Here is a 72089-nt window from a genome sequence, read left to right on the forward strand (position 1 = left end):
CTGGTCTCGATATTTTTAAACAAGCGAACATTCTTTATCTTTCTAAAATGACTCTATAATTTTAATTTAATTTATTTGGGTGCTTTTGAATATTATTAAATTCACATCTTTGTTTTATGGGATCAAAAATCAAATTAAGTTCGAATTTGTAAAGTTCATTGCAAAGACGTTAATTAATCGACTAGGTACTGATCTAGGGTGCTGTGGGGGTGCTAATAATTCCCCACACGTAACCGACTCCCGAACTCATTTTTGGTAACGCATACCTCAATTTGTTGTTTTAATTAAAATTAATTTTTATTTAAAATGACAAGACGTTTTTGGGTGCCCAATCACACCCTAATTAAAGATTGGTGGCGACTCCTCAAACCATACGTTTTTATTTTTAAGGAATCCCAAATTTTTCGAAACGAGAGGTTTTTTAAATCGTATTTGTTTTTAAATTAAAAATCAATTGAAAGAGATAAATTAAAAATTGATGTGGTTTTCAAAATTTCACTTTTAAGAAAAAATCGTTTCGACAGCTTGGCGAATCTGTTGGGGACCTTTTTTAAAGAGTCAGGCCGATAGTCGATTAATTAAGTGTCTCTGCAGATGAAAGTTATAAATTCGTTCCAATTTAGTTTTTTGATCCCTTGTTTGATTTTAATATTTTTTTTATAATTTGATTAACTAATAAATAGTTGTACTGATCTGTTTGTTAATGGTTTCAGATTAATTGTGTGTTTTGGGAATTGATTTTGAGTGTTTTTTTCGCTTTTCCTCACACGCTGCACAGTTGTATTTTCATGACATGAGCTAAAATCCCGCTCCGTCCAAATTAAGTAGGAGTGAGAGACTATACCCTCGTGTTGTTTTCACCTCCACATGGGATAGTGGATCTCTCCTAGAGCTCACGTCTTATGATCCTCATGATGGTATTCACCTGCGCATGGACATAAGGAGGTGTGTTCCCTCGAATTTGAACTTGATCCCCTAAAGTCTGTGATAGCAGAGATTAAGGGTTCGACAGCCCAAGGGGCACCGACAAGGACAATTCGAGAACCTATTACTTTAGAATTGAACTCGGCATATAGTGAACATAGAGCTCGAATTTAGGTCGAGCCTAACCCGAACCTTAAGAATCCCGTGAGGAGGGTACACAAGGAAAAGCACTTTTGAGTTATTTATTTTCATTTTTCGAATAAATGCATGCAAACTAGATATCATGCGGTTAGGTTTATTTTTCAAGCAAGCATGCGAATTAGATATCATGCGGTTAGGGTTTTAATGTTCAAATGAAGTATGGGTAGATATCATGTTGGGTAGGATCTGATAAAGCATGATTGGGTAGCCAGCATGTGTGAGTAGGATTCTTGAACAAATTATTATCTCTGATTAATTATTTTATGTTTACTAACGGATTTCCTTTTGTCTTTGCTTTATTTCTTTTTGTTTTGCATTGCATTATCCATTTCATGGTGTTGATTTGGGATCGATGTCATATAGAAGGCTAGTAACATGGAACGAAAGGTTCAGAAAGAGGTTGAAGACAATGCATATGTTTTGAGGTGGTCAGAACAGTCCCAGCTGACCAACGGAGATAATGTGATGCCTGGGTATATGTCAGAGTTATTTGGTTACACTCACATCAACGTACGCCAAAATTATCTGAGTGAGCTAAAAGAGGTATGGCAAAGATGGCCAGTAGCCGATAAGTAGATGTTTTATTAGTTGTATGGAGATATTCCTTATCTTCTAGATGTTCCTATTGACCAGAATCTGTTTAGAGCACTGACACAGTTCTGGAATCCCGCTTATAGCTGTTTCACATTTGGTAGAGTGGATCTAACACCAACAATAAAGGAGTATCAAGCTTTGATCCGTTGTCCGAGGTCCCAAATGGATAGAGTATATACCAAGCTTCCAGTCACTCCTTCATTTAAGAAGAAATTGCTATTGATGACCGTCATAAGTGAAGATTGGGTTGTTAAAAACATTAAGAAAAAAGGAGACAGTGTGTATCTCTTGGATTGCTTTGAAAGAAGTAATTTATCGTCACCCTGATAAGAGGAAAAAGCTTGACCTATTTGCTTTAGGGATTTATGGGCTCGTTATTTTTCCGAAGGTACTGGATATATAGATGTATCAGTCATCGACCTGTTCGAAAGATTAGAAAAGCATGTGGATCCTGTTCCAGCCATTCTAGCCGAGACTTTTTGTTCTTTGAGTTCTTGTAGGCAAGAGGGAGAATACCGCTTTATAGGGTGTGCGCCTCTGTTGCTAGTGTGGATTCTTAGTCATTTCAAACACATTGAATGGACACTAGGATGAGTGTTTTTGGATGGATTTTCACCTTTGAAGGATTTCCTTTCCAAAGAATGGCTTGGGGGCTTCACCAAAGAAAAATGGATGGTCATCTTCAAGGATATCAGGGATAGTGATGTCTTGTGGAGAGCTTCGTGGAATGTCTCTTTGGATATACTTTACAGATGTGGAGAGCGATATTGGGTTCCTTTTCCATGTATATGGGGTTCTATTGGGTATGTACCACTGCTAGTTTCCAGACAGTTTGGGTCAAGACAGTTCATTCCAGCCACATTGGACTTGGTAGGGTCAGATTTTGCATTCAAATGAGAACAATATAGAAGTAAAGTCAAGGGGGTTTCTGAGGTCTGGAAACAGACTCATCGTGTAAATCTGTTCACCTATGATCTTGAGTTATCTCAGGAGTATGAGTAGTGGAGAAATGAAACAATGGAGAGCGACTTTACAGAAGCTAGAAGATGAAGTGTATCAAAAAGGGTTGGAGATTGATATTCAGAGGAGTACAACGGATAGAATTGAAAAAGTAGAGAAACAACTTCGGCTAGACTTTGACGATCTTCAGTCAACTTATCAACGAATGGTAAAAGCTCAGACAGCTTATAGCTCGAGTAAGTCATCTATCGAATGGAGGAAAGAAGTGGCGAGCCTCAAGAGAGTAGCCGGAGAGAGTCAAGAAGAGCTCAAGAAAAGTAGACACCAAGTTAAGATTTTATCGAAAGAAAAGAGTTCTTTAGAGCAGCGATTACAAGAGAGTTAAGCCCAGAATGAGAAGTTGAAAGGGAATATTTCAAGTTTAGAGGTTGCATTACGATGATACCGAAGCAGGAAAGGTAGCTCGAGCCATGGGGAGGTTGAAAGTTTGAAGAAATAAATGAGTCAACTTGAGGCTATAGTTCAGGATTTTCAGAGGCAAGTAAGTGAGTTATCAATAGTTCCTTATGGGGGGCTATACAGTGGCGTTTTCTATAGGAGTAAGCTCAGGCGAGAGTTAAGCAAAGAGAAGACCTTATTACCTAGTACACGCGCAGGGAATAGCTCAATATTTGGTCAATCTATCTGAGGAAGCTGCTGATGTAAGTGAAAACTGGATCCCGAGGCTGAAGAAAACCAGAAGATTATGGAGTTTATAGCACATGTACAGTAAATAGGAGAAAGAGTGCAGATTATTTGTGACATGTTTCAATTTTGTAATTGAATGTCGTTCCTAATATAAAGAGTTGTTCTAATGAGTCGTTCCAAGATCAACACCTTGTATTTTGCATATGTATTTTTTATTTTTTGTAATGCATTTAATTTTTTGCACCGCATTTTATTCATTCGTAATCATATATTTCATATTCATTAATAAAACATTAACATTAACAAAAGGGCATATGTTTCAAGGGAATTAAAGGAATAATAAGGTGATGGTTAAGAATGCCTTAGGATATATAGACATTAATGTTATAACAGATGATGAGTTTGAGGAAATGATAGCTACGGGCATTTACCCTGCACCGCCTAGCTTCATGTTGAACAATTGGATCGCGGAAGAACTACCTATAGTTTACAAGTCTTTTACAGAGTAATGCACTAGACCTTTCCCCTGTTGTTCATACCCTGGGGTAATAGGTGATTTTATGTAAAGGGTTAAGTTGTTTGTTTTTGCTTGCTTTCAATAAAAGATGCATTCTGTTAGTTTAAAATGGCACACATTCTCCCATGCATTTTTCAATCTTTGTTGTATATATATGTATTATTCTATGTAGTTATATGGGAAAAGATCCTCCCATATGTATATATGTATATATATATTCCCTTTCGTTATTATTTCAGGAACTCATAAATCAATAATATGAATGCTAATGACCCTGACCCAGAGATTGATTTCGAGAAGCCTAAATATCAAGGGGAAATCGAAGATTGTGATGATGATGAGGGATGTGAACTACCTTCTGAATTTCTAAAGATGGTAGGGGAGGAAGATAAGCATATTTTTCCTCATAAAGAGCTTACTGAGATTTTGAATTTGGGGACAGATGAGGATAAGAGAGAAGTAAATATTGGTACCACTATGTCTGTTGGAGGATGACAAGACTTGATAGAGTTACTTAGGAATACAAGGATGTGTTTGCTTGGTCATACGAAGACATGCCAGGTTTAGATACAGAATTAATTGTCCACAAACTGTCGATTAAGCCTGAGTGTAAACCGGTACAGCAAAAACTGAGAAGAATGAGACATGAGATGTTGTTTAAGATTAAAGAGGAAATGAAAAAACAATTTGATGGCGCGTTTCTTAAGGTGGCTAAATATCCTGAATGGGTGGCGAATATTGTCCAGTGCCAAAGAAGGATGGGAAAGTTCGAATGTGTGTCGACTACAGAGATCTCAACAGAGTTAGTCCAAAGGATACTTTTTCTTTGTGGTATATAGACACTTTAGTGGATAATACTGCTGGAAATTCTTTGTTCTCATTTATGGATGGTTTCTCTGGCTATAATAAAATTAAGATGAACCCTGAAGATATGGAAAAAATGATGTTTGTTACCATGTGGGGAACATTTTGTTATAAAGTAATGTCGTTTGGATTGAAAACGTAGGGGCAACATATAAAAGGGTCATGGTGACGTTATTTCACGACATGATGCATAAAGAAGTAGAAGTTTATGTTGATGATATGATTGTCAAAGCTAAGACAGAGGAAGAACATATTGGGAATTTGAGAAAGCTCTTTAAAAGACTAAAAAGATGCTAGCTAAAACTCAACCCAAATAAATGTACTATTAGGGTGACATCTGAAAAGCTTTTGGGATTTGTAGTGAGCCGAAAAGGAATTGAAATAAATCCAGATAAAGTAAAATCCATTCAAAATTTTCCACCTCTAAGAACATAGAAAGAGGTTAGAGGATTTTTGGGGAGATTGAATTATATAGCTCGGTTTATTTCAAAGTTGACTGAAAAGTGTGATCCCATATTTCTCCTTCTTCGCAAGAATAACTCAGGAGAATGGAGTGAGGACTGTCAAAAAGCTTTTGAAGTAGTGAAAAGATATATGTCGAGTACTCCTATCTTAGCACCATCCATCTCAGGCAAACCCTTGATCCTTTATTTATCAGTTTATGAAAATTCAATGGGTTGTGTACTAGGGCAACGTGACCAAACTGAGAAGAAAGAGAGGGCTATTTATTATCTCAGTAAGAAATTCACTGAATGTGAAACTAGGTACTCAAACAATTGAAAAGTTGTGTTGCGCTTTAGTATGGGCTACCCGAAGGCTTAGGAAATATATGTTATATCATACTACTTGGCTTATATACAAGCTTGATCCATTGAAGTATCTAATGGGTGTGCCTGCATTATCTGGAAGATTAGCTCGTTGGCAAATCCTATTGTCTGAATTTGATATCCAGTATGTAAACCAAACAACAGTTAAGGGAAGTGCTATAGCGGAATTCATTGCAAGTAGGGCTTCGGAAGAATATGAGTCGTTGAGCTTTGATTTCCCAGGTGAGGATTTAATGGCTATTTCAGTGGAAGAATCAGTTACATCCACTAGTAAATATTAGAAGTTGAACTTCAATGGTGCTTCAAATGCCATGGGGCATGACATCGGGGTAATTTTGGTCTCACCAGAAGGAAAGCATTATCCTTTCACCAGTCAACTTAATTTTGATTCTACAAACAATATGACTGAATATGAAGCTTGTGTTCTGGGTCTTAGAGTTGCTGTTGAACGCAAAGTAAAAATGCTCAAGGTGTATGGGGATTCAGCTTTGGTAATCTACCAGCTCAGGGGAGAATGGGAGACAAAAGATCCCAAGCTTGTAGAATATCGTAAATTGGTTTTGGAACTTGGTGAATAATTTGAAGAAGTAACTTTCAATATCTCCCCATAGAAGAGAATCAAATGGCAGATGCCTTGGCCACACTGACAACAACATTTAAGATGAACGAGCATTCAAATATGACGCTCATTGAAATGAAGGCTTTTGAGTATCCAACCCATTGTTTTAATATTGAAGAAGAAAAAGATAGAAACCCCTGGTATTATGATATCTTACAATATATAAGATATCAGAGTTATCCAGAACAGGCCACTAAGAATGATAAGAGAACCATTAGAAGAATGGAATCAGGGTATGTGCTTGATGGTGAGACTTTATACAAGAAAAGCCTGGATCAGGTCTTGTTAAGGTGTGTGGACATGAAAGAAGCCAAAACAATTCTTGAAGAAGTGCATGAAGGAATATGTGGTACCCATGCTAATGGGCATGTATGGCTAGGTATATTATGAGATTTGGGTATTATTGGTAAATAATGGAACAGACTGTATTAATTATGCCCGAAAATGTCACAAATGTCAGATTTATGGATATAATATACATATTCCTCCTAATTCGTTGTATGTAATGACAACTCTGTGGCCATTCTCAATATGGGCATGGATGTTATTGGACAAATTTCTCCCAAAGCTTCAAATGGTCATCGCTTCATTCTGGTAGCCATAGATTACTTCACCAAGTGGGTAGAAGCACCTTCTTATGCAAATGTTACCCAATCGACTGTATGTAAGTTCTTAAAGAATGATATTATTTGTAGATATGGTTTACCAAAAAGGATTATCTTCGATAATGCATTGAATTTAAACAATAAGATGATGGACTCGGTTTGTAAGCAGTTCAAAATAAAGCATCATAATTCCACCACTTATCGTCCAAAGATGAATGGGGCAGTAAAGGCGGCTAATAAGAACATCAAAAGGCTAATAGAGAAGATGACCGAGACTTATAATGATTGGCATAAGAAGTTGCCATTTGCTCTTTTTGCTTATCGAACTTCAGTACGGACGTCGACTGGGGCAACTCCGTTTTCTCTGGTATATGGGATGGAAGTTGTCTTACCTATTGAAGTGGAAATTCCCTCACTTCGGATTTTGTCAGAGGTGAAGCTAAATGAGGTAGAATGGGTACATGCTAGGTATGACTAATTGAATCTGATTGAAGAAAAGAGATTGAAAGCTATTTGTCATGGTCAGATGTACCAGAAACTTATTATACGAGCATATGGTTAGAAGGTTCACCTTCGAGAATTCCATGAAGGAGATTTGGTGCTTAGAAGGATTTTTCCTATTCAGAAGGATTTCCGAGGAAAATGGATGGCTAACTGGGAATGACCTTATGTTGTCAAGAAAGCTTTTTTTGGGGGAGCTCTAGTCTTAACTGAAATGGACGGATTAGAATTACCATATCCAGTGAATTCTGACTCAGTTAAGAGATATTTTGCTTGAAGAAAAAAAGAGAAAAAAGGAAAAAAAGAAAAAAGAAAAAAGGAAAAAAGAAAAAAGGAAAAAAGAAAAGGAAAAAAGAGAAAAAATGGAAAAGTGAAAAAGGGAAAAAAAAAAGGAAAAAATGAAAAAGAGAAAAATGAAGAAAAGAAAAAAAATGAAAAAATGGAAGAAAAAAGAAAATAAAAAGAGAGGTCTCAAGTTGAAAACCCGCAAAGGGCGGCTTGAGTTTTAAATTCATAATTCGTGCATGGTTGAGGTTCTGAATTGATTTTGGAAGTGGAAAGAGCTCCTGATATGGGTAGCAATAATGGAAGTTGGTGATCAAGGTTAAGACCAAAGATTAATGAGTCTCGATAAAAGTAACCAGGAGAGAAATTGAATGCACACGAGATTCAATACTGGTTTAGGGCATCCAATGATGGGAGATTTGGGAGTTTAGAAGTAGCTTAACACTCTTAAGCATCATCACAATTTTGGAGATCCTTTTGACAGAAGCTACACTCGAGTCAGTCTAACGGCATGCCAGTTCAAAAGCATTTGCATTATTGATATTTGAAGATACCTACTCTTTTGTTCTTTTACTGTTTCCAGTTAAAAGTTTGCCATGTAGTTATCTAAAAATTCTCTGCATTTATATAAATAAAGAGATGTCTTTTCTTGTTAATTTCCCTTTTGCAAGCATCTTATTTTGAAAGGTTAAAACATATAGCTTAACTTGAAGTACATGAGATCATTTTGTATTATTGTGCAAAAGGTTTTAGAAAATGCAGGTATTCTGAAGCTGATAATGGTTTTAACATGTAAGCTTATGTGGGTACAGGAAGCTAAAACCTTGTAATTCATAGAAAATCTCAGTCATTAATAGATAACCCAAAGAGATTGTCATTTATCAAGGAGTTGGTCATGGGTACTGGCGGGTTTCAGGAAAGGAAGAAGTTAAGGTCCTGTTAAGGCGAAAGATATGGTATTGAGATTGTTAATTGGGGTGAACTGATCAAATATTTTGTGCCCAAGATGAAACCGAGTTCCATCAAAATCAAAAGGAGATGGTGTTCATTCGAAGGAAAAAAACGCATTAAATTGCGTAATTGTATACATTTTAGGTATGAATAGAATCATGGCATTCATAATTGCATGATGACTTAAATATCTACAGGTTTCCCAGGGATAGTTGAAGGTTGAAGATATGTAAACATCAAGATGAGGATAACTAGTTTTGAAATCTTGAAAAGAATGATGTTTAGACGACAACTGAGCCAAAGTAGATTCACATATCCAATGGCTTCCAGACAAGTTTTCACAATAGAGATGGATTTTCAAAAAAATTCTCAAATTCTAAATTTTTTAGTATAATATTTTTTAAAAATACATTAATGATTGGTAATGTTTGATTTTCAGGTTTGACCTTCGAAACAAGTCAAGCTTAAGCCTTCACGAAAGAGCAGTGAATCAATTCAATCATAAGCCTTCACGGAATAGTAGTGAAGCAAATCATCTATAAGCCTTCACGGAAGAGTAGTGAAGCAAAATCATTTTATGAAGATCGAGTTCTATACTCTCTGAAGGAATAGGGAGCGGATACATTTGTTGAAGATTGTTCAAGTCCTATACTCTCTGAAGGAATAGGGAGCAGACACGTTTATTGAAGATCGAGTCCTATACTCTCTGAAGCAATGGGGAGCAGACATATTTGTTGAAGATCGAGTCCTATACTCTTTGAAGGAATATAGAGCAGACACGTTTGTTGAAGATCGAGTCCTATACTCTCTGAAGGAATAGGGAGCAGACACTTTTGTTGAAGATCGAGTCCTATACTCTCTGAAGAAATAGGGAGCGGACACATTTGTTGAAGATTGTTTGAGTCCTATACTCTCTGATGGAATAGGGAGCGAACACGATTGTTGAAGATTGTTCGAGTTCTATACTCTCTGAAGGAATAGGGAGCGTACACGTTTGTTGAAGATCGAGTCCTATACTCTTTGAAGGAATAGAGAGCGGACACGTTTGTTCAAGATTGTTCGAGTATTATATTCCCTGAATGAATATGGCGCGGACCCGTATGCTGAAGATTATTCGAGTCTTATACTCCCTGAAGGAATATGGAGTGGACCTGTCATTCGAAGACTTTTTGAGTCTCATTTATTATGAAGTGACAGAGAAGTGGATTAATCTTTTGAAGTTCTCATGGCCGGACAAATTTGACCATCTATTGATCTTTGCTCTATTCCCGTTACATGACAATGAGCAAAGAGGGGCAGCTGTAGATGCTCGTTTTTGTCTGTAGGCTTCGTATCCAGTACACGATACAAATTTGGACCAGTGGGAGCCCAAATCAGCCCAAAACAGTAGTGTTAATTCCAGTCCAGACCACGTGAAGTCCTACAAGATACGAACAGTTATAGGAAAATTAAAAAATAGAAAAACGTGGATGCCATTTTTTCAGGGAATTGATCAAAAAATGAAAGAGTTGGTTTTTTATTGGGAATTAACCACTGGAAACTAAAGGGAGAGATATCAACCATCACAGGGACACAAACAGAAAAGGAAAGAATTATCGAAGAGAGAGATTAGCCAAGCGTGATCAGGAATTAACCGAGAGTACGAGAAGAACCAGAGATCAAAGACAGAAACGAAAAAGAACTAGAGAGATAAAGAACTAGAGAGATATCTGTAATTAATCACCATTACGAGAAGGACCAGAGACCATTTTATTTATTTTTCTACACAACAGAGCAGGAACTAAAAAAGTGTGTGTAAGATATTTCTTCGCTGCATATTCAAAGATCAATCGTTGTAGCAAAGGATTCAATTTTCTCTTACAAAAAGTAACAGAAGCAATACAAGTAGGTTATTTTCTTGATACTTTAGAAATACTAAGCGCCCATGTTTATCGCTTTTCTTTCGAAGCAAGTAGAAATATTAAGCTAGTCTCGATTTACCTGATATGCTTCGAGTCTAGATTGAAATTTGTTTCAGGAGTGGCTCATCTGGTTGTAGTTTCATCGCTCAGCAGCGTCGGTCGAGAGCATAAGTGAGGGCTTGAGAGATTAAAAAACCAGAATATTGAAAAATAATTATAAATTTTCAAAGCTTTTTCAAAGTTATTAGCAAACAATGAATTTTTTTTTGGGGTATGAATTAAAAGGAAGAGTTTAGTGTTTACCTGGCAGTCAGTCCCTTTGTAGGTGTAGAATGATTCACCCTTTTAGACGTGAGTGGAAGAGAGGGGAGAGAGAAGAGTGAAGTGAGAGGCGGTTGGGTTCTGCGGGAGTTTAGTGTAGCCTTGTAGGTTAGTTTTCATTTAGGTTTTATATTAAGTTTATGGGTAAATTAAGTTTTAGCCACCGATTTTGTTTGGTAAAATCAGATTTCTAGTCCCCAAAATTTAAGCGTGTTTTACACTTTAGTCACCTTTAGGACTACTTTTGATTATAATATTTTGTGTTTGTGTTGATTTAGCTATTTTCCCAGTTTTAATTTTAGTTGTAATTTTGTTGGGCTTTTTAGGTATAGAACCCTTGTTTATGCGTGTTGATTTATTTAAGTCTCTGGTTTAATTTTCGATTTGCATGTTTAATTTTATGTGTATTTAAATTTAGCCATTATTTTAATATGTATATACACTTTTTAAAATTTATAGTTTGAGATGTTATGTTTTTATTTTTGTATTTAAGTCACATTTGTACATTATATGTTAATATGCATGGTTTATAATTTTTAAATAAAAATATATGTATATAATTTTTTGTATGTCACGTTGTATGATATTTTTAGTTTTGTTTAATTAATTTTGGCATGACACCCTTTTTTCACAATTTGTATGATACCCTCATGTGCATAACTTGACTTATAAATACATAATCGGACTAAGGGTAATACCCTTTTAATTTAGAATTGTCTTGAGTGGCTTGTCTCAACTCATTAGAGGATCGTTTTGACGATTTTAAATTAAAAGTGTGTCCTGAAAGCGAAACCTAAAAAAATTGATTTGTCACTTAAAATTTGGGAAAGAAAGAAAAGGAAATATTCGGTTATTTAAATTTTCCGAGAAAAGATTGTTACAACTCATCCAAGATCTGGTCTCGATATTTTTAAACAATCGAACATTCTTTATCTTTCTAAAACGACTCGGTAATTTTAATTTAATTTATTTGGGTGCTTTTGAATATTATTATTAAATTCACATCTTTGTTTTATGGATCAAAAATCAAATTAAGTTCGAATTTGTAAAGCTCATTGCAAAGACGTTAATTAATCGACTAGGTACCGATTTAGGGCGCTGTACGGGTGCTAATCCTTCCCCACACGTAACTGACTCCCGAACTCATTTTTGGTAACACATACCTCAATTTGTTGTTTTAATTAAAATTAATTTTTATTTAAAATGACAAAATATTTTTGGGTGCCCAATCGCACCCTAATCAAAGATTGGTGACGATTCCTCGAACCATACGTTTTTTATTTTTAAGGAATCCCAAATTTTTCGAAACAATAAGTTTTTTAATTCGTATTTGTTTTTAAATTAAAAATCAATTGAAAGAGATAAATGAAAAATTGATGTGGTTTTCAAAATTTCACTTTTAAGAAAAAATCGTTTCGACAACGTTAGGAGCCAGAATACTTCAAAAAAATCAATCAAACGTTAGAGACCTTTTTACCCTGAAATAAAACGTCAAAGGTAAAAATACTCTAAAACAAAAATATGAGTCGAAATGACAATTTTAATAAACATTAGGAGGTTTGTTTTAAGATATGCCTAAAATAATATATATATATATATATATATATATATAATTATTAAATTTGGTCCCCTCAAAATACATGTATAAGAAGTTATTAAAAATATTTAACATCTATTTTTTGTATTATTATTTTATTTTTAAATGAATGAAATTTTATTTTTTGGTCATTTTTTATTTTAAACTATAAATTTGTTTATATTATCATTTATTAAAAATATTTAACATCTATTATTTACTATTACTTTATTTTAAATGAATGAAATTTTATTTTTAGGTCATTTTTATTTTAGATTATAATTTGTTTATATTATTTTTTATTTAGTTATTTATTTTCTTTAAGTTGTTCATCATCTTTAAATTGAATACTTTAATCAAGTTATTAAGTATTAAACTTTTAATTTCATTTTAGTTGAAATTAATTTTTTTAAAATACTTTTCATTTCAAATTATATTTATGATTTTTATTTCAAATATATATATTTATTATGTGTTCATGAATTTTTATCTCTAAAAATAAAAGTTTCGATACAATTCTGGATAATATTATTATCGATGTATTTTGTTTCATTGAATTTTATGTGAACAAATACGTTTTAAGGATTTATAAAGAATGGTATGATATTTTAATATATAGTTTACATTGATAAAGTATTAAAATGGTTTAATTAATACATATAAAAAATTTAATTGGCCCCTGAAAAAATAATGTTGAGTTCGGTCATTATTTGCATCGCTTCGTATCACACGAAGAGGTACAACTTCCTATCATTAACTACCTTCATTTTTTGTTTTCATTGAAAGTATAATTTATCGTGTGGGCTGATACTATTTCGCAATATCGCACAACGAGTTCTTATGTTTCCGAGAGAAATGTTGTGCTTTTGAGTTTATCTTCTATAGGAATAGAGGCATAATATTATCTTTATGATATTGATAAGCTTGTATGACGTCGAATACCGTATCATGGTTATGTGTTTGTCCAAGTACTGGATACGCATATACTCACTTGGTAGTTTTCATATTCACATGAATCAAAACTTGGTTTTACTCAAACTGAAAAACAGCCCTTGTCTTGCCCTATTTGTTCTCAAATTGTTGTGCTCCACTTGCGATTTAGATAGCTCAATTTGACATTTTCATTATGAAAATCGTCGGGTTCTCGGTTGTTCCTCTCAAACAAGGGTTGTGCGCCTTAAAAATAAACAAAAGACTCAACTAACAAGATCGAAAAACTCATATTGTGGTGCAATGAGCAATCAATGGACCTGTATTAGTACCGATCATAGAATGAGGTTATCCCTAAAAGGATTCAATGAAGACTTCTTGTAGGCCAATAATTTGGTTTAGGGGGGAATTGAACGACATCACCTCTAAAATTGAAAAACGACCCTCTACTTTCTATGCAGAAAAACTTATCCTTCCTATACATCTCGATTCAGTTAAGCGATATATGATTGTAGCCGTAATGCTTACTGCCATTTCCTTTTGCAATATAAAACTTGTAATGCATAAAAGTATAATTATAAGTTTCTTAGATCACACTTTTGAATCACTTTTTCTCTTACGTCCCTACTACCACTTCTTCAGCCCTCCTTTTCCTCCTCTACGAACTCTTCCTATGTGACCTCTCTAGCTTTTCTCTTAAAAGATTTATGTTGTTTTAAGAGAGAGAGTCAAAGTGACCGGTCAAAATGTGTCAATATAATCAAATAATACCAATTCATTTGTCCAAACGTGTCATACCAATTTTTGTAACTGTCAATGTTAATGATTGAGTGACTAAGTTGTTACAAAACAATAACATTAGTGATAGTTTATTAGTTTTAAAATTTTAATATTAAATACAAAAACTCGCTATGTGAGTTATCATTTATATATTTTACATTAGATTAAAGATATAATGACAAAATCACTCTCAACACATGTTGTTGAAGTGAGATTTTTTACATGTATTTAATTATTAAATGATACATATCATGTTATCATTCTGATTTACGTGTCAATATTACATCATCACTATAGATAATGTTATACATTTCACATTAACAATTAAATATATTTAAAAATATTACGTTAGTAAAATATATTAATTATTGGTCAATTAATAATTTCTTTTCACATAATATATTTTGATTAAAAATTAAATTGTTAAATGTTAAAATACTTTAAAAAAAATAAAAATCAAAACGATAATTTCAACTATAGGTAATTTGATTAAATTGAGTAAAACTACAAACATATTAGTTTTCCTAAATTGTTAAACCGAAGAAGACAAAACCAAAAAGTGTGGGAGGGGTGAGCATTATCGCTACATGTCGTTAGAGCATTGGTCAGCTTAGATTTTCCCCACCAAAATCTCAAGGGATTACACAAAAGTATCAATCAAACACCCCCTCCCTTCCCTCTATCTTAACCTTCCCCTTCCACTTGAAACACCCAACCAAAAAGGAATACAGATTACCCAAACAAACTATGGAGATCCCCATCCTATCATTTTCATCCAAGACGACGCCGTACTGGGGTTCCTGTTGCGTTTCTTCCTCTTCTTCCTTCTCCTCTAACTCAAATTTGAGGTTGCTTTGTGAGTTTGGGTCGAGGAAGAGGAGAATGTCCATACGCTGCGCAAAGGCGTCCGTGGAAACGACTGGTGAAGCTACGATTAAAGAAAGCGAGAGCTTTACCGGAAGTCCCATGGGAGTTACCACACTGGATCAAAGCTTTGCTGAAGATTTTCCTGTTTGGGATAAAATCGGTGCTGTTGTTAGACTCAGCTATGGAATCGGTAATGTTTTGGTTTCTACTTTTTTGGGTTTTGTTCCAAAATGATAGATTTTGAGGGAAAATTATTGCAAACATTGATTAAAGTCTCAACTTTTTATATTTATGTTCCTTCTGTTAAAGCTAATGGCACCATGTCTTGTTTTTTTTTCCCTTTTAAAGTAAATCATAAAATGATTTTTTGTTTCAATTTCAAGCAACTTTTTCTTCTATGAGAAGAAAGGCAGATGTCAAAGCTGGCCACTGTTTTATCTTGGTGCTCTTGTTTAGGTAAAGCAGAATTCTTAGTAGCAATAAACGGTTCCGACTTCTGATTTTTGTTGTGCCTTGTATGTGTGTGTCTAGGGATATATGGAGCAATGGCTTTAGCTGGGAGGTTTATATGCTCGATTACTGGAGTCGACTCCATGGGAGGTTTTCACCCTTCATTAGATGCCATTCTTGAAGGACTTGGTTATGCAGTTCCTCCAATCATGGCCCTTCTTTTCATATTAGACGTATGTTCATCGTTTGCTTGTCACTTTATAATTTGTTTTCTACCTAATTGATTGTCAAATCTTGAGAAACATTAACCATGTTCTTTCTTTATGTCATTGAGATCTTGGTAAAGATTATTGATTTGGGTGTATGCTTAGAGTTAGAAGGAATGCAGAATTAGGTCACGTCCAGTTATAGTTGTTATAAAATTTAAATTTTTCATGGATTTCCGGATTGTGTTCGTGTTCAGAAGTTTGTGTTTATATTTTGATGAACTTGTGTGTTCACAGGATGAAGTGGTGAAACTTTCTCCTCATGCTCGTGCGATAAGAGATGTGGAGGATGAGGAATTAAGGAGCTTCTTTTATGGAATGTCACCTTGGCAGGTGAACCAACTTAAATGTCTTTACTGCTTAGATATCCCCTTTCACATGTTTCATGTTATCGAAGCAATTACAATAAACTGATTTCACTTTGCCAAATTTCGCAGTTCATACTTATAGTTGCTGCAAGCTCAGTTGGAGAGGAGCTTTTCTACAGGGCTGCTGTTCAGGTTTGTCATCCTGGAACTTTTCGTTGCTATATCGAAATTCTTAAAAGTTTTACTATCTGGGAGATCTTGTATGCTAAAAGCTGTAGTTATACATTCATAGGTATCTGGATTATGAGCTTCTTTTTCCAACCCTGCTCTACCTATAATGAAAATAAACTGATAAAAGAATCGCTTCTTTTTGAAAAATATATAGGGAGCATTGGCTGATATATTCTTGAGAGGCACTGATTTGGTTTCGGATGCTCGAGGAATGGCATCTTTGGTATATATTCTGTTCTACGAAATGTATATTCATTATGTGGTAATAATATTTTTTCCCGTCACAACTAAGTTCTGTGGTTTTGTTTGTTTCTCCATGATTAGACAGGTGTGCTACCACCCTTTGTTCCATTTGCTCAGGCATTTGCAGCAGTAATAACAGCTGCTCTTACAGGTTCTCTATACTATGTGGCCGCTTCTCCGAAAGGTAGATTCTGGCACTGCAACTTTTAGTTATCCTCAAAAGTTAAGTTTTTCTCACTTGTTCCTTTCCTTTTTCCCATCTTCAGACCCTACTTATGTTGTTGCACCAGTTCAACGATCCGGTTCTGGTCGTGAAGATCTGAAAAAGCTATTCGCAGGTAAGAGAAGATCCTAATAAATCATATTAGTAGCTGCTCGTGAAGATGATTGCATCGCCGGGAGCGAAGTGTGGTGAGCAACTACTACTCTTTTGCATTCATCACTTAACTCTTGTTTTTTGCAAACATGGTGCAGCCTGGTATGAGAGGAGACAAATGAAAAAGATCTACTCTCCCCTTTTGGAAGGAATATTAGCCCTTTACCTTGGATTCGAATGGATTGAGGTGACGATTTTGTTGCATTATTTAAGTAGTTGAAGAATCAAACTAAACCATTTTTATCACAACAGCTTAACTAATTTGGGTTCTAAACATTCTGCTGCTACCTTTGACAGACAAACAACATTCTTGCACCTATTATCACACATGGTATATACTCCGCCACTATACTCGGACATGGTCTTTGGAAGATACACGACCACCGAAGACGGTTGCGCCAGCGGATTCAACAGCTCAAGTCTGAAGGAAATAATTCAAACTAACTGTGAAGGAGCTGTTGATGAATGGAGGAATTTTGTATATTTAGTCTACAAAAAAGTAAAAATATTATGGATTTTATGTACAATCAATTTGTATGCTAACAGTTGTGCTGAAGGAAATCAGTGCACCCCTAATGTATCAAACAAATTAAATGTATTTACACAATAATACCAGTTTTTCTTCTTTGTTTTGCAAATGATGCTGAGAATACGTCAAGTATCAAACTTTATAGCGTGCCAACAGTTAATGCGTTTGTTGCATTTGTGGGTGCCAAAGTATTTGAACAAGTTAAAGGAATCATTGTCTGAGATTGACAATGCTCTTACGTGAAGCAGTGGAAGGAATTAAGAGTTTTTGTTTTGATAGTGACTTGTGCCGCTATTATGCAAACACGTATCCTTACATTAAACTTTGGGGGAAATAGAGGTCCGATTTTTATATTTTTATATTGTTTAGGGTTTAGAGTAGAGTTGTAACTCAAAAGGCAGCTTGTTTGGGTTCTTATTTAGTCTAATAGGGTATCCGTTTTTTCTATTTTAGAGAATACCACAAAAGCTACAGTGATTTACGAACTAGTCATTTTGAGATGACGATTTTGATGAGATATATTATTTTAATAGATCCGGATAAATAGGTTTTACATGGGCCATTTATTTATTAAAATTAAAGTGATGAGTCCATTTAAAATTTTTTAATAAAAATTGTAAAATTAATTTTAATATTAAAAATGGAAAAAAAACTCATCACCTTAAGGTGATAAGTTCCTATAAAAAAAAGTAGCAGTTGGTCAACAGACAATAGCAACGGTCACCATGGAACTCGTCTCCTCGAGGTGACAAGTTAGGTCGAATTTTTTAAATTTATAGCCGTTTATAATCGTTGGGATTGAGATTATAAATTAGGATTTGGGGTTTAGGTTTTTTTTACCATCCACTATTGCGGAAAATTTTGAAAAATTCTTACTTTCTGAAAAATCATGAAAAATGGCTTATTGAGAAGAAATATTACGCCTCAATAATGTTCATATTTCATCGATTGAACTTCATCTAGAAGAAGAACAGAGCATTCGTCAGCACAGGATGACATCGAGAGATCCACATAAGCGGATGATGATATATCTTCAGCAATTCGATCTATATCTAGCCATATTTTTACATGGCTTTAAGGTGTACCCGACGTTGATTTCGGCTCTAATTGAACGTTGAAGACCCGAGACGCACACTTTCCATTTCTCGAGTGGTGAAGCAACGATTACTTTGAAAAACGTCATGTTGAAAACATTTTGATATTTCGATATAACAAATTAAGTTAAATGAATTTTAAGATTTTCCAAATGATTTTCTAAGTATATTCGATAGAATTATTCGAATATCAAAACATTACTCCAAATCTTTTAAAGATCATTTTTAATCCTTACTCAAAGTGTAAAATTAAGTTTTAATCTTAAAACAATTTCAAAATAATTTTACAAAGTATTTCGAACCATTTCAAAGCAAAAAATTCCAGATTGCTCAGAGGGAACCGATTCCCCCCTAAGGGGGAACCGATTCCCCCCTAAGGGGGTACCGATCCCCCCCCCTAAATGGTTTGGCTCCTAGAATTCCAGTATGCTCGGAGGGAACCGATTGCCCCCCAGGGGGTACCGATTCCCCCTTGTATAACGGTCGAAATATTTGAATTTTACACTTAGGGAACCGATTCCCCATAGGGGGTTATCAATTCCCCCCACACTCAAAAGCTGTTTTATTAATTGTTTTCACACTAAAACGGCTATATGATCTTCACTAATCATCCCCAACGTTCAGAAGTGATACAAGGTGTATTTAAACAAGTTCTGAAGCCCTTGATCAACAAGAAATTATAGAGAAACAAGAGAGAAAGCATCAAACACCAAGTTTGTGCAAATCAAGCCAATTTTCCTTTCAATATTCATTTTGCTTTCAAGAACACCATTTGTTCTCATTTGTAATTATCTTTGAGTGTTCTTTTCTTGTTCTAGAATTATGCAAACATCTTACCTTGTGAGGTTTTTCTTGTAAGTTTGCAAATTTGTAATCTTCTCTTTGGGAAAGAGTGTTCTCAAGAATTGGGGTATATTCTTGAGGGTGTTGTAAGGTTATCTCTTTGGCCTCAAAAGAAAGAACAAATTAGTGAATTTGTTGGAAAATCCTTAGTGTGGATAGCTAAGGTAGTGGACGTAGACTTTGATTGAGAAGGTCGAACCACTCTAAATCGCTGTGCAATTACTTTCAATTTTCTACAAAAGCTTCCACCAAATTTTTAATTGCCAATTCACCCCCCTCTTGGCCAATTTCGTCAATAGATTAACTCAACAATTGGTATCAGAGCCTAACTCATTTGAAGGTTTAATCGCCTCTTGAGTCGATTCGGAAAGAGTTATATCGATAATCAAAGTCATCAATGGCCTCCGCTTCAAACTTCGACTCCGGTCTCGACTCGATGCCCGTCAACAAGCCTCCTTTCTTCAATGGAGCTAACTATGCCTATTGGAAGAATAGAATGATTTACTTCATTCAAGCAAGTGACATGGGAGCATTGAATGCTGTAGAAGAAGGATACATCAAACCTCTCACTCATCCAAGGTTGTGGAGTGAAGGAGAGACAAGAATGTTCCAGCTCAACTCCAAAGCCATCCATATCATTTTTTGTGCTCTTGGACCAGATGAAAACGGAAGAGTTTCATCGTGTACAACCGCCAAAGAAATATGGGACAAACTTCAAGTCACTCATGAAGGTATCGATGAGGTAAAGAAATCTAAAATTAGTATTCTAACGCATAGCTATGAAAATTTCAGGATGAAACCAAATGAAGATATCAAAGCTATGACGGATAGATTTTCAACGATTGTCAATGGTCTCAAATCATATGGAGAGATCATTTCAAATGAAAAGCTTATGAGGAAGTTAGTATACTCTCTCCCAAAATCGTGGCAATCAAAGAAGACGGCAATCATCGAGTATAAGGACTTAACGTCCTTAACTCTTGAAGAGCTAATTGGGTCACTCCTCACTCATGAAATGATGCTCGAAGATGAGGTGGACCTCGACAAGATTGACGAGACACCAAAGGAGAAGGAGAATAAGAAAAACATTGGAGTTGCTCTCAAATCCATAAAAGATGAGAGTGATTTGAATAACGATGACGATGACGAGGAAATGGCATTGTTTGCCAAACGGTTTAGAAAAATGATGAGACCTTATCGAGGAAGAAAATTCAAACGAAATGAAGGCCTCAAAAATGAACTGAAAGAGAAGGACCCAATCATTTGCTACGAATGCAAAAAGCCAGGGCATGTCAAATATGATTGTCCACAATTGAAGAAAAAGGGTCAATCAAAGAATAAGCACAAGGCTCATGTGGCTACATGGAGCGATGAAGAAAGTTCCGATGAAGAGGAACAAGAAGTAGCTAACTTGTGCTTGATGGCATTTGGGGAAGATTCTAAGGTAACCTCTAACTCATCCGATTTTGATGATTTATCCTATGATGAGTTATTAGAGGAATATAATGGGTTGGCTTTGGATTATGAGAAATTATTTTTAAAATATAAAAATGTTGTTTCAAAATTGAAAAATGAAAACAAACTCATATCCAAAACCAACAACGATCTTGAAAGTAAAATCAAAGATTTGCAAATCAAACTAGAAGAGTTTGAAAAGAAAAATTTAGATTTACAAAATTTACTTTCAAAGATCAATGATGATCATCAAAAGAAAATTGATGATCTTAAAACCTCTTTTGATAAAGTTGGAACAAAACATTTTGAAAAAGGTGGAAATTCAAAATCCAACTTTGTTAGAAAAAGTTCTAGAAACTACAATCATAGAGGTCCCCAAAGAACCTCTAATGGAAAATTTGTTAGAAGTATGTGGGTTCCTAAAGAACTCATTACTACTAAAGATAAAAATATCCTACACAAATGGATACCTAAGGGGACTAGGATTTTGGAAACTAATGAATATGGACCCAAAAGAATTTGGGTACCAAAAATCAAAAATTAATCTATGTTTGTAGGGAAAGGAGCATTGCTACAAGGCACGGGAAACAAATTCAAATTCATGGTACCTTGATAGTGGATGCTCAAGACACATGACCGGAGACAAAGGCCGGTTCATTGAGCTTAACACCAAAAATGGAGGAGAAGTGACTTTTGGAGACAATTCAAAAGGTCACATTGAAGGTATTGGTACAATAGGTAATACCTCTTCCATACAAATTAAAAATGTTTTATATGTGAATGGATTAAATCATAATCTATTGAGTATTAGTCAATTATGTGATAAAGGATTCAATGTCTTATTTGAAATTAATGGTTGTAAAGTCATTGACATTGCATCTAATCGGATTATGCTTGTTGGTCATAGAATAGGAAACATATACATGGTGCATTTATATTCTTTTGATATGACTAATTTATGCCTAGTTGCCAAGGATGAACATGATAGTTGGTTATGGCATAGGAGACTAGGACATGCTAGTATGAGTGTTTTACAACGGTTAATTCAAAGAGACCTAGTAAGAGGGTTGCCTAAGCTTAAATTTGATAATGATGAAATCTGTGATGCTTGTGCTAAAGGAAAACAAAAGCGAGTTTCTTTTAAATCCATTAATGATGTATCAACTAGTAGAGTTTTACAATTGATCCATTTAGATCTTTTTGGGCCAACTAGAACTACTAGTTTGGGTGGAAAACAATATGCATTTGTCTTGGTAGATGACTATTCTAGATATACTTGGGTTCTATTTTTAAATACTAAAGATGAAGCATTAGAACAATTCATCACATTTTCAAAAGTAATCCAAAATGAAAAAGGTTACTCTATAACTAGTGTTAGGAGTGATCATGGAACTGAATTTGAAAATCTTGGATTTACTGAATTTTGTAACTCTAACGGTATTAGCCATAATTTTTCAGAACCTAGAACCCCTCAACAAAATGGAGTTGTTGAGAGGAAAAATCGAACTTTAGAAGAAATGGCTAGAACCATGCTTTGTGAAAATAATTTGCCAAAATATTTTTGGGCGGAAGCCACAAATACCGCTTGTTATGTTGTAAATCGAGTAATGATTAGGCCAATTTTAAAGAAAACTCCATATGAAATTTTCAAAAATAAAAAGCCTAACATTAGTTATTTTCATCCTTTTGGATGTAAATGTTTTGTTTTAAACAACGGTAAAGAAAACCTTGGCAAATTTGATGCTAAAAGTGATGAAGGAATTTTTCTGGGTTATTCCTTAAATTCTAAAGCCTATCGTGTATTTAATAAAAGAACTTTAGTTGTAAAAGAGTCTATACATGATGTTTTCGATGATAATCCCCTTCCGAGGAAGGATTCTTGTGTGAATGATGATGTAGGTGTTATAAATACAAATGACGTTAGACATGACGTTGGAGAACCATCATCAAAGGAAGAAACGAAAGATGAGGAAACTCATGATCCTCTTGAGAATCCAACCATTGAATAAAGAGAAGTATCTTATCCAAGAGAGTACAACTATGTCAAGGATGGTGAAATTATAGGTGATCCATCAAAAGGGGTAACAACTCGATCTTCTCTTAGAAATGTTTGTAATTATGTTGCATTTATTTCATGCATAGAGCCTAAGAATATTAAAGAAGCATTAAATGATGAACATTGGATTATGTCTATGCAAGAAGAGTTAAATCAATTTGAGAGAAGTATGGACATTAGTTGAAAGGCCTAGAAATAAATCTACTGTAGGTACTAGATGGGTATTTAGAAATAAGCTTGATGAGAGTGGTAATATAGTGAGAAACAAGGCTAGACTTGTTGCTCAAGGGTATACTCAAGAAGATGGCATAGACTATGATGAAACATACGCTCCCGTAGCTAGGATGGAACCAATTAGAATGTTATTAGCATTTGCATGTTTCAATGAATTTAAATTATATCAAATGGATGTTAAAAGTGCATTTTTAAATGGTTTTATAAAAGAAGAAGTGTATGTGGAACAACCTCCAGGTTTTGAAGATTCAAATTTTCCGGATCATGTTTTAAAATTGACAAAAGCTCTTTATGGTTTAAAACAAGCTCCTAGAGTTTGGTATGAAAGATTGTCAAATTTTTTAATTGAAAAAGGTTTTTCAAAAGGGAAGGTTGACACTACATTGTTTTTGAAGCATAAAGGTAAAGATTTATTAGTAGTTTAAATTTATGTTGATGATATAATATTTGGTTCTACTAATGATGTTCTTTGCCAAGAATTTTCTAAGCTAATGCAAAGTGAGTTTGAGATGAGCATGATGGGGGAGCTCTCATTTTTCTTGGGACTCCAAATCAAGCAAAGAAAATATGGCATCTTCATCAATCAAGCTAAGTACGTCAAAGATATGCTCAAGAAGTTTGGACTGGAAAATGGGAAACCTCATGACACTCCAATGAGCTCTTCAACAAAGCTTGACTTAGATGAATGAGGTAAATGTGTAGATGTTAAATTATATAGGTCAATGATTGGATCTCTACTTTATCTAACTGCAAGTAGACCGGACATTATGTTTAGTGTTTGCTTATGTGCTAGATTTCAATCATGCCCTAAGGAATCACATTTACTAGCTGTTAAGAGAATCTTTAGATACCTTAAGGACACTCCTAGTTTAGGACTTTGGTATCCTAGAGACTCTAGCTTTAGCTTGCATGCTTTTTCTGATACGGATTATGGAGGATGCAAATTAGATAGGAAAAGCACCTCCGGTACTTGCCAATTCCTTGGAAATATGCTAATTTCTTGGTTTTCAAAGAAACAAAATTGTGTTGCATTATCTACCACTGAAGCCGAATACATTTCAGCTGGTAGTTGCTGTGCACAAGTTTTATGGATGAAACAACACCTTTTTGATTATGGAATTGAAGTAGGTACCATTCCTATCAAGTGTGACAATACTAGTGCTATTTGTCTCACTAAAAATCCCATCCAACACTCTATAACTAAGCACATTGAAATAAGACATCACTTCATTAGAGACCATGTCACTAAGAAAGATGTAGTTCTAGAATTTGTTGATACTTTGCACCAATTAGCGGATATCTTTACAAAACCTTTAGACAAGGAACGATTTTGGACACTTAGGAGAGAATTAGGTTTGACCAATCTATCTTCACTGAGTATTTAAAATAATTTTAGCACTTTTAATAATAAATGAAAAATGCTTATTTTTTGATTGCATTCATTGCCATTAGTTAGGGGGAGTTTATGATTCGGGATGAAAAATTAATTTTATGTTCAAATATCGTTTAAAGATTAATTGAATTGTTTGAACATGATTAATTTTCAATATATGAGTTGCCAATACCACTAGAGGAAATTAATTTAGCATTTTGGGTGTTTAAAATCAGATTTTAGCATTTTGGCGCAGAGGGAATCGATCTCCCCTTGAGGGAACCGATTCCCCTTTTGAAGGGGAACCGATTCCCCCCACAGGGGAATTGATACCCCCCTGGGGTTATGGTTAAACACGGGCATAACCCTTATTTTTGTTCAAAACCCTTTTCTTCCTTCACGCCGTTTCTTACCTCTACTCTCTCAAATCTCCATTCTTGCCTCAAAACAATATTTTTAATTGGAATTCACTTCAAATATCATCCTCTAAACCTATTAGAATCATCAAAAACGTGCAAACTTCATCTAATCTCACTCAAATCCGAAATCATTCAAGGTATTTTTCCAAAACTTATTTTTATCAATTTATGAACATAGAACTAGTTTTAATTAGTTCTAGGTTGAATTTTTGATCGGGCATTGATTATTTAGTGATTAGAAACTAGATATTACAACTAATTTCATCAAAAACAGAAGATTTTTTTTCAAAATTTTCTAAATTTTCGAAATAAAAATAAAATTATTAATTTTCAAATTATTGTGTTTTGATTAAATTATGTTGTTATTATGAAAACTATACATATATTGTTTCTCAAAACCATATTTTTCAAAAGTTTTTCAAAAACTTTGCCCATTAGGATTGATTTAGAGAACCTTGAAATATTGAGGACTCAATTGAGTTTTGGGATTGATTGAATTGCATACATGTGTTTTCTAAATTGTAGGTTATCAATTCTATTCCGATTTCCTAAACCATGTCCAATCCTAAACGTGCTAGGTCTTTATCTAGTCGTTCATACCGTCAACCAAATCCACCTCCAAATCCTCATTCTTTTCCAATTTCTAATCCTAATCTCATTGATCCTAATTTGACTATCCAAAATTCATGTTTCAATCATCCTGGTCCTAGAAATCATCGTTTTTGGTATTATCAATATTTCGACTCTTACAAAATCCGGGAAGAACGTATTCCTTCTCGTCAAGCTATGTTAGCTATCAATTTTAAATATCTTCCTCTTTTACAAGAGTGGAAATTTGATAAACTCTTTGACCTTGAACCCATCGTTTACCATCAACTTGTTCGTATTTTCTATTCTAATGCCGTTTGTGTTAAAAACCAAACTGAAACCGAAACCATAGGAATTCGTTCCTACCTCCTAGGACAATTCTTATATATTGACTCGGCTTACATAGCCAATACATTCGGATTAGATAATGATGGTATTTCAAATGAAAAACATGTTTTAGGATCTCGTTATAAAAGAAGGGATATTGCAAGTGTCCTAGACCTTCATGAACGTTTTCTTCATCTAATAATTTCTTGGTGGTTTCGACCATCCGGAGGTCGTTATTCTACTCTTAGAGCCTTAGATCGTTGGTGGTTACATTGTTTCGAAAACAATATTAAAATCAACCTACCTCAGATTATTTTTGCTGAAATTGTTGAAATCGTAAATCTTGTTCCTAACAAAATACTCTGTTCATCTCTTGTTTACGGTTGCATTTTGAGTAATCTGTTTTCCAAAGGTGGGCTTAGAGTCGGTCTAGATGCCATTTTTCCCCTTAAGAAACAAATTAACCTTCTTTTCTTAACGAGAGCGGGGATGGATTAAGGATAAGGAAACCGGTGAATGGGTTCGATCTTCTGCAAATACTCCGGGAGCTAGTTCTTCACAAGCTCCACCCAAAGCTGACGAAGATTTCGAGCTTGAGCAATTAATGCGAGACATCGATGAAGCCGAAGATGAGCCTAAGCAGCCCGAGGAGCAACCCGAAGAGCAAGCACAACAAACGCATCCAATGCCTCCATATTTCCAATCTTTTATGGAGACATTCGATTTTCGATATGCTACTATGGATTCGCGCTTTACTTCTATAGAGTCCCATTTATCTACAATGGGAGCTCAACAATTAGAAATTCTTCGGGAAATGCGTGCAAATAATGAAGCAACCAACGCACGTATTAATGACCTCACTAACGAAATGGCCGCTATGCGAGCTCGTTTTCCTCCTCCTGATCCGGGTATGTGATTCAATGTTTTGCTTTGAACTCCAAACTTATTGTTTTAACATTTTGAATATTTTGGAATGTTTGAATTTGTGGATTGATTGACTTTGAATTTGTTTGGATTTATGAATGGTTAGAAATTATCTATTTGGTGTGATTAAATTTATTCATTATTGCATCATTTACTTCATGATTAGATATATGACCAATTTTGTCATTTCACATTAATTATGAATATTGATTATGAAACTAATGGCTAACGTTTCTCTTGCTTGTGATCTTAGCAGCTTATATTATATATAATCAATTGGCTAAATGATTTCAAAACCTTGTTTAAATTCTTTAAAATATATTTTTGATTTAACAAAAAGGGGGAGAAGTGTTAAAGTGTTTTTAAATGATAAATGGGAGAAGTGTTAAAGTAAGGGGCAGTAATTTCAAAACTTGATTTCAAAATCTTAAAATTACTAAAATGTTTTTGTTATATCAAAAAGGGGGAGATTGTTGAAAACATTTTGATATTTCGATATAACAAATTAAGTTAAATGAATTTTAAGATTTTCCAAATGATTTTCTAAGTATATTTGATAGAATTATTCGAATATCAAAACATTACTCCAAATCTTTCAAAGATCATTTTTAATCCTTACTCAAAGTGTAAAATTAAGTTTTAATCTTAAAACAATTTCAAAATAATTTTACAAAGTATTTCGAACCATTTCAAAGCCAAAAATTCCAGATTGCTCAGAGGGAACCGATTCCCCCCTAAGGGGTACCGATTCCCCCTGAATGGTTTGGCTCCGAGAATTCCAGTATGCTCGGAGGGAACCGATTCCCCCCCAGGGGGTACCGATTCCCCCCTTGTATAACACTCAAAATATTTGAATTTTACACTTAGGGAACCGATTCCCCATAGGGGGTACCGATTCCCCCCACGCTCCAAGCTGTTTTATTAATTGTTTTCACACTAAAACGGCTATATGATCTTCACTAATCATCCCCAACGTTCAGAAGTGATACAAGGTGTATTTAAACAAGTTCTAAAGCCCTTGATCAACAAGAAATTATAGAGAAACAAGAGAGAAAGCATCAAACACCAAGTTTGTGCAAATCAAGCCAATTTTCCTTTCAATATTCATTTTGCTTTCAAGAACACCATTTGTTCTCATTTGTAATTATCTTTGAGTGTTCTTTTCTTGTTCTAGAATTGTGCAAACATCTTACCTTGTGAGGTTTTCCTTGTAAGTTTGCAAATTTGTAATTTTCTCTTTGGGAAAGAGTGTTCTCAAGAATTGGGGTATATTCTTGAGGGTGTTGTAAGGTTATCTCTTTGGCCTCAAAAGAAAGAACAAATTAGTGAATTTGTTGGAAAATCCTTAGTGTGGATAGCTAAGGTAGTGGACGTAGACTTGATTGAGAAAGTCGAACCACTCTAAATCGCTGTGCAATTACTTTCAATTTTCTGCAAAAGCTTCCACCAAATTTTTAATTGCCAATTCACCCCCCTCTTGGCCAATTCCGTCAATCGATTAACTCAACACGTCACTTACCAACCTGGTGTTCTTATCATTGGTTAGACGGAATTATTAGGAACATCTGGTCCATGGAAGGCTCTGAGGCGAATCGGATACGAATGACAAGTGACGAACGACTCTATTGAGGAGGAGGTTATTTTTGCATCCCGAGCATATCTTCTCCAACTGATCGGTGGATATTATTACCAGGCAAATCCAATAATTTGGTGCACACTCAGTATCTTCCTATATTAAATAATTTCGATGAGTGTCGTAATACCAGTTGGGGCTCGACGATTTTAGAAATTTTTACCGGGAGCTTTGCAATTTTGAAGTTGTCTAGCGGGGCTGAAAAGTTGATGTAGTAGGTTGTCTAATATTGCTACAGCCTCGGGCTTGGTAGCGGTTTCTGTTTTTGACACCAATTACAACAATCCCGATGGAGTTTTCTCTGTTGGAAGGTAATTCTTTAATTTCACTTTTTTTTAACTAAATTTAGTTTTTTATTTGTTTATAATTTTTATATTTTTAGATGGCTCAATAAAATAACAGATACGAAGTTATTGGGTTCTGCTAAAAACAACATACGGATGAGGATCGACGTTGGTCCATATGCGGTAAATATTATTTCTTTTATTATTTTTTTGAAATTTTAACTTTATATATACTAAATTTTATAATTAATATTTGGAGTTTTTTTGGCTTCCATATTGTGACGAAGAGATCTACCGGTTATTTCCACCAGGATTTTTTGATGGCTCTGATTTATGGTGTGCCGTGACTCCATTATTACATTTTTTCGATTGTTGAGATGCACGCTGTTGATAGTGTTGTGACAGCTTGTGTCTCATCAACCGATTCCTACGCAAATATGGGACATGGACGCACTCCGTAGAATTGATATGCATGGGAAACATACCAAAAATTGGTCGAGGAAGCACGTTGTCTACATTGAGCAATGGAATCAATGTCACCTAACGATCCCCGCATTACGATATTACACCGATCGACCTAGATTTCAAAAATTCTCCCTATCTCCGAAATTACGGAACAAATGGGAAACCATATCCGATGGCACCAGAAGAAAGGGGAGAATTGGAATAACTGAAGGCCAGATTTGCCAAGTCGAAGAAATCATCGTCATCTTCTTCTTCAACATCTACATCTAAAGATTATTATATGCATCTCATGTTAGTTTCAATTTTTATAATGCATTTCATACTTCAACCGAGACTCAGTCGACTTAGGTTGGATTTTCATGGGATGCAATGAAACACTCTCAAGGATATTCGACAAAACATGCGAGTGAGGGTGAATGAATCATATCATATATAGTCAATAATGTAGCCAAGTCAATTTAGTAACGACAATGATGGTGTCAAATATCATAAGCCCATCACCGTATTTCAAAGGTGGATCTCAGAGTGTGTTAACTACGTCTCTTTTTGAATAACCAAACCAAAATGAAGATGAAGACGATGATGATGACGACTACGATCAAGACTGAAGACCCCGACACACTCGACGAGACTAGTGCCATTATCATTCAACCACTCCTCGACATCATCAAGAACTTCAGAAATATAAATAAATTGTATTATGTTCATATTAGTTTGTAAAAGTAATTTTTTTGAATAAAATTATTACTTTACTTTTTAATTATTTTTTTTTTCAATTTAATCCAGAGTTCCATGTAACTGTTGTTGTTACCCATTGACAAACAGTTACCTTTTTTGAATTCAAGGAACTTGTCACCTCAAGGTGACGATTTATTTTTTTATTTTTTTTCATTTGTAATATTAAAATTATTTTTACAATTTTATTAAATTTTTATAAACGGAGTCATCTCGTTGAGGTGACAAGTCACTTTAATTTCAATAAATAAATGACTCATATGGGCTCCACTCATCTAAGTCCATTAAAATAATATATTTCATCAAACTCGTCACCTTGAGATGAATCACTGTAGCTTTTGCCGTATTATCCAAAATAAAATAAAAAAATGTGTGCCCTATTGGGCTATATAAAAAACCCGAGTGACTTTTCCCCAATCCAAAACAAAATGGGCTTTAACGTTTGAAGGGGAGGTCTATGTTCAAAATGCTTTTAGTAATGAGTCCTTTCAGGGTTAATGAAATATAATAATCTTATTGAATTTATTAATGACATGTTTTAATAGGCTTAATTGAAAAATAAATTTCTAAACATGTATTTTTTTTAAACAAAATAGAGCCTAATATTTATTCTGTTATCATTTTACGTGCTTAATATTTTATTCTATTATCATGTTAAGATCATCCCGTCAATGACCGGTAAAAAAATTGTCAACCAATATTTTCTTTACACTTGAAATTTATTAATATTTAAAAAAAAACACACTAAATTTCTAAAAAAATCGTCAATCGATGGTTGCATGGATCAAACATTCATTCATCGTTATTGATTCAGACCATGGGCCTCTTGGGTCAAACCTGACCCGTTGACTCAAAATATGGGCGTTACCCTGAAGCAAAAAAGTCGTCCCAGATCGAATCGCACTTGTTGCCATCCAAGAGGCCCACATTCAAGAGACCCAAATCATCAAGATCGGATTAGGATTCAAGAATCCAACGCAAAATTTGAGTTGTATCATGACTTCTCCTTGTGGATAAGACTTATTCTGAGTTGCATTAGGATTTTCCCTTGTGGATAGATATTTTAATCTTAGTTGTAGTAAGTGGACTGCAAGTCTAATCAAGACACCATCAGTTGTAAGAGAAATTTAGTATAAATGTAGGTCATCTCCACCTCAATAGTGATCAGAAATGTCATAAGCTAATAATAACAAGAGCATTCAGACTCAGCTATCTCTTTGGACGTTTTTACCAAGAGTTCTGTTATTTTATTTCCACCAATTCAACCTGTCATATTCTTCTAAGTCAATTTATTTTTTAAGGTCTTAATCATCCAAGGTGGAAGGCTGTCTTAGGCAGGCGCATGACCCATGTCTCCTCATACCACTCCACAGGCTAGCCTCCTCAGGCTCTTGCACACCCTAATAGTGCACCCGAGCATTTCTACGCATCTTGCTGCCGCATGCTCTATGTGTGCTGTTTCCCTTCCATCGCTACCTTACGCCATCGATCGCTACTCTGCCTTCAGAGTGGTGACACGGAGGCTTTCGTGCCTATCCGACGACCGTCGCTACCTACCAAACTGTAAAACCCCCTTTTGCTCCATTAAATCACTCCTTGGCCTTGCCCCAATTAGGTAGATCGAGTATCGGTCTTAATGCCAAATTTGAAATGGTTGTATTTGAGGATTTCGGTATTGATTAGAGATTGTATTATGGATTGTAGGATTTGATCGTGCAGAATCTAGTTATACAATATTAGAAGAAAGATCTTTGTACTCTAATCGACTAGTTTTGCATAGATGCACGTCTTTCTTCGTTTTGAGCCTAATTTTTGTGTGTTTTACTAAAATTACTAAAATCTTTTCTTGATTCTAATGATTAGGGATGAACATAATTTAACTCGAATCAAAAAAATAAATTATTTTATTTGACTATATTTTAAACAATTCGACTCAACTAAAAAAAATAAAATTCGATTAGAGTAATAAAATAAGATTTGTACAACTCAAATTTTATAGATTATTAGTGTATTGATTTTCAAATTTAGGTCAATTCTCTAACTCCACATCATATATGTATATCTGATATTTAAAAATATATATATATATATATATATATATATATATATATATATATATATGATTATAGAAAAATTTAAAATTATAACCAATTAGTACCGTAACATTATAAATATTTATAATTAAATTTACCAAAAATTCAAACAACTTAACTCAATTTCACTCGAATAGAAAAAAATTCAAATAAAGTCTAAATTATAAAATAAAACTTATCAACTCAAATAACTCGAAATTTTTTTATCCATTTCAATTTTACTCCATCACATACTCACCTCGACTAATGACCAAAACATAATGATTGCTTATAATAAACCAATTAAGTATTGGAAGTAACATATCTTTAAAAATTCTATTAAGTTTTGTGCGACTTATATTCTGTCTTTCAGATTATTATTATATGTTTTGATTGATGATGTCTGATTTTTATTATAAAAATTTATTTTTTCCCGGATATGATTCTATTAAAAAGTATAATTCCATTATGTTTACAAATCGGATTAACCTGTAAACTTCTCTATGTAAATTACTAGATGTAGGAAGGAAACTTCTAGCAAGCCTCCAACTTGTAATTTTGATCTTAGGCAGTTAGGCGACCATAGGGTTCCAAATACAGTCTTCATGATAATATAATTTTGTCTGGTGATGGATTCAGAGAACATCATTCTTTTTAACAATTTCAAAATTTTATATTAATAATTTATTTTCATTCTAAAATATTATAAGTCAATATCTTTCTCACATAAAATTTTACGTTCTACCAATTTTTATTATACTGATGTAGTAAATAAAAGAAATTCAAAAAGCGTTGCTGTAATCCGTGACAGATCCACAATTATTTTTTACGGTGGACACATATATATCAATAACATAAACATTTTTATGATAAAGGTACAAATAAAATGTTAAAATGAACACAATCAATAAAATAAATAGTTAATTAAAAGAATTTAAATTTAAAATAAACACATATTTACATGTACAACATGTACGTCCGGCCCGCACTGGCTTCAGCTTTGTAAGAAGTAGGGTTGCATTTTGCAGGCCCGAAAGAGTTCATCAGAAACGACATTAGCCTACACTATTACTGTTTTGTTATGCACCCATCAATAGATAAAATTTAGCACTGGAAACAAAAACAAATGCTGGAAGAAAGCTGATTTATGATGGGGTAATTAATTCACTGTTGCAGATTACATAAGGTGAGTGTTTTTGGTTGTCGATTTTAAGGAAATTTTATGCTTTTTTTTCACAGGAAATTTCATTGAGAAATATTCTTTAATTATGATGGTGGAGTGATATTATGGAAAATTAAACTCTCAATCGAAAGCATTAAATGGTTCCCACTACTATTAGTTAGAACAAAATTAATACTTATGCATCACTACAAAGGGTAGCTTATTTGTACCCCCCAAAACCAGGAAAGTTTGTTGAGGCTTTATGTATATATCTCCATAGATTTATTTCATTACCATGTGACAATAATATGAAGTTAATGAGATGCAGGTGGATTTTTTTTAGAAGACAGTAATTTTATTAATCAAAATAATTAGATAATGTAATTTCCTGTGAAATTTACGTATGAGAAATGATTATATATGAATGATGTTTATTTCTGGAAAAACATTTATTTAGCCGTCAGACCTCATTTGGATCGAGAACTATACACAGACTGTTTTCCTCAGGACTGCCAAAACCCTATTTTTCCTTTCATTGATTCTTATTAATAAATTCAAATTTACATGAGTACATTTCTGTTCACGATCTCATTGAAAAAACAAAAAAATCTCACACTAATCAACAGTAACTGCACGATCTTATACATATCCATTCGAACTGCAGGTAAATTTATCACACTCACCGTCTTTGTTTTTTTTATCCGTCAAGATGGTGTTGGTCTATGCCCTAGTCGGAGCTCTAGATCGAGCTCTTCAGTCGCTGCTTGCTTGCTGATATTGTTGTTGCCATCGTTGATATTATTATCGGCTGGCTCAGCTCCTGTGAACGAGTAATGGAGAGAAGAGGGAGAATTGTTCAACTCCTGTGGTACCATCAAGCTATTAAAATGATACGGTAAAATAGGGGCGAATTCTCGAGTACAAGGCGATGAGGTTTGATTGATTAATGGAACACTAGTGGTAGCAGGGTGTGATTGGTGAAGCCGAGCCCTGTCGCGGCGGTGCACGTTCATGTGACCGCCGAGGGCTTGAGCCGACTGGAACTCCCTTGTGCAGAAAGTGCAAGTATAAGACCTAGGGGGCCAAGTAACATGACCTGTGTCCTCGGCAAAGGCCTTAACCTCCCATGAATCATCGTCAGGTTGGGGCTTAGGGTTCCACACCCAGGAGGCAGCCATTAGGTTTTGTTGGTTGTGATTTTGAGCTGAGTTTTGAAGTTGGGTGAGTGAGAGAAGGCTAAGGTCAAGGACCATGGTGGTAATGGAACATTTAAGTCAGGACATAGAGTGGTTGATAAGATTGAAATGGGTTAAATATAGGAAAGGTAGAGACAAAATAAAACCCTAACACAGGACATATCACCCAAATTTTGTAGCGAAGCATTTGGATGTTTGCAGCATTGGCATTATAATAATCAGAGTTTGCCCACTCAACTCAACTGCCATCCCTACTTTGTGGGCAAAGACGGACACAATATTTAATGTTAAGAAGAAACTTATAAATTTTTTAAAGACGAAAATAGATGATTAATAGAAAATATAAAAAATACTTAAATTATAATATGAGAATTTAAAATTTTCAAAAAATATGATTATCATCGATTGCTTCCCTCGATCAGGTGATGACTACCATCCCTGTCTATATGGCCATGTACTTTGTGAGGAAAGGTGACACCTTCTGGCATAGCTGTTCTCGCCCTCCACTTAACCTTGTTTTTTTGATGCATGGTGGACAAATATAAGTAGCCACTCAGAAAATGTTAAAAAAGAAGTAAAGGGTGTAGCTGTACGATATCCCTACTATATTGCACATAAACCCTTATTTTAACAAAATATTGCACATCAAAGAATTTGATCCAACAATATCATGCTTTTATAATATCCAATCTCTAACAGTGTCCTCTTTAATTTGCATAAACAAAGCGTATGTCACTTTCGAATATTTAAATTTTGAATATAATATACAAATAAGTACACTTTATGAAATAAATATTGATTGATTAGGATTTTTAGTTCAGGTGATATGTTTTTGCAAACAAAAAACAATTATAATTAATGAAAATAGGTTGTCATAAGACAATGAACACAGATAAGGAGTTAAAATACAAGAGATTTGTACTCTTAAGACCGCAATATAAAATGGGCAGGCCACAAATAGACAAGGTCACAAAAATCACCACGCTAACTGGTAGACACATTGGGGCAGATCCGAAACAATGGCAGCAGCAAAGAGTCACCAGAATGCTTTGAACAATTCCGACCTTTCAGAACCGAAGATGGCCAAATGTGCTGCTAGACGACTGCAGCCGCAAGGGACTAAGTTGAATTAAACTGAATTGATACTAGTGACCATCCGATTAATATCCAAGAACAAAGGTCTGGTATCATAGTTAAGAATCCAGTTCAACGCTATTTGAGAACCGCATCCCACCAATAAACCATTTATCCTGTCATGTTAGATTCGATGAAGATTTCCGAAGGCCACCACTCTTGCGGTAATAGAGTCCACCGAAAAATAATGACATGATTATACCCGAGTCGGATTTAAGGAATCCTCCACCGCCTGCTACGTTCTCCTTTGCAACACCGGATACAATAAATTTAATTTAATTATACAAGACGAAGTCGAGCTTTGTATCACGCTATTCCTGAGATGATCCCATCATCTATCCCATCACGCCGTAACGTCTGTATCACCCGTAACTACAATCGTAATTAAGACTGTAATTTAGTAATTGTCTTTTTTTTCCTCACCAGGAAATATTTAGTATTGATTAATCTACAATATGTGCCTTGTTAAAAACCTTTCTAAACCTAAATGTATGAAAAAAATACACATAGTTAGGAGAACGAAAATGAAATACAAGCCAATAGAGACGCATCGAAAACGCACTGCAAACCAAGAAAGTCCCGAATTCTAATATACAGACAACAGACTCCTACAGAGACACCCGAACCTACACGTACTCTATTTTAACAACAAACTAACTGCCTGATCCCAATCAGAAGCCCCTTGGATGATATCGAGCTACAACATAAGAAAACAATGCAAGACCGCTAGACAAAGTAACTAGCGATGAAACTGCAGCAAATCTATTTCACCAGCAGCAAAACTCTGCCCGAAACAACTCAGAAACAACGCCTGATACGAACAGACTTCAGCCCAGTTAAAACACTGCATAATCGTTACCCAGAAACACAAGCAGAGGAACAACCTCCGGCAAAAATCGATGAGCCTCTAGCAACTCAACATCTCCCTACTCCAAAAAGAACCAAACTAATGAAACAGCATGGATCTTCCCAAGCAACAACTGACCCCTTAAACTCTTCAACACCCCCATTAATATTACTACAACACAAAACTAATCTTCCGGGCCCATACAAAAACACATGATTTGCCACATCACTTTACAACCAAGCTTTGAATAACGCCTGCTTGCGTACACCATCCTTAACTGCCATTGATTAAGAAATTATATTTTTAAGCTTTTTTATTTTAAATAATTTTCTAAACACCCGTTTTTGTCCGATTTTCATTTATTTATTAGTTTATTATTATTGTTATTATTATTTATAATAATATTTTATTTTATTTTTACAGGTTTTAGCCCAACCTGACCCAACAAAACCCAAATTACAAGATATTATCAAACATGGTTCGGGCCCAACATCAGGACTTAAACCCAGACCCAGTTGCAACCAGCTGATCCAGCAGCCCACCAGGAAATCCAACCGACCCAAGGTTCGACCTGAAGTCCAAAGTGAAGCCTGTTTTGGAGAACCCGACCCGACTAGGGTTTCACCCTTAGCATCTGGCGCCTCTAGTCCACAACCATTGGATATGGACCCATCAAACGGTCTTGATCACCCAAGAAGCTTAAGGTTTTAACCTAATGTATCTGTCGCAACCACTGTTTGCTACTGTTGATGCCACCGACCACCTCTAACGCCACTGTTTCAACCTACAGTGACAAGGAATCAACGTCAACAGTAAAAAGGATAACAAATCAATCTAAATATATATATATAGAAAAATAAGAAGCAAATCAAAAGAATCCTGAGGCAAATCAGTGCTTAGTCACAAGCAAATATAGGGTACTCATACCATATTCTCTCTCGAAAAAAAACAAGCCATCACATGCAAATGGATTAAAAAGAGAGAGGCAATAAGGAAAAAGTGGCGGTTTTGAAATATAGAAAAAATAACGAGAGAGAAAAAAAGAGAGATCTGAACACGAAAAAAAAAGAAAGAGAAAATAGAGAAACCCCTTACCTTTGATCGGAAGAACGTCGAAAAACTCGAGGGTCGCCGGGTCTTTGGTTATTTGAAAGGTAAATCCTAAATCTAAGGCTCTAGAGGGATTTTTTAGGTTAAAAAGATTTGGGGTTCAAGTTAGGGAGGACGAAAGGGGTATTTTGGGGTCTTTTACTTCCTCCGGCCACCGTGAGCGATCATGAGCACCGTCGTTAGACACCGTGAATGTCGTCGGTGAAAGGCGGCTCCCTCTCCCTCGACGATGGGAAGTTGAGAGAGTTTTGAGAAACTCTCTCTCTTCATTCTAAACCAAAGTGGAAATGAGGGAGATGAGAGACAAAGCCTTCGGTTTGGGCTTAAATACCCAAGGCAAAACGATGTAGTTTTGCACCCCCTCACCGTGTTTTTCGATTTTTAGGGGTAAATAGCCGTTTAGGTCCATGCTTCTTGTAATCTCATGATTTGGTCATCGAATGAAAGCATGATATTCTATTTCAGGCATTTGTTTTTCAATATTTACGTTTAATTCACCAGTTCATAAGTTGTGATATATTTGTTTATTTTGGAATCTGACCCTATGTTTTTTGATTCTTTTGTTTTAGTCACTATTTAATATGAATGCATTTAGGCTTAATTATTATTGAATCTTTAATGTTTCTGGTTTAATTTATTTTGGTCCTCAAGATTATTTATGGATTATTTTCATTCCTAGTGCCTCTGTTGCTTAATATGTTCGATTGTGGTTCTGTCTTGTTCATAATTACTGCTCGGCCTCTCAAGTTTTTGTTAGTACCATTTTGGTCCCTGAAATCACCATATATGCTTATTTTTATTGTTTGTATTTTGATTTGTAATGTTCACTTGTTTTTATTTTAGTCCTTTATGTATGAATATATTTTACATATTATATATTTATATGTATTATATTAAGTAAATCTTATTAGCTTTATTTGTCGTAGATATTTTATTCTATGTTTCAAATTGCATTTATTTTCATCATATCTTTTATATGTTATTCGAATATTTTCAAGAACAACGATTTGTAGAATAGGCGTGAAAAACATTGCTTGATCGAAGTAGTGCGATCCAATACGACATTCGAACAAAATGTGAACTTGAAATAAATCAATTTTATTTTTCTAATTAATTCATTTTTATTTTAAGTCGAACAATGTAATGCATGTTTCTATAAATAGCAATTTATTTTATTTTATGCAAATTGTCGATATTCAATTTATATTTGATTTGTATTTTTCGAGGAGGGAATATCCTTTTGAGTCAAGAAATAGGAGAGATATCCTTCCCGTTGGAGGATGAGCAAATCTCAATATTTCTTTTCGAATTAAAGGATTTTCCCTAATAAATAATTCGAATCAAATTAATTTAATAAATGGATCATATTTTAACTTTATATTCGATTTATAATTTCCAGCACCATTATGACAACATGTACGCGATTAAGTACCAATTTTTGGGCGCTGTGGGGGTGCTTATCCTTCCCCACGCGTAATCGACTCCCGGACCCGTTAAATTGAATCTTTGAGAATGCAGACTAATTTTTTTTTCTTAAAAATGATTTTTCTTAAAATTGTTTTAAAAGACGTTTTTAGGTATTCGACCTACTTAACCCAAAGGTCGATGGCGACTCCGATTCAAATTAATTCAAAAATCCCAATTTTACAAATAAAGTCATAATTGTTTTTTAAATAATATTTAATTATTTAAAAAAATGGTTATGACAGGTTGGCGACTCCACTGGGGACTTTTTTTAGAGAGTGAGGTTGTAAGTCGCTTACACATTGTCGTTGTGGTGGAAATTATGGGTCCATCTAGTGAAGTTTTTAATTTCTTCATTTTTAATTGTGATACTAATATTTTAATTTTTTTTAAGTAGTGTTCAAGTTTCTATTGAGAGTTTTCTTTTTTCTTTAGAGTCAAAGGTTTGTATGTTCCTTCTCACACACAACTCGTGCATTTGCATGACATAAGCTCTAGACACGAGCTTTGTCCAAGTAAGTGGGGGTGAATGCTTTACTCTCATAAGAATTTATTCTTCGTATGAGTTTAGCAAATAACCCCTGGGGTACACATGCCTTATACCTTCGTAGGGATTTATTCCTCGTATGGGTATAAGGAAGTGAATCCCCTCGAATTGAACTCTTTCCATTCAAAATCTGTAATGGGTGAGGATCGAGGGTTTAGCAGCCCAAGGGGGCACCGACAACAAGGATAATTTGAGTACATTTTCCCGTTAGAGGCGAAACCATGCATGTAGTGAACCATAAAATGGTCACCTTAGGTATAACCATACCGAACCTCTGTCCGTCAGTAGGTGCCAAAATAGGTGTACACAAAGGAAGAGCGTTTCTAAACCTTTACCTTTTTCTTTAAACTTTGTTGAATAAAGGCATGCGAAATAGATACCATACTGTTAGAATCAATTTCTTGAAAATAAATCATTTTGGGTAGGATTGCTATTTAATAAAAGCATGTTTTAGTATATATCATGATTGGGTAGGTGTTGTATTTATCTTTAAATAACATCTTTTAATTTTATTGATTATCTTGCCTGTACTAACTTATTTATTTTCTTTTGTTTGTGTCATTTTTCATCCTTTTTGCATTGCATTTCATCAACATAACGTAATGCAAAAGTGTTGATTCGCAAGAGGATATTTAAGAGATAATTTTCATAAGGAGAGATAAAAGTTTTCAATCAAGCAGTCACGTACACACACATGCACCGAGGGCTAAAAAAGTTCAGAGAGTCCAAGAATCAAACTTGCTCGAAGATCATGCAACATTAGAGACTGAAAAGATGATCCATTGATCCGAGGAGTAATCCAACAGTAGAGTCTTATATATTATCATTTCTTCGCTAGTCATCAAGGAGTGACACACTAACTTCAGCACCGTCAGGGTATTAATGGAGTTAGTTTATAAAGCACTTGAGGGGCATAATTTTCAAGGACAAAGTTCTGAGATGAAGTAGTGACCCACTTCCAACTTAACATCTAAGCGAAAGCATTCTGTAAAATGGACTATCTTGTAATGTGAAGGCTTTTATCTCTGGTGAAAATTGTTCTATGATATTCACCATTGGAATAAAGAGTTTTTGCATCTACATTTGCATCTTTGCATTCTGCATGGCATTCATTTAGGCATTTTTACATGCATTAATCATGGATACATGGATTTATATCATGGAGGACTATAAGTAGGTGTTTCTAAATGTGCAACTTCATTCACACAGTACTAAGAATGGATGCAAAATTTGAGAAACTGAAGAAAGAGCTGGAAGAGAATTTGCAAAGCATGCAAATAAAAGATTTCCTTGACAAGAGAAGCCTCTGAATGTGTGATGGCACAAGCTAATTCAAAAATACTCATTTCTCCCAACAAGCTTCCAAGCCACCAAGTAGGCTTCTCCGCCACTAAAACTCAAGCAACTGTGTTAGATCCTCGGGATAATCCTAATGATCACAACAGGTCAGATCATGGTGAGATATAAAGAACCAAGAATGAGATCCTCGAGAACTTAAAAAAGTGGTGTAGAGAGACATTCAAAGGAATAAGAGGATAAAGCTCTCATAATGAAATAGATGCAAGAGAACTAGTGATAGGGAAGCGGTGACGAATTAATGAACATTGCTCTTGTCGAATAATCAAACCTAGAAAGTTCTAGACTCGATGAAGAACATAGGAGATGAATAGGGGAGGCGGCGACGGTAGTTAGGATTCTTTAGGATTTTTTTAGGTGCTGGAATCAAGGCAATACGATTATAACAAAATAAACAAAAGATAAAGAAATTGAAAATAAAATAAGAAAATAAAGAAATCAAAAGATCTCCCTTATTAAGGTGGACAGTAAAGATGATTGATGGTGCGGATAGATTTATGGAAAATAGATGGATAATTGTCCTATCGAACCCTCCTAGTCACAATGAAAAGGCAAACTCGATAAATGGCTCTAACCAACCTTTTTAGTCGCGATGAAAAGGCAAATTGGAGTGTGAAGATTAATCCCCCTCATAAGAACTTGAAAGAACTCCAGGAGAAGAAGCTTCGAAGGCACAAGGCAATCAACACTTGCAAAAACGAACTCTCGTTGTATTATTAATCAAAGAAATCTGTTTTACAAAGTTGAATGAAGCCTCCTTTATATAGGGGTTGAGTTCTAAAGGTCCTAAATAACCAATGAATAAAATAATAACAAACTAAATATGTCTTAACTCTAATTCCTAATAAAATAATAATAACTAAAATTAATGTTTTAACTCAACCTTAATTCCTAATAAAATAATAAATCTAATCCTAAAAGATAATGAATCATCCTATATTAAATTATATTACAAATAATCAATATAAAATATTGAAAATTTGTAATATTTACAAAATCACGTATTAATCTCGTATAGGAATTTCTGTATGTGATATTCTTTTCCAATTCTGCTGTTGTTTTGATATTCTTTTCCAAGGCTTGGACGAGTGGATCATTTGGAAGAGTTATTACTTCTTACTTTGATGTGAGCCTTGCGATGCATGTATCAACTAGTCTTAGTTCCTAACTTGATGCTCCCGCCCAAATTCTAAATGCCCGATTTTGAAAAGTACAATGAAACCAGTTACCCTAATGCCCATCTCATGATGTTTATTCGAAGAATGACTGGATACAACAATGATCAGATGTTGATCCACTGTTTTTAAGACAGTTTGACTGGACCCGCTTCTAAGTTGTATAATCAATTGATTCATACTCAAATCCGCTCTTGGAAGGATTTGACCCGTGCCTTTTTGGGTCAATACAAACACATGACTGATATTGGCCCTGATCGAACAATGTTGAAAAATATGGAGATGAAGAGTGACGAGAGCTTCTGATAATATGCACAACGATGGAGGGATGTTGCATCTCAAGTGCACCCACCAATGATTAGAAGAGAGTTCATTACTTTATTCATCGACACATTAAAATCTCCATATATTAACCGTATATGATAGGAGCTGCTACTAAGATTTTCTCTAACGTAATCATGTGTGGAGAAATGATTGAAAGAGCTGACAAGAATGGCAGGATAAGAGGCACTAGCAGTAATAACATTGAGGAAAGAGATGAGATTAACATAGTGGGATCTTATCTAGCTAATCAGGGGACCAAACCTTATAATGTGTTATGTGAAAAGACTCACATCACTCCAATTCCAATGACGTATGAGGAATTCCTCCCAATTATCGTTGAGAAAAACCTTGTGACTCCAGTTCAATCTAAACCAAGAGAGATCCCATATCCTGAAGGCCATGATGTTAACGCCATATGCAGTTACCATATTGTGAGCTCAGGGCACACCACTGAGAATTGTAGGGCATTGAAGTGCAAGGTCCAAGATCTAATTGATTCAGGGGCATGGAAATTAGATGTGTAATGGGGCATTTTGATAAGTAATAGGCTATGGTATCCATCAGGAATTTTGTTGTGCTCTCATAAAAAACATGCCATCTTGTTTTACTTTGTTTTTCTTTTTTTTTCTTCCTATGCTTGAATATTTATAAGTCATTTGACGTTTGAACTTTTTAAATAAAATGCTTCCTTATGAGGTCATGAGCAATGAGAAAATTTTAATCTTGAAATTCTTTGAATATCAACTCAATTAAGATCTCTTTAATAATTGAGGGTGTAAATCTTTAACAAATGACAAGATTGAACAAACAAGGACCCTTAATCTTACCCATAATATAGACAAGAATACATACCCTTCTCTTACAGGGACCAAGCTAGCTTTCTCCTCGCATGTAGAGACAATCAAGGGCTTGGCATTCAGGTATGTGTTAGGAGCAGACAAAATGGGGCATCTTGCACATGAGATTGCAAAGCTAATTGGTTTATACTTTTTTTGATGAGGTTCAATGATGATTATGATCTTTACAGATGGAATGGTTAAGTAGGTGAATATAGTTTAGGTCAGTTTCTTGGAAATTGAACTCTAACGATGAGATCTTTTGACCTTCAACAACTCCTAGACTATAACATGTTCTTCTTGACGTGCTTAAGAAATTGAATCCATATACCCAGAATATAATTATATGTATGTATACAATAAAGCTGAGCTATTCCTCTAAAGCAATTGGTTATAGAGGAAGCTCAAAAGCTTGGATTTATGAATAGATTACATTCAAACCATGAATTGATCGGGTACTTGGTAATTCGGTGTTTGCTCCACTGTGATTGTCAAGTCAAAGACTTTGTGACGACATGAATCATTCAACTAGCCGAGCAAAGGTAATTTTAATATATATGTACAATAAAGCTGAATTCAGCTAGCCAAATAATGGCATATTAATCGAATTTACTAAATAAGGAGTTTTGGTGAATATGGACTAAGGGAGTTGAGGAACACTTGTTATAGTCAATTTTACACGAGCACTTAGGAATCTCATTTTTAGATCGATATGTCTGCACTGCCTTGGCTAGAGGAGTCTACGAAGCTTGAATAAATGGAATATTTTAGAGAACTGAAATAGAAGTGTTCTAAAAAGTCTAACAATTAACTATGCTAGTTGTGTCATTTTGTCCACCTCTGATCAAAATTTCAAATCAAGAAAGAAGGGCATGTCCTAATTTTCACGATGACTGAGAAAAGGAAAAAGGATGAATCGATGAAATAAACCTCAAAATATAGGTAGCTAACCTAAAAAACCAACCTCTCGATCTTGATATTTGTCAAATATTTGTAACTATGAAAGATTAAAAGAGCAATTGATTATTTTGATATTCAATGAACTCATGTTTTGTGATTTAGTCCAATTGTAAGGCCGAAGATGGGGCATTATTTTAATTCATTTGACAATGAAAATTCACATATTCTTTCATCATTAAATTGTTTTCAAAGGAAGAAAAACATTTTCAAACAAAATAATTTCTCTGGAAGCATATCTTGGAATTAAACAAATATATCTCAGAAGTTCATAATCGAACTAGGGCAAAGGAAGCCAGATTTTTGGGGAAAAATTTGATGGGAAAGGAAAACAAATTGTCTCATGTCAAAGTTTGCAAGAGTACACACTGGTGGAAAATGAAGACAACTGAATCAGGGATAGAATGAATACTGCTCACACAACCATTCCCATCACAGATCGATAAAACATACATCAACATATATATATATATATGTTACATGAAATTTGCATCTTTGCATAATACATTCATCATCATGCGCAATAAAGACTTTGATTTTCCATCTTATGAGGATACTTTTAAAAATTTCACTTGAAATCTTGTATTTCTTAAAGACATTTCCCCTCTCATGATGACAAATTAAAAAATTCATCAAATCAAACACATGAAATAAACTTCATCTTGACATCCATAGAAACATTCAAAATAAGCATTCATAAATGCATCATTTTTTCCTTTCAGGAAATAAAAGTTTGATGATGATTACACGCCCTCAACACGTAGGAACAATGTCATCCACAGATTTGACATCCTGAAAAGAACGATTAGATCTTCTAATGGAAACATTCCTCAACATGCAGGAGCAGACAATCTATAAGCCTTTGAGATTGTTTTTCACAAAACAAATTATGTCTCGCTCAAGACGTTTTTCCGTAAAATTTGAAATTTTTGAAACAAAATTGATCTTACTTGAGATTGTTTGTTTCAAAACAAACTCCATCTTTCTCGAAACAAAATTTTGTCTCGCTTGAGACAATTTCTATTAAAAAACAAATTTTGTCTCACTTGAGACAGACTTCCTTAAGACATATCTTTGAGATTGTTTCTCTTGAAACAAATTTTGTCTCTCTTGAGACAATTTATCTTGAAACATAAAACTTTGAGATTGTTTCTATTGAATTTTTTTTTTTGTCTATCTTGAGTCAGTTTCTCTTGAAACATACATCTTTGAGATTGTTTACCTTGAAACAAATTTTGTCTCTCTTGAGAAAGTTTCTCTTGAAACAAAATATTCCCTAAAGATGGCTAGATGTCCTCATCACGTAGGAACAATGTCATCCACATACCATATCACTTCATCACGTAGGAGCAGCCTCATCCTTAGATAGCCAGACTTCCTCATCACGTAGGAACTGTGTTATATCTATTTATCCCTAAAGATGGCTAGACGTCCTCATCACATAGGAACAATGTCATCCACCGACCAGATCTTGTCATCACATAGGAGCAACATCATTCTTAGATAGCCAAACTTCCTCATCACGTAGGAACCATGTTATCTCCATTTATTCCTAAAGATGGCTAGATATCCTCATCACGTAGGAACAATGTCATCCACCGACCAGATCTCCTCATCGCGTAGGAGCAGTGTCATCCTTAGATAACCAGACTTCCTCATCACGTAAGAACTGAGTTATCTCCATTTATCCTTAAAGATGGCTAGACTTCCTCATCACGTAAGAACAATGTCATCCACCAACCAGATCTCTTCTTAACGTAGAATCAATGTCATCCTTAGATAACCGGACTTCCTCATCATGTAGGAACTGTGTTGTCTTCAAATTTACCTGAAAACAACCATAACTCTTCATCGCAGATGAGCAGTGCCATCTTCAACCCCAAATTATCTCCAAATTTACCAAACTTCCTCAACGAGAAGGAATAACGTCATCTTCAACAAACAATATATCAAAAAGCGGCCAGATCTCTTCAACATGGATGAGCAGCATCGTCTTTAATAACAAGTTTCAAAACGAAAGGGAGAACCGAACAAAAACTTGCTCTCTTGTTGTCTTTTCCCTATTCTTGTTAACACAAGAATGGGCAAAAAGGGGCAACTATAGACACCCATTTTTGTCCAGGTTCTCATTTATTTATTAATTTATTATTATTATTATCACTATTATTATTGTTATTATTATTTATAATAATATTTTTATTTTATTTTTACAGGTTACATTGGCCCAACCCGAAGCCCAACAAACCCAAATTACAAGATATTATCAAACTTGGTTCGGGCCTAGCATCATGACTTAAACCCAAACCCAGTTGCAACCAGCTAATCCAACAGCCCACCAGGAAATTCACCCGACCCAAGGTCCGACCCGAAGTCCAAAGTGAAGCCTGTTTTGGAGAACCCGACCCGACTAGGGTTTCCCCCTTAGCATCTGGCGCCTCTAGTCCACAACCATTGGATCTGGACCCATCAAATGGTCTAGATCGCCCAAGAAGCTTAGGGTTTTAACCCTAATGTATATGCCACCACCACTATTTTCTGCTGATGCTACTGCCACCAACCGCCTCTGATGTCGCTGTTTTAACCTACAGTGACAAGGAATCAACGACAACAGTAAAAAGGACAACAAATCAGTCTAAAAATATGTATAGAAAAATAAGCAGGAAATCCAAAGAATCCCTAGGCAAATCAGGGCTCTGTCACAAGCAAATATAGGGTACTCATACCCTATTCTCTAAAAAAAAGCCATCACATGCAAATGGATTAAAAAGAGAGAGGCAACAAGGAAAAAGCGACGGTTTTGAAATACATAAAAATAACGAGAGAGAAATAAAAAATAGAGAGATTCGAACACAAAAAAAGGAAAGAGAAAATAAAGAAACCCCTTACCTTTGATCGGAAGAACGTCGAAAAACTCGAGGGTCGTCGGGTCTTTGGTTATTCGAAAGGTAAATCCTAGATCTAAGGCTCTATAGGGATTTTTAGGTTAAAGGGTTGGGTTTCGAGTTAGGGAGGATGAGAAGGGCATTTTGGGGTCTTTTGCTTCCTCCAACCACCGTGAGTGGTCATGAGCACCGCCGTGAGCCACCGTGAATGCCGCCGGTGAAAGGCGACTCCCACTCCCCCAACGAGGGGAAGTTGAGAGAGTTTTGAGAAACTCTCTCTCTTCATTCTCTGAAACAAAGAGGGAATGAGGGAGATGAGAGACAAAGCCTTGGGTTTGAGCTTAAATACCCAAGGCAAAACGATGTAGTTTTGCACCCCCTCATCGTGTTTTTTAATTTTTAGGGGTAAATAGCTTTTTAGGTCACTGCTTCTTTGTAATCTCATGATTTGATCATCGAATGAAAGCATGACATTCTATTTCAAGCATTTGTTTTTCAATATTTACGTTTAAGTCACCAGTTCATATGTTGTGATATATTTGTTTATTTTCGAATCTGACCCTATGTTTTTTGATTCTTTTGTTTTAGTTACTATTTAATATGAATGCATTTAGGCTTAATTATTATTGGCTCTTTAATGTTTCTGGTATAATTTATTTTGGTCCTCAAGATTATTTATGGATTATTTTCATTCCCAGTGCCTCTGTTGCTTAATATGTTTGATTGTGGTTTTGTCTTGTTCATAATTACTGTTTGACCCTTCAAGTTTTTGTTAGTACCATTTTGGTCCCTAAAATCACCACATATGCTTGTTTTTATTGTTTGTATTTTGATTTGTAATGTTCACTTCTTTTTCTTTTAGTCCTTTATGTATGAATATATTTTACATATTATATATTTATATGTATTATATTAAGTAAATCTTATTAGCTTTATTTGTTGTAGATATTTTATTCTATGTTTCAAATTGCATTTATTTTCATCATATCTTTTATATGTTATTCGAATATTTTCAAGAACAACTATTTATAGAATGGGCGTGGAAAGCAATGCTTGATCGATGTAGTGCGATCCGATACGACATTCGAACAAAATGTGAACTTGAAATAAATCGATTTTAATTTTTCTAATTAATTCATTTTTATTTTAAGTCGAGCAATGTAATACATGTTTCTATAAATAGCAATTTATTTTATTTTATGCAAATTTTTGATATTTAATTTATATTTGATTTGCGTTTTTCGAGGAGGGAATATCCTTTTTAGTCAAGAAATAGGAGAGATAGCCTTCCCATCGGAGGATGAGCAAATCTCATATTTTAACTTTATATTCGATTTATAATTTTCAGCACCATTACGACAACGTGTATTCGATTAAGTACCAAGTTCAGGGCGTTGTGGGGGTGCTTATCCTTCACCACGCGTAATCGACTCCCGGATCCGTTAAATTGAATCTTTGATAATGCAGACCAATTTTTTTTGTCTAAAAAAACGATTTTTCTTAAAATTGTTTTAAAAGACATTTTTAAGTATTCGACCTACCTAACTCAAAGGTCGATGGCGACTCCGATTCAAATTAATTCAAAAATCCCAATTTTACAAATAAAGTCATAATTGTTTTTTTCAAATAATATTTAATTGTTTTAAAAAAACGGTTATGACAAATTTATTTTTAAATTACTTGCGACATATGTCATTTAATGGAAATTTTTAACGTCGTTATGATCGGGACAGTTAAAATGGTAACATTTGTAACTTTAGGCACCTGGATCGGTCGGAAAATAATTTAGGCACCTAAATGAGAAAAACGATACAATTTGGGTACTTATTTTTATATTAAGCCTTTATTTATTGGCCATTGTGTATAGTTGATTCACTTGATAAAATCACATTGACAAAATTGTACGGTTTATCTGATATTGAAGGACTGTTTCATTTCTGCAGAAGTCATTTGAAACTCTTTTGGGGTAACTAACCTTTTTATTTGCGAAAAATAGCTGTAAATTCAACAGACTCACAACATTGAGGGAAAATATTGATCAAGAAAAATATGTGGTGAATAGTAGCCAACAGCAAAGAATTGTGTTACAATCATAGCTGACATACTGCCTTGCATTCATTTCATCATTCATCCTGGCTCAACCACGTTCAGACTATCTTCTTCAAGCAATTCACTTTGCCAGGCCCAGATTCAATTTGTGAAGGCATCAACAGTATCCTTATTAGCTTTTTTGTCAACCACTGTTAGTGGCAGTCCTCAATCTCTTTGTTCACCACAAATGTTGGTACACACACGAGTCGTAAGCAAAGCAATAAGATAATGCTTAGCCTTTTGATTGGGATTGGAGCCAATTACAAGTTTTGAGGGTGTTGGGGAAAATAAGCCAGCAAGCAATGTCTCGAGACGGGTGGGGATGAGTGTAGCAAATGAGCAAGAGAGCGCTTCTCAAGATAACGTCTCGGCTCCCACTCTTGGCACTACTTATGATCTACCCCTGCTTGTATATTGTATTTTTTTTCTCGACAAATATGCTTTTATTAAGTAATCATATACGCCTAATTTGGATTGTTTCTTGCTAAAATTTTCCTTAAAAAAATAACTAAATAGAAGGATCCGACGCAAAAAAAAAAAAAAAAATACAGAACGTTTCATGCCTTTCAAATCCACAGCCCACTAGTCCTTATATTAAACCAGTTATAAGACAACCCAGAAAGTATCTAAAGAATTCGAAACTCACCATTACCACCAAGCCTTCAATAACATATGTCTCCATAGTCCCGCTTTAGCAAGGTGACTCGTCATGGCCTTAATTTTCCTTGGAACATAAACAACACGATCTTGTTCACCAATCGATCATTTTTATCAAAGACACCACAACCTCCATGGTGCTGGTCTCGAAAACATAGTTATAACTATAGCTAATTCTATTCTAAAAACACGAGAATTATCTTCTTTCCAACACATACATTTCATCAAATTTATGCAAGGTAATCGTTTATAAACTCCAGGACCTCTTTTCTCTTCAGGTGTGGGATTCATGTCCATCTCTCCAAGGTGTGACATTCTTTCCCATTCGATTTTATGACACCCTCGTCACAGTTGAAAGTAATTATTCATATTTTTCTCTGTGTTTGTCGAATAATTACGTGAGATAAAGTTATGCAAGTTAATTTTAAGCAGGTTTTATTTTTGACGACTTCGACAACCGCATAAGTTGTCCACCTTACCTACTCAACCCACTAGGACGTTCACTGTGAATTCAGACAATTAAAAGATCATTATGATTTCATTAGTCATGGAGTCATTATTCTCTTCTCAAAAAATATGTTGAGTAGAATGTACAGTGTCACTGCTTATAAATTTTAATACATCTATTTACCTTTTCAATGTAGGATTTATGTCCTACACCTCTCTAAGACGCAGCAATATAAGCATGCTTTCCGCCCCTATGTAGTGAATACTTATGTGTACAATTTAATTCATAGATTTTAATTATGTTATACTATCGTATCTAAACTAATAATTTATGTTTAAATTAATGGAAAAATAGTATGATTGATACAATATTTATTGTAAAGAGATGATTGATACAACGGCAAAAAACTCTTCATCCATTGAATTTACTTCTGGTGCCGGTGAGGGCATTAACTACAACTATAAGTTTGTAAATTAGGGTTAACTATCAGAATAGAAATTAGAAAATCTTAAACCATGGCCACCAGATCTGAATTATAGGATGCAAAACCAGTGTCATGTGACTAACGGAGTTGATTTAGTGGCAAGTAGTTTGATATTGTTTAAATTAAGGTCTCAGGTTCGAATCTTTGTGTATGTAAAAATCCCCATTAGGAAAATCACCTACCAAAACCAGATGTACAACCCGGATTAGTCCAGATTAATTATGACGAAGCTTGAAAAATGGAGAAAAAAAAATCCAGTGTCACGTGGGAGCATGGATAGAATAAGCCCCGAAACCAACATGGGAACTCATTGATGTTTGAGCCTCTCCTCACCATGTGAAGGCCGAATGCAACTGCTTCATCTTATGAATGTACTCATTTCTCTGTACTAACTCCTATTCGGTGTGAACTAAATGATCTTAGTGGTTAAGGAATGACTGTTATTCCTAAAAGTCCCGGGTTTGGACACGAAATTTGTAAGGGTGTATACGTAATCTCCATAAAATGGTTGAGAGTATTTCAAACATATATTATCTTGTAATCTCTGTAAGCTAATAAAAAAAATTCACAACATCATCTGTGTCATCATGTCTCTTATAATAACGACCCCCAATAACATTATATTCTCTTAAACAACCCGACAGCTGTTTACCGATACAAGGAAAGGCTTCTTAAAATTAAATTAGAGTTTTTCCTTTTCAAGTAACTTATCTGTTTCTTTCCTAATTGTATGTTATTTAGCATGAAGAATGTCCTTTAGCTGTGGCAATGAATGAGGAGAACATATTTGATTATTGCATATATGGTTGGTTTAAAAGAAATAATTGCCTTGATTTCTTGACCATTCTTTAAAAACAATCCCTTTCAATGAACCAACAGATAACCGATGATTTAAAAGTAAAGCAAGTTGAGAAAATAGACCACTCATCCGTGGAGATTTAAATAGAGGTCCATTACTAGAACAACGACCGTTATATAATAGTAAAAGTGTCGTTCAAAACTGTTATTGTACAATTGTGATATCTGTAATGACCGTAATGACATTCACTATAACTGCAATCACAATAAAACACAATTGAAACGCGACTGTAATCACAATTTAAATTCATGCTTCTCAATATTCGTAGTTCAATTAAAATGATAATAAAACCACAATGAAGTCTTAATGATCCATGTGGTTCCCTCAACAATCATGGTGTTGTACCTATGATATACATATTTTTTATTATCAATTTTAACTTTTCCTTTTTTATTAATAAATGTTATAAACACAATGGAATCATGCGTCAATGAGTTTGTTCATTCAAATAGGGTTTTTATATTTTTGCTCTCAGTGTAGGATCTTTTTGAAAGCTACAAAGGAATATAATAAAAACAATTGAATGATGCACATACATATGATGTTGTACAAGTTGGCTTTAGTGAAGCAATTTTCAAAAAGATGTGTTTGGAACTTTGGTTGTGTGTTCAAAATGATGGTGATGAGTTTTCAAAGTCTTCCATAAGCAATTAATATACAGCTAATATGATACACAATGGAATTTGTTTGCCGAGGCACACCAAAGCTTTAACACTATTTTCCCTTTGGCTTGATCTTTGCTGGCCGTGAAGCTACGGATATACTGAGGCGTGATGGGGTCAGTCCTCTCCATTAAAAAATTTAAATTCTCATCTAATTTAAAAATTTATTTTTTAATTTTTATTAATAATATTTTTTACACCTTAAAATTTATAAATTCGTTTCATAAGATAAAATTACTTGTTCGTCTCGATGTGCAATCTTGGTACACATGCCTTCCAAACATCCAAACGTAAATAAATTTTCTTGACCCAAATTTATGAAAATCAAGCAAATTCCCATTTCACTGTATTATAATAGAAAACATCAGCCTAAGCATGTATGTAAGATAATCCATGCCTTTCATTTGATGTCAGGTAATATAATTATAGTACTAATTGACAAGCGTCGTGAACTGTCAAATAAATTCTTTTTCTCAAAATAAATAAAGTAGATAGCAATAAGAGTAGTAAAGAGAAGAAAATAGTCAACCCGTAGAGACTTAAAAAATCCTGATATTGAGATGCGTTAATTCTGAACCAAGTAAACTGTAACAAAAGAAAAATAAACAAGGGGGTTTGGTGGAATATGAATTAAATAAAATCAATTAAATAAAAGTAACAAAAGAATTAAAATAAAATGATGAAAAATAATTATAGAGAAAATATCCTTAACCTTAGCTTGGACTCAATTCACTTTGATCATTGAAATGGATTTTACTTCAGGATTCGTGCCGTCTACAAGGCCCAACCCTTGTAACTTGCTTTTCTATTTGGTAAACCGATCTTCCCAAGTCAACCTCCGAAATTCGATCCTTGAATGGACTAACCGTGACTATCGCCACTAGAACAAATCAGATTAAATTTTGGAAAAGCCCGACTCGGATTATCTTGTCTCAATGAGAATCAAATTCGATCTCTGTTTCTCTTAGCGGACTGCCGCTAAGTGTGTTCATAGGAAGTCGAATATGCCACAGGACGATCCTTTCCCAAACTATAAATCAGAACAATATCCAGACCAACGTTGACTTTTTGATATGAAAGCATTTTGATTTTAAAGGAAAGGTCGATTGTCAATCATAGTTTGCAGAAAACTAAGAATGTAACATGAAGGGTATTAAGTGCTTTTTCAATTTTCACGTTTAGATTTGAGTCATCACTAGCTCTCGGCTAAATAGAAAAATTAGCTAAGCATGATAGAAATCATACTTAGCATATTTTATAAAAACAATAAAAAGCTTAAGTAAAAAGGAAAGCGTAAATAAAATAGAAAAAGGAAACTTTTATAAAAATAGAAATAAAATAACAAAAGTAAATTCAAGATATCCTCAAGCCATACCCTAGGAGGGTATTTATAGGTTTACAAATCCTAAAAATAGCATGATAATTCAAATGAAAAATAAATCTAAAAATTGAAAAATAATTCCAAGTTTTTTGAATTCAAACTTAAAACTAAGTTTCCTAAAAGATCTCATTGGATTGTGCTGACTAAGATGCTTCTAAAATCTTCCCAATGATGACTGGGCCTTCTAGACACTTGTCACACCCCAAAATTAATTTAAAATTTATTAAAATTAATTAATTAATTTTTAATGATTAAACTATAAGTTTCTAAAAATTCTGGGTTAATTTTGAAAGTTTGAGAAGTTTAGGGAGTAGCCCTATAATTTTCCCATCTCTCATGAAAGCAAAAATATAAAAAATGAAAATAAGGGGCTGGCTAGGCTTGAGTCCGTAACCTAGGGTATGGCCGACCATATCCCTATTAACCGACCTAGGTTACTATTTGAGCTTAAAATAATAAATATATATTTTAATTATTTTATTTTTGGGTTTTAATACCCAAAACCAGAACCCCATTTCCTCTCATGTGTTCATAAACCAGCCTTATTTAAATAAACCCAACCGTCCACGCCGCCTTCCCGTTCAGCCTCATTCGATGTGGTGAAGTGCGTCGCTGCATCCAGCTAGCTCGGCGTCATCAGGCGAACAAAACCCCTTTGGCTATTCGTCGAATGGTGCCGCCGATCACCGTGGGGAGTCGTTCGAAAGATGCCAGTGAAACCTAGGTCGGGCGTCAGTTTCTCTTCGAATCTGGCCACCTCGTTCATCGATTCTCCTCAACGCCGCCATAGTCGGATTCCTCATCTCTGTGCACCCAAAACCTAACAGGTGGGTCGCTTCGTCTTTGCCATTCTCACCGTCCACTGTGGTAAGCTTCCGATCTCATTTATTTGGTTAATTGTTGCGGTTTTATTGATTTTTTTTGAGTTGGTATAGCTTGATAATGATGATTGGCTACCGACAATGATCGTGAGGCTCGTCCCCCAGCTCTAGTTTCTTCTCTAACCAGTTCAATCAGTGTGAATCGGCTCGAACCAGTTAACCTTTTCTGAATGGAGTTTGTTTGATCCGAATCGAGTCAACACAACTCGACCCATTGACTTTGACAAAAAAGTTAAGTTTTTTGAAAAGTCATATTTTATATTTTTTGACATCCTGAGTCCGAATCCAAAGTCTATTTTGCCAAATTCGAACCCAAAATCCTCTGAATTGATCGTTAAACCCGAATGTGCATATGTAAATTAAGTATTTATTTTAGTGCATCAAATTTTAATGAAGGGTCAATGACTAGTTAATGTTATCGAATATTTAAAGTACTCGTGGATCTCCTAACCGTTTGCTTGTTCGACCCGGTTCCTCTTGATCCACTCGTCCGCGAGAGCTTGTGAATACCTATTCTCATTTAGTCGAAGAGCGTAGTGAAACTAGTGCTAGATAAATCTCCCGGACTGATACCTTTTATGACGTGTGTTCTTTGTGTGCCACATAACTATTTTAAATATGTTTGAAAAATCATGTGAACATGACTATTTTATTTCATTTGCAATGTTACTATCTGTTTGACTTGATTTCGTATGATTTATCTGATTTAAAGTCTGATATCTAATTTACTAAAGTTTAAGGTTGATTGTCTAATTCTTGTTCTCTGGTTACTGTTTTTACTGATAAATAAATATATTTAAACTTTGATTTCCTGCTATCGATGGTTACTATTTGAAAAATATTTTTCTCCGGGGTAATCTGTGATTTAGTATGAAGTCTTTGCAGATTTAGCTCAGTCAAACTGGTAATTCCTTATATAGGTTTAGACTAATCGAACTGGTAATTCCATATGAACCTAAGGTGACTCTTGGGTGGGATCCTGGGCCTAGTGATAAGACCTTATGAACCCTAAGGTACTCCCTAGGGTGGCACATCTGCTATATGCATTGGGTAAGTCCTTATCGGCCTAATGGCACTCCCCTCAGGTGGGCTCCTACGCTTTGGCTAGGGTAAGACCTTATGGATCTAATGTGCTCCCTTAGGTTGGCACCTACACCCTTCGGGCCTAGGGTAAGTCCTTATGGATGTAGTTTTGGGGAACTACATATGGTGTTCGGTTGGAGGGCGATTATGTATTTTTAAATTAAAAACACTACTGACGTTTTCATAATTTGGAACTGAACTGATTCTGGAAACTTTACTGACGTTTCATGACTTTATTAATGAACGTGTTTTGAAATATAAATTGTATGTTTTATTTCTTCACTGTTGGAACACACTGAGCTCCCTAGCTCACTCCCCCAAATTTCTCTCTTTCATATACTTTTTAATAGGCGACCAGTACCTGGCACTTGGAGTATCGACACATTTGTACTGTACCTTTTTTGTAATGTTTTTATCTTCCTATTTGCCTTTATTTGGGTGACTTGTGCCTATATTTTGAAAATGTTGGAATATTTTATTTTATTCAATTTTTACGACTTTAATTATATGGAATTCAATTTTAATGTTATCAGCTATATTTTTAAAGATATTTATTCATAATATGGTTTTACATTAATGAAAAATATTTTGGAAAATTTTATCATAATCCGCTATATCTGATTGTAACACATAGGCCGAGTCTAGGGGGTTACAAATTTTGGTATCAGAGCTTTCGGTTTTTAAAACCTCGGATTGTGAATGAGTCTAAACTAAAAATACGGTTTTAAGATGTTTTACAAAATGTCACGAAGACCATGTCAACAAGTTTTTTCAAGTTTAACTGTGTACGGACTCTAAGTGAATCTAATCTTAGGCTTTATCTCTCTATAGTGAACCTCAAGATCTACCAAGATGAGTGCTAGACGTGGTCGTTGACGTGGCTGAGAGTGAGGTCGAGCGACTAGATTTACGGATCCCATAGACGAGACGCGTATAAAACCACCACCTTCGATAGATACTTCTGCACCCGTAACACCGATAGATCTGCCTCCTACTTCTTGTACAGGTTTTACCACTCCGGTTAGAGGAGTTATCGATTATGATACCGAGCCTGCTAGGGTTATGTTAGATGAAAATCTTGGTAGAAAATTCCATCAGTTGATTTAGGAAGCGATCAGAGCTGCAGGCGTTACACCCGAGGTTACCATTTCTCAGACTCTGATTGCTAATGGAGTTATGACCTTTGGAGGCCCTACTGGTGGAGATCCAACTGTAGCTAAGGAAGGGCTCTGCGATACTGAACAATTCATGGACCAGCTAAAATTAGACCCGCAATGACATTATTTGGGATTTGTCTCTGTGTTAGACAGGAATGCTCACACCTGGTGGGAGTCTGTTGTGAGCAGTGTTTTGGCCGATCGTTTGACCTTGGACTTCTTTAGAGAGCATTTAAGGAGTCGCTTTCTGGGAGAGCGTTATCTCGCACAGAGATGACATCAGTTCTAGGATTTGATTTAGGGTGATATGACTATTTCTGAGTATGAGATAGAGTTTCTGAAGTTGCTGAGGTATGGTTCTTGTTTGGTACCTAACGAGAGGGATATATGTCAAAAGTTTGCTCAGGGACTCAGATACGAGCTGGGTCATCAGGTGGCTACTCACCAGGATGAGGTGTTCTATTTTATGGTCGGGAGAGTGAAAGATGTTGAGGAGGTCGAGGCTTCTGCTTCTAATAGAGATAAGGTAGATCGAGACCGATCTAGGAGATCTTCCGGTCAGTCTTAGCCTTCTGCATGCCCTGATAAGAGAACTTGTAATACTGCTCATCAGTGGAGTCATACTGGTTCAAGGCTTGTGTCACCTCCAACCCTAACAGTTAGTCAAGGTAATTTTTTAGGTTTCTCTCCGATACCAAGTTACGAGCACTGTAGAAATGAACACGGGGGAGAGTACTGTAAGAAAATGGGTACTTATTATCACTGTGGATCCAATGAGCACTTTTTGAGAAATTATCCATATCCAACCTCTGTCGATCGGATCCCCGCTCAAAGTCCTGCATGTTCTCAGGCATCTGTTCAGACTCTAGCTATGAGTCACAGTCAGGGTAGGACTTCCAGATCAGTTTCTAGGGTCGACAATAGAGCTCAATCGTAGAGTAGAGGACCAGCTATTTTTGAGGTTTGGCAACCTACCCTTGTATATGCTACCCGACATTATGGTGATCGAGTTGAGCCAGGAACTTCTGCAGGTATAATTGTTATTATTTCTATTTCATACCATGCATTTCTAACAATGCCCTCCAATTCCCGAGTTTCGTATCCTAAGACCCTTGGATTTTCAACTTAAGACAATGAGACCCATGTTTTCGCTCTGAGTCTAGCAAGATTTTCCATTATTTTCAATAGAGTAATTAACCTTTGTCCTCTAAGGGAACTATTGGAGATCTAGGTTATGTTTCTTGTCTAACTCTGGTGAATTTCGAGGACGAATTTCTTTTAAGGGGAGGAGAATTGTCACACTCCAAAATAAATTTAAAATTTATTAAATTTAATTAATTAATATTTAAGGATTAAACTATAAGTTTCTAAAAATTCTAGTTTATTTTTGAAAGTTTGGGAAGTTTATAGACTAATCCTATAATTTTCCCATACTCTTCTAACAACAAAAATATAAAAATAGAAATAAGGGGATGAGTAGGCTTGAACGCGTGACCTAGGGTATGGTTGGTCATGCCCCTACTTACCGACCTAGGTCAGTATTTGAGTTTAAAATAATAAATAAATATTTTAATTATTTTATTTTTGGGTTTTAATACCCATAACCAGAACCCCATTTTCCCTCGTGCTTTCATAAACTGATCCTAATTAAATAAACCCAACTGTCCACGCTACCTCTCCGTTCAGCATCCTCCGATTGGCTGTGAAGTGCACCACCGCGTCCAGCTAGCTCGGCGTCATCCGGCGAACAAAACACCTCTGGCTATTTGTCAAATTTCGTCGCTCACCGTGGGGAGTCATTCGAAAGACGCTGGTGAAACCTAGGTCGTGCGTCAGTTTCTCTTTGATTATGACCACCTTGCTTATCGATTCACCTCACCGCAGCCATAGTTGGAATCCTCATCGCCCTGTGTTCAAAACAAAATTGGTGGGTTGCGTATTTGCCGTTCTCGTCGTCCGCCGTGGTAAGCTCCTGATCTCATTCATCTTGTTAATTACTGTGGGTTTACTGATTTTTTTGAGTTGGTATAGCTTGATAATGATGATTGTCTGCTTGTGAAAGGCTCGGCTATCGTCCTCGACCCCTGTCGTCACTGCACGAGTTACAACGCGCTGGCAGTGCATGTGGGGTTCATCCCCCAGCTCTAGTTTCTTCTCGAATCGGCCAACTAGATCTAAACCATGTCTGCTTGAATTGAACCAAGTTAACACGAATTGACCCATTGATTTACCCGACCCGTTGACTTCAACTTTGACCAAAAAGTCAAATTTTTTGAAAATTCATATTTTATGTTGTTCGCGTCCTGAGTCCGAATCTGAAGTCCGTTTTGCCAAATTCAAACCCAAAAGCCTCCAGATTGATCGTTAAATCTGAATGTGCATAGGTAAACTAAGTATTTATATAAGTTCATCAAATTTTACTGAAGGGTCAAGGATTATTTAATGTTCTCAAATATTTAAGGTACTCGTGGATCTGCTGACCGTTCGTCGGTTCGAACTGGTTCCTCCTGATCCGATCATTTGTGAGAGCCCATGAATACTCGTTCTCATTCAGTCAAAGAGCGTAGTCAAGTTGGTGCTCGATAGATCTCCTTGACTGATACTTTTTGCAAAGTGTGTTTCACATAACTATTTTAAATATATGTTTGAAAAATCATGTGCACATGATTGTTTTATCTTATTTGCAATGTGACTATCTATTTGACTTGATGCCATATGATTTATCTGATTTAAAGTTTGATTTCTGTTTTACTAAAGTTTAAGTCTGATTGTCTGATTCTTATTCTCTAGTTACTTTTTTTACTAATAAATAAATATGTCTGAACTCTGATTTCCAGCTATCACTGGTTAATGTCTGAATTTTTTTTCTCTGAAGTACTATGAGATTTAGTGTGAAGTCTCTGCAGGTTCAGCTCGATCAAACTGGTAATTCCTTATATAGGTTCAGACCGATCGAACTGGTAATTCCTTATGGACCTAAGGTGACTCTTAGGTGGGCTCCTGGGCCTGGTAGTAAGACCTTATGGACCCTAAGGTACTTCCTTTGGGTGGCACTTCTGGTATGTGCATTGGGTAAGTCGTTATGGGCCTGAGGGCACTCCCCTCAGGTGGGCACCTAGGTTTCGGCTAGGGTAAGACCTTATGGACCCAAGGTGGTCCCTTAGGTTGGCACCTACGACTTTCGGGCCTAGGGTAAGTTCTTATGGATGCAGTTCTGGGGAACTATATATGGTGTTCGGTTGGAGGGCGATTCTATATTTTTAAACCAAAAACACTACTGACATTTTCACAATTTAGAACTGAACTGATTTTAGAAAATTTACTGACTGTTCATGACTTTATTGATGAACTAGTTTTGAAATCTAAATTGTATGTTTTATTTCTGCACTGTTAGAACACTCTGAGCTCCCTAGCACAGTCCCCCAAATTTCTATCTTTCATATACTTTTTGATAGGTGACCCGTACCAGGCACTTGGAGGATCAACACATTTGTACTGTACATTTCGTTGTAATGGTTTTTATCTTCCAATTTGCCTTTATTTGAGTGACTTGTGCCTATATTTTGAAATTGTTGGAATATTTTATTTTATTATGTTTTACGACTTTAATTATACGGAATTTAATTTTAATGTTATCAACTATATTTTTAAAGATATTTATTCGTAATATGGTTTTACATTATTGAAAAATGTTTTGGGAAATTTTATCGTAATCTGCTAGATATAGTTGTAATGCATAGGCCGGGTCTAGGGGGTTACAAATTTTGGTATAAGAGCTTTCGATTTTTAAAACCACAGACCATGAATGGGTCCAAACTAAAAATACAGTTTTAAGATGTTTTACAAAATAAGTCAAGAAGGCCATGTCACCAAGTTTTTACGAGTTTAACTGTGTACGGAGTCCAAGTGCAAATCTAATCTTACGCTTTATCACTCTGTAGTGAACCTCAAGCAAGATGAGTGCTTGACGTAGTCATCGACCTAGTTGAAGGCGAGGTCGAACGACTAGATTTACGGACCCTATAGATGAGACGCGTGTATAACCCATGCCTCCGATAGATACTTCTACACCCGTGACCCCAATAGATCTACCACCTACTTCTAGTACAGGTTTTACCACTCCGATTATAGGTGCTATCGATTCTGAAACCGAGCCTGCTAGGGTTATGTTAGAGGAAAATCTTGGTAGGCATTTCCTTCAGTTGATTCAGGTAGCGGTCAGAGCTGTAGGTGTTGCACCCGAGGTCCCTATTTCTCAAACTCTGATTGCTAATTTAGTTAAGACATTTGGAGGCCATACTGGTGGAGCTCTAACTGAGGTTCAGGATTGGCTCTGTGATATTGAGTGACGTATGGACCAGCTACGATTAGACCGATAACGACGTTATTTGGGAGTTGTCTCTATGTTAGATAGTAATACCCACACCTGGTGGGAGTCTATGGTGAGCAGTGTTCGGGTCTATGGTGGGACTCTTTCAGAGAGTGTTTTAGGAGTCATTTTCTGGAAGAACGTTATCTCGTGCCGAGGTGACAGTAGTATCAAGATCTGGTTCTGGGTGATATGACTATTTCTGAGTATGAGATAGAGTTTTTGAAGTTGTTGAGGTATGGTTCCAGTTTGGTATCTACTGAGAGGGATAGGTGTCGAAAGTTTCCTCAGGGACTCAGATATGAGCTGTGTCGTCAGGTGGTTACTCACCAGGTTGAGGAGTTTGATGTTATGGTCGGGAGAGTAAAAGACACTGAGGAGGTTTATGCTTCTGCTCCTGATAGAGATAGGGTAGATTGAGACCAATCTAGGAGATCTTCTGGTTAGTCTAAGCCTTCTGCACTCCTTGATAAGAGAACTCGTATTACTGCTCATCAGAGGAGTTATACTGGTTCGAGGGTTGTGTCACATCTACCCCAAACAGTTAGTAATGGTGATTCTTCAGGTTTCACTTCGATAATGAGTTCCAGATATATTTGTTCAGACTCCTACACGTTCTTAGACATCTGTTCAGACTCCAGCTGGGAGTCACAGTCAGGGTAGGACTTCCAGATATATTTTTAGGGTAGATAATAGAGCTCGATCGCAGAGTAGAGTGCCAGATGTTTCTGAGGATCGACAACCTACCCTTGTATTTGCTACTCGACGTTCTGGTGATCGAGTTGAGCCAAAGACTTCTACAGGTATAATTTTTTTATTTCTGTTTCATACATGCATTTCTAACAATGCCATATAATACCCGAGTTTCGTATCCTAAGACCCTCGAATTTTTGACTTAAGGCAATGGAACCCATGTTTTCGCTCTGAGCAAGATTTTACATTATCATTAATAGAGTAATTAGCCTTTGTCCTCTAAAGGAACAATTGGAGATATAAGCTCTGTTTATTTTTTGACTCTGGTGAATTTTGAGGTTGAAATGTTTTTGAGGGGATGAGAATTGTCACACCCCAAAATTAATTAATTAATTTTTAAGGATTAAACTGTATGTTTCTGAAATTATGTGTTAATTTTGAAAGTATGAGAAGTTTAGGGATTAGCCTTATAATTTCCCCATACTTTTCTGATAGCGAAAATATAAAAATGAAAATAAAGGGTTGGCTAGGCTTGAACCTGTGACCTAGGGTATAGCCAACCATGCTCATACCGACTGGCCTAGGTCTCTATTTAAGTTTAAAATAATAAATATATATTTTAATTGTTTTATTTATGGGTTTTAATACCCATAACTAGAACCGTATTTTCTCTCGTGTATTCATGAACCGACCCGAATTAAACAAACCTAACCGTTTGCGTTGCCTCCCTGTTCAACCTTTTTCGATCGGCAGTGAAGTGTACTACCGTGTCCAGCTAGTTTGGTGTCATCACAAAACCCCTTTGTTATTCGTCAAATAGTGCCATCGATCGTTGAAAATAGTCGTTTGAAAGACGCCGGTGAAAACTAGGTCGCACGTCGATTTCTCTTCGATTTCAGCCACATCGCTCAATGATTCACCTCATCACCGCCACAAACGTATTCCTCGTCACCGTACGACCAAAACCCAACAACTGGGTCACATCGCCTTCACCGTTCTAAAAGTCCACCGTGGTAAGCTCTCAATTTCATTCATCTGGTTAATTGTTGTGGTTTTTCTGATTTGTTTGAGTTGGTCTAGCTTGATAATGACGATTGGCTACTTGTAGAAGGCTCGACTACCGTCCCCGACCCCTGTCGCCACCTCACGCACCGCCACGTTCTGGCAGAGTGCATGGGGCTCATCCCCCAGTTGTAGTTTCTTCTCGAACCGGCTAACCCAGTTTGAACCAGGTCTATTTGACCCGAACCAAGTCAACATGAACCGAGCTGTTAACTTTAACCAGTGTTAACCGTTAACTTTGACCGTTAACTTTTACTTTGACCAAAAAGTTAAATTTTTTGAAAAGTTATATTTTATGTTTTCAACGTCTTGAGTCCAAATCTGAAGTAAGTTTTGCTAAATTCAAACCTGAAAAACTTCCGAATTGATCATTAAACCTGAATGCACATATGTAAATTAAGTATTTATTTCAGTGCATCAAATTTTATTGAAAGGTCAATGACTAATTAATGTTATTGATTATTTAAGGTACTCGTAGATCTCATGACCGTTTGTCTCCTCGACCTGGTTCTTCCAGATCCACTAGTCTACGAGAGTTGGTGAATACATGTTCTCATTTAGTCGAATAACATAGTGAAGCTCATGCTCGATAGATCTCTTGGATTGATACTTTTTACTAGGTGTGTTCCTTGTGTACCACATAATTGTTTTAAATATATATTTGATTAGCCTTGTAATTTTCCCATACTTTCCTGATAGCGAGAATATAAAAATGGAAATAAAGGGATGGCTAGGCTTGAACCTGTGACCTAGGGTATAGCCGTTCTAAATATCCACCTTGGTAAGCTCTCAATTTCGTTCATCTGGTTAATTGTTGTGGTTTTGTTGATTTGTTTGAGTTGGTCTAGCTTGATAATGATGATTGAATACTTGTAGAAGGCTCGACTACCGTTCACGACCCCTGTCGCCACCTCACGCACCGCCACGTTCTGGCAGAGGCATGGGGCTCTTCCCCCAGCTGTAGTTTCTTCTCGAACCGGCCAACCCAGTTTGAACCAGGTCTATTTGACCCGAACCAAGTTGTTAACTTTAACCAGTGTTAACCATTGACTTTGACCGTTAACTTTTACTTTGACCAAAAGTCAAATTTTTTGAAAAGTTATATTTTATATTTTTCAACGTCTTGAGTCTGAATCCGAAGTCAGGTTCGCTAAATTCGAACCTAAAAACTTCTGAATTGATCATTAAACATTAATGAACATTTGTAAATTAAGTATTTATTTCAATGCATCAAATTTTATTGAAAGGTCAATGACTAATTAATGTTATCGAATATTTAAGGTACTCGTGGATCTCCTGACCGTTCGCCTCCTCGACCTGGTTCCTCCCGATCCACTAGTCTACGAGAGCTGGTGAATACCTGTTCTCATTTAGTTGAATAACATAGTGAAGCTGGTGCTCGATAGATCTCCTGGACTGATACTTTTTGCGAGGTGTGTTCCTTGTGTACCACATAATTGTTTTAAATATATATTTGAAAAATCACATGCACATGACTATTATATCTGATTTGCAATGTGACTATCTGTTTGACTTGATTCCATATGATTTATCTGATTTAAAGTCTGATTTCTGATTTATAAGGTTTAAGTCTGATTGTCTGATTCCTGTTCTCTGGTTATTATTTTTACTAATAAATAAATATGTCTGAACTCTGATTTCCTGCTACCACTAGTTACTTTCTGAAAAATATTTTCTCTGGGGTACTCTGGAATTTAGTATGAAGTCTCTTCAGGTTCAGCTCGGTCAAACTGGTAATTCCTTATATATGTTCAGACCGATCAAACTGGTAATTCCTTATAGACCTAAAGCGACTCTTGGGTAGGATCATGGGACTAATGGGCCTAGTGGTAAAGCCTTATGGATTCTAAGGTGCTACCCTTAGGGTGGCACCTCCGCTATGTGCATTAGATAAGTTCTTATGGGCCTGAGGGGACTCCCCTCAAATGGGCACCTATGTTTTGGCTGGGGTAAGACCATATGGACCCAAGATGCTCCCTTAGGTTGGCACTTATGCCCTTTGGGCCTAGGGTAAGTCCTTATAGATGTAGTTATGGGGAACTACATATGTTGTTCGGTTGGAGGCCGATTCTGTATTTTTAATCTAACAACACTACTGACGTTTTCACAATTTGGAACTAAAATGATTTTGGAAACATTACAGACGTTTCATGACTTTATTGATGAACTGGTTTTGAAATCTAAATTGTATATTTTATTTCTGCACTGTTGGAACACACTGAGCTTCCTAGATCACTCTCCCAAATTTCTCTCTTTCAGATACTTTTTGATAGGCTACCTGTACCTAGCACTTGGAGGATTGACACATTCGTACTGTACCTTTTGTTGTAATGTTTTTATCTTCGGATTCTCCTTTATTTGGGTGACTTGTGCCGATATTTTGAAAATGTTGGAATATTTTATTCAGTTTTTACGAATTTAATTATATGGAATTGAATTTTAATATTACCAACTATATTTTTAAAGATATTTATTCGTAATATGATTTTACATTATTGAAAAATGGTTTAGAAAATTTTATCGTAATCCACTAGATCTGGTTGTAACGCATAGGCTGAGTCTAAGGGGTTACAAAACTATTTCATCAGATCACGCCATACCCAATGACGTGCCCATGTGTCAAACCACGATTATAGAAAATAAAACTACAAAATCATCCCTTTTTGTGATATTTTATGGAAAATAAGCTCCTACACTAAAAATAATCAAAACAACCAAAATAACTAGCATTAAATAAACAACAAGGAATATTTATTAATAAAATATATGCAAATTAAAAAACTCATCAAATTTTCCCTCACTTATCTCATGATTGTCCTTAAGCATGCTTCAATTGAACAAGTTATAAGTTTCGGTTACCTTCCTCCTCCTCTTCTCATATCAAAGCAAGTCATGCAAGTCAAGTTCACATCAATCATCTAAGATAAGATACCAATCAATTGGAAAACATAAGTTGGATCATGTTAAACAAAATTATGAAATCCAATCATTTATTAATTTCAATGCAACTTAACTCATCACCTTACAAAGATGCACTCAATTCACTCAATGTGTTTTGGGTGTAAAAGCGCTCAAAGTCAGAACTAAACGTGATATTACTATAAGCTTGTAAGAAAATCAAATCTCTACTACTTAATTAGAACAAGATGCAATATTAAAAGGGTCTTGAATATGTTGTAACGGAGTTTAGGTAAAGGTGGGGAATAAGGCTAAAAGCTTGGCTAAAGATCAAGACAAGAGATTACAAATAATAAGATCTAATTCCAAAATAAATGCAGCTAAGTAAATGAATCAAACAAACATCAAGCAAACCATTTTTTCAAACTGTTATTTTTTCGTCTATTTTTTATTTTTAACCTTTCTTTTTCTTTTTTCTTTTTTTGCTTTTCGAAACATTTTTTCCTTTTTCATTCGAATATATTTTTGTTTGTTTTTTTGTTTGTGTGGACAACGATCATACAATGTTCAACTCATTCTTTTTTTCTTGACAAGGGTGGAAAAGATAGATAAATAAAAAGTCTAGGGTTTCAGAATGTGATGAAAACAAAGAATGGGAATAAGCTCAAACATGGTTAACTAATGAGAATGAATGGGGAAGGTACTTTGGGTAAAATGTAGGTGAATCCTAAGTGCCCAAAACATTTCAAAGTATCAAGTTTTAATGTAGTCTCGACATGCATTTTAGAATAGATTATAGAATATCAACACCTAATTCGACACACTCAAAAAACAAGAATAAGAGCAAACATATAAAGATCATGCACATAAAGGCTCATATCTTACCGAAGTGTGTACATACATTGATTTAGACAAATTTTCACCAACAAAGTCATGGATAGTCATAATAAAGTTTATGCAAATCTCTACTCATGCCATCTGTTATCATGAATATCCAAACTCAAAAAATCACATGATCTCAAGCAAGCATGACATACTAAAACATTCAACAAAGGAGAAAATTTTCAATGGAATTTTTAACCAATTCAACCAATGCATACTAATATCAAAGCATATAGATAAGCAAGGTGAAATTCAAAAAACTATCTACCCCCTAACTTAAGTCTTATTGTCTAAATATGAAGAATTGAAAATACAAGATAAATGATAGAGAAAACACCCCATGTTCATTGGCGACCGCAGTTATGGCCACGGCGAGAGATGCTCGGTTGGATTCGATCGATAAAAAGAGAAATTGTTAGAGTGTGGATCGATGATGAAGTTTCCTTGATTTCACTTTCTAACCATGGTGAACAAAGATAATGAAGAGCGACGCGTCAGTGAAGAGCGGTAGGGCGATGATTTTTGGCTGGCGAAAAGGTAAAGCGGTCGGGGAGGTAAAAATAATTATACTCAATAAAACGATAAAAATAAATTAAAATAAAATAAAAATCATAGAAATTTCAAGAATAGGAATTAAAAAATGGGTTATCTCTGATAAAGAGCTTTGTTTAACGTAGTTTAGCTCGACTACCTAATTCAGACTACAGGTTTCGCAAGAGATGCTTCCACTTCATACGCTTTTTCCAAATAAGAATTTTTATGAGAATTTATATGATCAATAAACTCCTTCATTTTATCCTTGTAGATTCAAAGAGTCTCATAAGCATTTCTTCAGATCTTTTTTTAGCTTTGGAAGTTTGTCTGAAATTGTAGCGGATAATCCACTGTTTTCGCCAAAAGATGAGTTCTTCAAATGTTCCAACAATTATTTCGACTATATTTTTGGTACATGAAAAATGAAAAAAATATATTTAAAAGGAACCAAATGTGAATCAAAATGAATATAACTTTTTTTTATCGAACTCCCTAATCTTTTTGTCGTAGTCCTCTAATTCCCTGCAAAAAATCATTAGAAAAATTAGTTCCCACAAATTCACTCGCTAAAGGATCAATTATATCAATAAAGTTAAGGCTCAGTAAAGGATCAATAATATCAATAAATTCACGTCGAATTTAATGATCTCACCGTCAAACTCTATTGTTAGATTACCTTTTCGGACATCAATTTTCGTGTGCGTCGTACTTAGAAAGGGACAACCGAGGAGAATCTCAGAACTAATTCTGCTATGATCATTTTTCATATAATTTATATAAAAATCAGTAGAAAAATCAAGTCGTTTACCTTTACCGGAATTTTTTCTAAGACTTCTTCAGCGTAGATAATCGATCTATCGGTGAGTTAAATAGTGATTTTAATTTCTTTCAAAGGATCAGTGGAAATTAGATTATGAAAAGAGAGTGGCATCACATTGATCGAAGCGCCCAAATCGTACATGACAGCTAAGTTTAGACAATGGCTTTGTTTGTTGGAATTTAAGACAAAGAAACAAGGATTAAGATAATGAAAAAACGATAATAAAATAGATGAATAGAATAAAAACAAGGCTAAAACAAGGGTAATAAAAGAAAAATAAAGGACAAAAATGTAATGAAAAGATTGCACTTAGCTATTGATGTGTACGGTTGAGAGGTGATTTGATCTTAGATTTTGAAGAATAAATATTCGTTGTAAAGATAGAGATTTAAGGATCACAACGGAAAATACGAAATTGAAATCAGATGGTTGGAATGATGGGAAAATCGATTTGAAAATTTCCCTCGATTTGTATGATTTTAACATAAACCCTAGTTTAGGGATGATGCTGTAGTGATGGATAATGGAAGATGATAATGATGTTGTGGAAGATAATAATTGATGGATAATTGTCCTATCAAACCATCCTAGTCGTAATAAAAAGACAAACTTGATAATCGACTCTAATCAGTCCTCCTAATCACAATAAAAAGAGAAACTGAAGTATGAAGATCTCTCTCTCATAGAATTCAGATGAACTAAAATGAAAGAAACTTTAAATGCACAAGCAAAATTAGGTTGTAAAAATGATATCTCTTTGTATTGTATTGAAAAAAGAAATTGATGATTACAATGGTCGGAGGAGCATCCTTTATATAGGTTTTGAGGAGTCCTTACTATAACATGATTAAAGAATAAAATAAAAATAAAATCTATCTTAAATCCTTGTGAAGGGGGTAGCTTGATTGTAATCCCTTGATGAAGATTTAATTCGATGGTGTTGATGAAAGCAAGTAATATTGAATCCTTGTAGCTTGATGGACGGTCTGAATGAGTCTTCTAGAAGAAGTATACGCGACATAGCTTGGGAATAAAGATGATATGATAAGAAAGGTGATGAGGGTTCATAAGCTATCAAGGCTTATGGTAGGTGGCATGGTGTGATAAGCAAGGTAGGGATGATAAGCTATAATATGTTTTAAATTTGTTTTTAGTCATATCTTCAAAGATCTTGTAATTGGGCCCGAAAGTAACTTGGGTTGTGGTGATCCAATTTGATGTGGGAGGAAGGAGGAGTTGATTTCCTTCATTAAACTCTTTACTCTCCATGTGGGCATGTAAGCCTTTACTAATGAAGTCTAGACTGTAGTTTGGAGCTTGTCTTTGAGTAACTTTGTTGGTCCCCTTATGGTTGGGCCTAGTGGTAGAGTGATTCCATCTTCCTTAGAGTTGTGTCATGTGGTGCATGTATCATCTCCCTCTCCTTAAAAATATTCGTCCACGAATCTAAAACACTAAAAGGAGATAAGTCAAAAACATTAAAAGATGCACTCACTTCATAATTACCTGGGAGAACAATGCGATAAGCATTGTCATTGATTCGTTCGATGACTTGGAATTGACTATCTCTGTGAGGATTTAATTTAGATTTAATTTGATTTAGAAATATCTCTTTCTGAATGTGTACCCAAACCCAATCACCGGGTTCAAAGATGACATGCCATTGTCCTTTGTTGAATATGTTTGCAATTGTCTCGTATGTTTTCGCCATCTTTTGTTTAGCTTTGGCGTGAATGTCCTTCACTATTGCAGCTTTTTATTCTCCATATAAACTTGTAATTTGATGTAAAGGTAAAGGAATGAGATTTAAAGTAGTTAGTGGATTGAATCCATAAACAATCTCTAATGGAGAATATCTTATGGTGGAATGAGTCGACCTATTGTATGCAGATCATCGAAAGGTAAACATTCTTTCACGTTATGAGTGTTTTTTACCCATAACCGTTATATGTAAAGAACCTAGAATGCAGTTTATTACCTCTGTTTGTCTATCGGCTTGTGGGTGACAAGTACCTAAGTAAAGAAGTTTTGCACCTATCTTACCCCATAATACCTTCTAAAAGTGACATATGAACTTTGTATCTCGATTAGATACAATAGTACAAGGAATGCCATGAAGTAAGAAGAAAAGGTCAAAAATATGTGGCATCATCTAGTTTTTGACATGGAATAAAGTATGCCAACTTCGAAAACGTTTCCATTACCACAAATATACTATCTCTCCCTTTCTTAGTGCGAAGTAAGCCAAGAATAAAATCCATGGATAAATCGGTCCAAAGAGAAAAGGAAATAGGTAGCGGAGTATACAAATCATTTAGGTTTACCTTATATTTTGCTTGTTTTCATATGTTGCATGAAACACATACCTTTTCTAGAGTTTTCCTCTTTTCCAGAGTTTTCCTCTGGTCCGGCTAAAAGAAGTGCTTGGTGATCATATCAGAGGTCTTGTTGACACCAAAGTGGCCTATTAGTCCTCCTGAATATGATTCTTTAACTAAGAACTCTATCACTGATCCTTGTGGAATGCACAACCTATTCAAGAAAAAAAGAAATCTATCTATAAGATAAAACTTGTTAAAATAACCTTTTAAATAGTCAGTAAATGTAAGAAAAATACAGGCCAGTAGAATAAAGTTCTTTGATATGCTCAAACCCTAGAATATTATCATGCATTTGAGTTATAAGTGTGTAACTCTTGGATAATGCATTGACTACAATGTTATTTTTCCCTTGTTTGTATTTGATCACAAAAGGAAAATATTCAATGAATTCAACCCATCGAGCATGTCGTTTGTTTAATTTAACTTATCACTTTAACCACTTCAATGATTCGTGATCCATGTGTATGACAAACTCTTTATGAAGAAGATATTGTTTCCATACTTCAAGTGCTCGAACTAATGTAAGAAGTTCTTTTTTGATAGGTGGAGTAGTTTAATTGTGCAACATTTAACTTCTCGCTAAAGTAAGCGAAATATTGTTTTTCCTGCATGGGAAATACGTCTATACATTTGAGGAGTTCGAATGCTTCTTGTTGTTATGGTTCCTATTTGAATTCAATTAACTTTTTGATGATTTTCGTCAAAGGTGTAGCAATGCTAGAAAAATCTTTGACGAAGGGGTTGTAGAAACTTGCTAAGCCATGTAAAAATCTTACCTTGGTTATGGAAGATAGTGTGGGCCATTCTTAAATCGCCTTTACCTTTTTATCATCGACATGGATTCCCTGTGCACTTTTATAAATCCCAAAAAGATAAGCTTATCACTAAAAAACACGCACTTGTCCATGTTAGCATATAAGTGTTCTTGTCGGAGAACTTCAAAAACTGATCGAACATGAATAACATGAGATTCAAGAGAAAATGAGTAGATAAGAGTATCATCGAAATAAACAATAACATACTTACCTATGAAATCTTTCAGAATATGGTTCATTAGTCTCATGAATGTGCTTGGCGCGTTTGTGAGTCCGAAAAACATGACAAGCCACTCGTAAAGTCTGAACCTCATTTTAAAAGTTGTTTTCCATTTGTCACAATCTTTCATTTGGATTTGATTGTACTACTTTTCAAGTCGATCTTTGTGAAGATGTGTACGCCATGAAGTTCATCTAACTTGTCATCTAGGCGTGGGATAGGGTGCCTGTACTTGATCGTGATTCCGTTGATGGGTAAGCAGTATACACACATTCGAAATGTGTCATATTTCTTTAGGACTAAGAAGAATAGAACTAATCTAAGGCTTTCATAGATGTAGCCCTTTTGTAACAATGCCCCACCTGTCATTCTAATTCATTTGTTTATTCAAGATTATATCGGTATACGAGACGGTTAGGAATTGAGAAATCGGGTATGAAGTTAGTTTGATGTTCAATGCCTCGTGTAGGTGGGAAACCATCCAGTGGGTCACTTAAAATATCAGAAAAATCATACAAAAGAGAAGAAAACACACTTGAAAAACTTGTTACATTAGTAGAAATCGAAAAAAGTGGAGTCTTTGAAACAAACAATGATGCACAGATTGTTTTAGAAAAAGGTTTCTCTTAGTTATTTTGTAACCACATAAATGTTTTGAGACACTCTTTTTTCTCACAAATAGGTTCACTCACCTACAGTGGGTCATATTTTTTATTTTATTAGTTTTGACCTTTTTTTTTCTTTTGCCTCCTTTTTGAAATTCACAACCTCTTCACAATTTTTCTCTTGATCCTATAAAATGGTTTTTGGTAACATAGACTGAAGACTGTAAGACTTGTCATGGATATTCAAAGAATACTTGTTTGATTTTCCCTAATAAGTGACAT

General features: G+C 35.1%; 2 protein-coding genes across 3 annotated transcripts; one reads left to right on the forward strand and one right to left on the reverse strand.

Annotated features, from left to right (window-relative positions):
• Positions 1–14735: 14735 nt before the first annotated feature.
• LOC120172321 lies at positions 14736–17406 on the forward strand. Of its 2 annotated transcripts, XM_039179803.1 has the most exons (10): positions 14736–15100; positions 15442–15593; positions 15864–15959; positions 16064–16126; positions 16320–16388; positions 16490–16592; positions 16675–16746; positions 16883–16971; positions 17082–17262; positions 17300–17406. In XM_039179803.1, exons 1-9 carry the CDS (start codon positions 14791–14793, stop codon positions 17226–17228), a joined length of 1101 nt encoding a protein of 366 aa, XP_039035734.1. In that variant the 5' UTR covers positions 14736–14790; the 3' UTR covers positions 17229–17262; positions 17300–17406. The 2 variants fall into 2 exon arrangements, with proteins under 2 accessions (XP_039035734.1, XP_039035733.1); XM_039179802.1 differs by having other exon boundaries at positions 17082–17406.
• Positions 17407–33680: 16274 nt separating this feature from the next.
• On the reverse strand, positions 33681–34229 carry LOC120172274 (zinc finger protein KNUCKLES-like). Its single transcript, XM_039179771.1, has one exon. The coding sequence runs from the start codon at positions 34227–34229 to the stop codon at positions 33681–33683; it is 549 nt and encodes a 182-aa protein (XP_039035702.1).
• Between the last annotated feature and the right edge of the window lie 37860 nt (positions 34230–72089).

Source organism: Hibiscus syriacus, unplaced genomic scaffold, assembly GCF_006381635.1.
Source record: "Hibiscus syriacus cultivar Baekdansim isolate YM2019G1 unplaced genomic scaffold, ASM638163v2 tig00111848_pilon, whole genome shotgun sequence".
In the NCBI taxonomy this organism is placed as follows: Eukaryota; Viridiplantae; Streptophyta; class Magnoliopsida; order Malvales; family Malvaceae; genus Hibiscus; species Hibiscus syriacus.

What these genes read in the sequence shown, in the direction of transcription:
- LOC120172321 (XM_039179802.1), top strand. Translation starts at nt 14,791, where the DNA reads ATGGAGATCCCCATCCTATCATTTTCATCCAAGACGACGCCGTACTGG. An exon ending in CCCTTCTTTTCATATTAGAC is followed by an intron (nt 15,594 to 15,863) that starts GTATGTTCATCG and finishes GTGTGTTCACAG; the next exon opens with GATGAAGTGGTGAAACTTTC. An exon ending in TGTGGCCGCTTCTCCGAAAG is followed by an intron (nt 16,593 to 16,674) that starts GTAGATTCTGGC and finishes TCCCATCTTCAG; the next exon opens with ACCCTACTTATGTTGTTGCA.
- LOC120172274 (XM_039179771.1), bottom strand. Translation starts at nt 34,229, where the DNA reads ATGGTCCTTGACCTTAGCCTTCTCTCACTCACCCAACTTCAAAACTCA.